This window comes from Ambystoma mexicanum, chromosome 10 (genome assembly GCF_040938575.1).
Source record: "Ambystoma mexicanum isolate Mex_15411 chromosome 10, UKY_AmexF1_1, whole genome shotgun sequence".
Lineage (NCBI taxonomy): Eukaryota > Metazoa > Chordata > Amphibia > Caudata > Ambystomatidae > Ambystoma > Ambystoma mexicanum.
In genome coordinates, this window is record NC_090932.1 from 1306827117 (window position 1) to 1306899205 (window position 72089).

The 72089-nt window shown below is 45.2% G+C and overlaps 1 protein-coding gene and 1 long non-coding RNA gene across 2 annotated transcripts; both read right to left on the reverse strand.

Moving 5' to 3' along the window:
- Positions 1-5292: 5292 nt before the first annotated feature.
- On the reverse strand, positions 5293-14163 carry LOC138492286 (uncharacterized). The gene is made up of 2 exons (XR_011276176.1): positions 13879-14163; positions 5293-6821 (listed from the first exon to the last, which is right to left on the reverse strand). It is a non-coding gene; the product is annotated as an uncharacterized lncRNA (long non-coding RNA).
- Positions 14164-33693: 19530 nt separating this feature from the next.
- Positions 33694-47582, reverse strand: LOC138492287 (ubiquitin-like protein ISG15). The gene is made up of 2 exons (XM_069619337.1): positions 47364-47582; positions 33694-35222 (listed from the first exon to the last, which is right to left on the reverse strand). Exon 2 carries the CDS (start codon positions 35217-35219, stop codon positions 34752-34754), a length of 468 nt encoding a protein of 155 aa, XP_069475438.1. The 5' UTR covers positions 35220-35222; positions 47364-47582; the 3' UTR covers positions 33694-34751.
- Between the last annotated feature and the right edge of the window lie 24507 nt (positions 47583-72089).

Consider the following 72089-nt stretch of genomic DNA (forward strand, 5'->3'; position numbering starts at 1 on the left):
AAATTGTGAGTTCGGTGGTCGTGCAGGTGTCACAAAGTACATCCTCAGTGGCCATGGAGAAAGTTGGCTTTGTAGCATCATTGCAAGAACTACAATCGCGGGGAATGGTGATCGACCTAATAGCCACGGACAGACACGTTTCAATTGCCAAGACAATGAGAGAAGAGTACAAAAATATAAATCACCAATTTGACGTTTGGCATCTTGCAAAAACAATCAATAAAAAAATGTCGGCTGCAGGTAAAAAAAAAGATATGCAAGGTATTTCACAGTGGTCCAAGTCGATCAGCAACCATCTTTGGTGGAGCTCAAAAACATGTGGAGGGTCGTTGGAAATTCTACTGGAAAAATGGCGGTCAGTAATGCTACACTGTACCAACGTTCACCGTTGGAACACAAACCAACATTTCCACAATTGTGAACATGGCCATTTGTCCACAGAGGAGGCACGGAAGAAGAAGTGGTTGATTCCTTCATCACCCACTCACAAAGCCATTGAAAAGATTGTATTTGATAAAACTATAACAAGAGATTTGAGGGGACTCACGGAATTCTGCCACACAGGAGATTTGGAGGTGTTCCACAATATGTGCCTAAAGTACAGGCCAAAACGATTGCATTTTGGCATGGAGGGCATGATAAATCGGACTCTTCTAGCGGTCCTGGCACATAACCATAATGTTGGCCGTCAACAAAGTAGGACGACCGGAACTTTAGGGACGCTTCGCTACAATAAGGCCTTCACTAAAAGAAGGAAACAATGGGTGATCAAACCAGTGTTTGAGGATATGCAATATGAGTTTATTGAGAGACTTATTGTTGACGTCCTAGATAGGCACATAAATGGAGTTGTGAACGAACCTGTGCAGGGGACAACTGCATTGCCACCAAACATTGCCTCTGTTCCATGTCCACCTAAAGAAGAGCTCATTGAGAAATACACATCACGGTTTAAATGATTGTAATTTGATTGTCTGTTCTCTCGAGTCTCCTCATGTCGCAGGCCCATTGAATATGTGTATCTATGTAATATGTAAGTAAAAGTGATTGCTCAGTGTACATGCAATGTGTCTCTCCACCCTTGCCCCTCCCTTCACCGTGCAGTAGTGCGAACCACCCGGGTGTCACCTGTGACTTTGCTCTCGAGTCTCATGTCGCAGGCCCATTGAATATGTGTAGCTATGTATTGTGTAAATAAAAGTGATTGCTCAGTGTACATGCAATGTGTCTATCCAACCTTGTTCATTTGCGCATTAAATTAAACCAAACAGTAATATAAATCATTTTTCAAAAAATATAGAATGTCTCCGTATTTATGGTTCTCTGGGGCTGCAAAGCATGCAGACAAAATGCAAAGATGGAGTGTAAATTTCAAGTCCTGTGAGATGGCCTTACACTGAATGTAGCTAACTAGGAATGTGTGCTCGTTCAAAGTGAAGGTCAGCTGCTTTGATTTTTTGCTCGGGTGCCGGAATGGCCCACGACTCAGTATAAGGTTCTATTGTTATTTGACCTTGACAGGCCGGGACCATCCCGAAAGACTTCTTTTTGGGGGTGTGGTGCAATAACGTAAGAAACGATAATGAATAAAATTTCAGAAACGATAGCAATTTAATGTTCGTTCATTAGAAGAAATAACGTCGGCATAGAAGGAGTGGTATTTCGGGGCTGCCCTACGCACAGAAACAATGGAAAATGCAAATATAATGTAAGTAACTCTTTAGATGAGTTTATACCGCAATTTAAACTTGTTCGTTCTATGTGGCATATTGTTTTGTACCGCGCACTATCTTGAGGAGAACCATCTCCTTTTACGGAAGCACCTCAAAACCTTCCTCTTTGCTTCTGCTTTCTCTCTCCCTCTCCCCTGCTACAACTGGTCCACTGTCTGCGACCTCGGTCCTGGGCCCTTCCACTCTCCACCTGCACTGCCTCCCTGTCAACCCCTGCACTGGGGGACTGTCTCAGTACCCTACAGCCCCCCCTTGACGTATAATACCCAGTTGCACTGTCCTAGCTATGAAATAATTTCCCGACCGAATATATAAAATGAATAATTTTAATAAAGATCTGATGGTGAGACTAATTTCATGTTTTATGTTTTTCAAACAGGTACATCGTTCATTATTGCATGTGTCACGAGTACCAGACACCGGCGGATGGGTTTTTCAACCACCAGTTGCTTCTCCGCCTGAACAACGTTACCACCCTGACCATTTTATGGGACGATCGCCAAGTACAAGTATGCCCTTACGCGGTACTAACGGCTAGATGCAACATACAGACCGTTGTGGTGGCCTAGTGCCTCGTTGTTGGAACAGCCATGCGATTATCAGTGCGACCGAAGAGCTTATTTTAACGTAAACCAACACCCTGTTTACTGCACACGAACATCGCTTGCCTCAAGACGAACTATTTTGGATCGAGAGCAAAGAAAAATGCAAATCGCTGAATATTCTCTAAACATTTGATGTCCAATAAATGTACTTTGCCAAATGTACAATCTTGCCGTTTGCTTTTAAACCACAGTTTCATATTCCGAATTGTGGCGCTGCATTGTGAGATGATCTAAGACCCTGTGTACAGCAAAGGAACATCGCGTGCCTCAAAACGAACTTTTTGGAACGTGAGCAAATAAAAATGCAAATCGCTGAATATTCTCAAAACATTTGATGTCAAATAAATGTACTTTACCAAATTTACAATCTTGCGGTTTAATTCAAAAGTACAGTTTCATATTCCCAATCGTGGCGCGCTGTGTTGTGTGAGCTCATCTGTGTTGATTTCCGGGTTCTGTGTGGAGTCGCGTAGAAGACGCCTGGGCGCGTTTGCCTACGCAGCTCAGTCACGTCACGGATAGAGGCGGGGAATATGAATGTTTTGATAAAGTCTGTTTCAGGGGCGGGGGATTTGATTTAGTGCCGCAAAAGCAGGTGAGCCAGGTCGATGGGGGGAAATGATAGGATTATCAGAAAATGGCGGCTGATTTCGAGTGCGTTAATGGACGAAAAGTCGGGTAAGGTCCATAGGAAAGTTTTCTACAATCTACCGAGTTATGCTTAAAAACACATGGCCGAACCGTAGGGACAATAAAAAAAAAGTCCCGGAACTATCCTTTAATAGGTTTCATTTCCAAAAGCCAACTCAGTATCACATCCTTACTATGTTGATAAATTGTGTACTATTATTTGGATAGCATTTATGTCTGTTAATTGCAGTGCTAAAACATGAAATGATTAAGTTAGCAAGCATTGGACAGAAAGAGAATATATCATGCTTCTTTTACCCAGCACGTTTTGATCACAATTCTTTTTTTTTTTCAGTTTCATTTATAATGTAGCTTGGTGTTTTGCAAATGTCCTTTATTAAACACAAGCAACTGATTCTGCGCATGAAAGGAAACAATCCATAACTATTAATATGTTAATGTAAAGCTAGGACAGTAGAAGATGTTGTTTTCTTAGTAAATTAGAGATTCTGAAACAAGAACAGATGTTCTTAAATGACGGCTTTCTACTTAACCAAATTGTGTGATCCTGGGTAAAAGCACTTTCCCTTTCTAGCATCCTTTTTTGCTTAACTGCTCAAACTGAGATCATGTAAAAAAGGATTCCGTTCAGTTGTCCAACCAAAACGTGTAATCATCATTTACCCTTAAATGTGCCTTTGTCTCATTCAATCTCTACCCCTGTTCCCCGGCCCACCTCCAGACCGTATCCATTCTGGACTTCTTTGACATTCTTGACTACAGGGCCATTTGTCTTAACTCTTCCAGTGCTGGGGCGCATGGAGGGACCAGTGATATAGGGCTGTACCTGGGTGAATGTGCCTACAATTGACATGTGATGGGAACACCCGGACATGTGGGGTTGTATCGGGCAGTACTTGGACGATCGAGGCTGCAGTTGGCTTGTGCTTACACCATTGGGGCTTCTGAGGCTTCAACTTGCATATGATTACTAAAGACAAGGTATGAGGATTTGCCTGACATAAAGCGACACTATGTGGTTACATGAGCCAGTAATGATCATACACTGAAGTATTGCCATATTATGAATATGCCTGGTACAAGAAGTTTGAACTGCTCTGAGATAGCAGTAACTGGCCATACGGTGCTGTACTGGCATAAGAAAGAACTGCTACTGGGAGTTCGGCTGGGTGTGCCCTGGCATTTTGTTTAACACCCATAACATATTGAGGCAGCAGCATAGTTAATATATGATTGGAAATTTAAATAGCTGTCAATAGTAGTTGCTGTTACATTTCTCTTACAATTATGGGTATTTATTATTACAATGTGTGATATCACTGGGTCTAATATATAACTTCCTGTGAATCATGTCATTAGGGTCAAAGGTCATGTTGTGACACTTACTGGGATAGCATCATGCATGTGATGTCACTTCTGCTGCCCTTGGAATTTTGGTGAATTAAAGACCCCGCCCATAAGCGCCTGTGCTGATTTGAAAGATGATCCAGATGCAATTCAATTTAAAAAGGCAATAAAGGTGTCAGTGTTTTCCCCCATCTTATAATTATCTTACGTCTGCTGGGGTAGGAGAGGTGTGTATGGGGTATGATAGGAGTTGACAGCCTGGACGACGGGGACCAGGCTGGGAGAAGCGCTGGTAGCGTGGACAATTCAGAGTAAGTCTGCAGGAGCCTTAGGGGTTCACATTAACAGCTAGAGGAAGAGAGAGGGCAGCGGCCATATTGAGTGATTTAATGTACGTCTCCAGAGTGGCAGAATGATGAAGTAACTGCAGAGCACGTATGCACCCATACGTTGAGGAGGTAGCGAGGGTACGTGGCCTTGTTCCGTTAAATACAGCTGCATTCCCAATACCTGATTAGCCAGCTACTGCTGCCCTAGCGCCGATGTATATTAAACCTTTACAGATAAATGCGAGCTACGTGGAACCTAGCACAAACATTTTTGAGGGGAACGTGTCAAAAGAGTTTGGGCCTCATTACACGGAGAGAGAGTAAGGCGGTAAGAATTTTCCAGTACCGGTAAAATACCGGTACCGGTAAACCCTTACCGCCATCCGTGTAATGAGGCCCTTTGTCTCTCCTTCACTCGCAGTGAGGCAAATAAATGTGTCTCTCGTAAAAATGGGCGCCATTGACTAGACACACCCTCTCATCACAGACATTTACTCTTGTCACGCGTATGTGGTCATGGGGGACCTAGTCTGCTTTTTGTGTTTAATAAGATGGGTAAGTAGAGCTGTACTCAATGCCTAAAAAAGGGCTGTCCAGAGATGGTAATTAGAAAAGGAAATCGATGGGTGGAGATAAACAAGAATAGATTTATTTCGCCCTTTTCAGTAACATATAACATTCATGAAACTTATAAATAGAGATGGACACATTAGATGATGTATACAGAATCAAACAGTTTCCTACACACAGTTAGCATCTTTAAGCCAAAGCGTTCCTCCTCACATTCCATTAAAGTCAATAAAGAAAATCACAGGTTTCCCCCAACCTTTTTCTTTTCAATCTTATTTGTTCCCAGTTTTTTCACTGCATTGACTGCCAACACAATTCTCTAGACGCTTTGCTTGTGACCGATCTTATTCCATGTATTGGTTATTTCTTTTCCATCTTCATGTGTCTTGTTTTGCCTTATTTCTTTAGAGCAATTTCATATGTTACACATTTCTTTTTGCAAACATAGTTTTACTTACACAAGCCATACTGGTGTTTCTTAATTTCTAGAACATCAGGGCTAAACCAACCATTGCAAGTGCACATGAATCCTAACCTGCAAACTAATTTCTGAGTGTACAAAGTTCCTACATCACCTCGTGATGTGAATACCACTAAACACCCATTGAAAACACTTGATTTGCAACCATGTCAGGAAATCACAGCTCATCCTATGCTGTATTTCTCATTCAATCCTCTTCCAGGAACTTTCATCTCCCTGTTCTAACGCTCTATTCGCTAACAGTTGTGAACTCCCTTGTTGCGTCTCAGAGGCTCAACACCTTCTCCCTTATCAAAGGAAAAACCTAACTGCCCCCAGCCCTACGTCTTTTGGGACCATATTAATACTGGGGAAAGTAAAAACGATAGGTCATACAATTGAAACCATGGAGCCAGAACAGGCCTCTGAAGTGGTCGAAGTGCTGGCAGTACATTTTGCAGAGATGTGGACATGCATGTCTGGCCGCGCTGCCAAATGCTAGAGTCCACAGGGCACAAATGAATTCCCGCAGAGGAGACCACAACAGGGATAAGATAAGGTGTTGAGTCCCAAGGTGGCCAGCCTTGTTGCAATGGGGACATGTGGAGGACCCAGTCCATCATTCAGCGGCTCCACGTGCCAGACCTTCTCTCCGTCAGCCTCCACGCAGACGCAGGTTCATGTAGATGGTCCCCCCAGGGGCAATGTTGTACTCTCCAAGCTTCTGGCGATCTTCCAGCTGCTTTGAGTTGTAGCTGAGCCAGAACTGAGATACCTGGACTTTTTCCTTCTCATAAATCCTCCCCTTGAACTCACTCACAAGCTCCGATGGTTTGATGGTGTACGGGGACTTACGGCCCTTGTCTGTCATGAGAAACACCTCGAAGGAGGCATCTTCCTTCACAACCAGCAGCAAAGTGTCCCCCAATGAGAGATTATATTCGGACAGCCGCGCTGTATCCTGCAGCTCCACATACCCATTTTTCTGTGACCCCAGTTTCTGCTGGTGGGCGGGCACCCCAGTCTTTCTGGCCACCTCTGCTTTTAGAGTAGAGACGGCCATGGAGGGATTGGCATCCAGGGTGTAGACAGCCCCTGTCAGGAACTTCACATTCAACTGCATCACCTGGGGAAGTAAAGAGGGAAAGGGTGTCAACAAGGCACACAAACTACCGGTCATCTGTTACAAGAATTACTCACACCTTCTATCCTCAGCAGCCCAAAGACTTATGTTGAGATCTACCTCCAAGAGGGCTGCAACAGTGGCATGTGTGTGCCCTGCAGGCAAGCAGAACATCTGCACACACAGCCTTATCCACACCTGCCTATGGAGTGTTTTAGGAGATGCCTCCCCATCCCTAACCAGCAACCACACCCCTCCCCACTCCTCCGGTAGTTTATATAGGACAGGGGCCAGTCATTTTTGGCTCTCTAGATATTTTGGACTACAATTCTCATCATCCCTAACCAGCATAGCTAATTGCCAAATATGGTGGGAACTGTAGTCCGAAACATCTGGACAGCCAAAGGTTGCAGACCCTTGCTTTAGGAGATCATCTACATCTACTCACCTAACTATACAGTTGTTATAATGAGTCAATTGACTCCTAATCTGGGCATGCTTCCTTCATATCAGTCGATCCACATCGATCCACAGAGCAAGCACCCTAATCCCTGTGGCCTGCCACCTTTTAAGGCATCCCTTGGCCTTACATATCTGCTTACCAGCATTTTGTGTTTGTTTATTTATATATTGGGCCTCATTACAACCCAGGCCTTAAGGGTTTAACGGCGCCGTCGGCGCCGTTAACCCTTAATGCCTGATTACCATTTTGCAAGGCGCTAACCCGTCTTGGTGCTAATTACGGCACCGTAATTTACGGTTTATGGTAAAGTAGGGAACTTACCGCCTGGGTTGTAATGAGGCCCATTGTTTTCAAGCATGTTGATGGTTAGGACCACCCTTTCCCTGTCTTTCTTCACTTGTCAATGAGCCAACTCACTCCCTGCGCTCAGCCGTTAAAGTTCTTCCTGTTTCCCCTCCCCCGCCCTGTTCTGCATCTCTCCACTGCTCATTCTCCTTATTTGCTTCCTTTTGTGAGTTCCTCTATCTAAAGAACTCTGCTCCCTTCCTAGAGGGCACTTATTTCCTTCTCATCTAAGGACACACTCCCTTCCATTGCCCAATTATTGCCTCTTCCCTACGTCAACCTGAAATGTATTCCTTTCTGCGTACTGCTGTTTCCTGATTCTATATTACCACGTTTACATTAAGTACTTTGGCGCATAGTGCTGCATTACCACGATGAATAAATACTTTCATTCAACAATCAGGAATTGGCCTCAAATGTAAGGGCTCTTTAAACAACACATAAAGACTTAGAAGCTAATTCACAAACCTTTCCGCGGGCATATGTGTGACATTTAGAAAACGAAGTAGCATACACTGCTTAAATTACACCTGATTTCCTGAAGGCGAAGCCCCAGTGCATAAGTGTAACTAACACATGGAAATCATTGCCTTTCTGAATCACCCCTTAAAGTGTAATCTCTGTGCAAGAGGGAGCCAATGACGAGTCTTAGTGGGAGACATGGGATCCCTTCTTCCTACACTCCCTGGAGATGGGTCACCACATTTTGGACTTGTTGGGCGCTTTTAAGAGTACAGAGTGATGACCCTGGTATAGGCGAGGATATGCATCCTCCCGCTCTGCAGTTGTTTTGGACTATGACTCCAATGATCCCTCATCGTTGCCAGTGCTAGCTAGGGCTGACGGGAGTCGTAGTCTCAAACATCTACAAAGCTAAAGGTTGCAGATCCCCGGTATTCGTTATCAACTTGATCTACCCTAAAATAAAAAATTGCTTCGACCGCACCTACCTGGCATGAGAGGCAGGGATCGGGAAAATACTCTGTAGGGTTCAGCAGTGATAAAAACTTGAATTTACTTTTGAATATGATTAATTTCGCTGGACTAAAAGAGGGAGAATCATCAAATATAAAACCAAGGTCTCAAATAGAAGTGGCGTGGGGCGTACACTCATTGTCAAAGGATGGGCTGGATCCATGTTGGGTTTTGAGGATACCCCTCATTCATATTCATGAGAAAAATGTGCATACAATGACCCTAAATGTATGCACATTTTATCCTAATGAACATTAATGAGGGATATCCTGAAAACCCACCAGGATTCCACAAGAGGAGAAAATGCCATTTATATCGTCTGTCAAACCCGGCCACTCAGCAGTAAAGTTATCGAGGCAGGGCTCGTGCCCACCGCCTTCCTCAATGGTAACCCGGACGGTGAGTGGAGCAGAGTAATGCTATGGCCTCACTGTCACTAACATAACTCATTATGAAAGAAGCTGCCTCAGATTGGCAGACCTGCTTCTTCTCTTCATTTTGTGTTTTTCCGTGAGTATCCTTTCCTTTAAAGGCCAAAGGCTAGCCTTCAAGGGTAAGTGGACAAGGCTTGGGAGGCAGTGGTATATTTAAGGTATAGGCCCTATGGGCAAGATTGACTGAGGGCACTGGGTAGGCGGGGCTTAGGATGGGAGGAGTTAATGGATGTCACAAGGGGGACATTGAACTTTAGGGACAAATGTTCCATGTATTTTAAGTTCCCTCTGTACACCTATATTGTCTAATCACACAACAAGTATAGCTTATGAAACCCTTGTAGAATTCTAAGGAAAAAAAGTGCCAGAGTAATGGTCACTGCCATTTACCTGTTAACCTCACTAATCACATACCATTGCAAATGGTTTGCTGCTCATACTATTAAGGTAAGACCTCAGTGGGAGGCCCTGTGCAGCCCAGGCTCTCTGCCTTTAATGTGAGAGAGTCAAACATTGGTAGCCATTGGACTGGGGTGTAGGGTCAGGTGTGAAGGGCTGGAGGAGAAGTGTTAAGAGTGAAGAGTTGAGGTTTAGGGATGAAGTGTTAGGAGTCAAATGTTGTGGGTGAAAGAATATAGTAGGGGGTTAAGGGCGAAAGCTTAGGGGCAATATATTGGGGTGAAGGATTAGAGGTTAAGGGTCTGGGTGAAGGGTTACAGGTTGGGATGAAGGGTCAGGGGTCAGAAGCCAGGGGCAATGTTGAGGGGGGAGGGTTCTGGTGACTTGGCTAGGAGCCAAGTGGTTAGGGGTGAAGGGATAAGAATGAGGGGTTATTATGGAAAAATAATTGGTAGTGAAGGTTTTGGGGTGAACTGTTAGGGTTTGAAAGCTATTAGTGAATGTCTAGGGGTAAAAGGCAAGGTGTGAAGGGAAAGTGTATAGGGTAACAGGTGATTGTTAGGAGTGAACGGAGAAGGGTTAGAGATAAGAGGTAGGGGTAACGGGTGAAGGATGTGGAGCCGTCAATATGGGGTAAATGGCGAAGGGTTAGGGGCAAGAGACTAGGAGTGAGGGTTTAAAGATGGCAGGTTGTAAGGCTGGAGAAAATGTTAGCATTGAAGGGTTAGAGATAAAGGGTTGGGATAGAAAACTTGGGTTGGCCTGCTGGTGAACATTTAGGGGTGACGTTCTTGGTGAGCGGGAAGGTGGTTAGTGGTGATGGTAGCATTGAATTGCTAGAAGAAAGGGATGAAAAGATGGAGTAAAAAGTGAAAGGTGGCAGTAAAAAGATAAGCAGACCATTCACTTGTAACGATTGTGCTCTCACAACAAATACGTTTCTAAATGTGTAATTTTGAAATGTGCTGTGAACATTTTGAAATGCAGCTAAACGGGCACAAAATATAGCATTTTACCCATCTGGCCCTTATAATGAGTCACCATCAGATGAGAGATAATGGAGACGCCTAAGCATGCGCTGACTGAATGCAATGGACTGGGGACCACTTACATGGGCCATCTTGGACCCTTTGTTCATAATATGGACTCCATTGAGAGCCAGTCTTCTGATATTATTTCCTCCAATCTGAAAGGACGGCTGTGCACCTTGCACTCTATAGAATATGGCTGATTGTGCCCAAAAGCTGTAATAGTTAAAGAAACAATTAATTGAGTTTAGTGAATTCTGAATGTTTTTTATTAATTGTTTATTTTTATTATTTTCTCATTGCATTGCAATTGTATGGTATTGTGTATATGTTTCATCTTATTTATTGTCATCTGACTTTTAATATGTGTAAAGTTCTTTGAACTATGTCACATTCAATAAATAAATAAATAAATAGTCTAATAAACGAGTCCGTGCCAGTTGCTGACCTGCAGCGTCCACAGCACCAGTGGCCGGAACCTCACTAATCCGAAGGAACCCCCTTTCTGATTCCCAGTAATGACTTTAGAAATGGAATTCTCTACAGTATAAAATATTTAAGAGAAGCATACATTCTGGGAAAAGTACATATTTGTGCAGCAATCTTTCTAGTTTTATTTTGCCCATTAAATGTGTAAATCAATGGCACTATATATATCCTGGGGGGTCTGATTACGGGTAAAGTGTCAGGGTTAAGTGGAAAGTGGGGTGAATTTAGGGCGATGGGGTGGAGAGGCAAGCAGTTGTGGGTGAAGGGTTGTGAGTGAAGGGTGAGGTGAAAGGAGTTAAGGGTGAAAGATACCGAAACTAATAAACAGGACAGATCTCGAGGGAGAAAGCCCCACGTTAAATCCACTTGGGAAAAAGAGTTGAGTAATGCAAACTGCCGCACCTCAAGGAACATGCACTAGAGAGGAAAGGCACGGAGGGGAAAGGCGTTATGAGGAAATACACTCCCCGAATTAACAAAGATTCCTAGCAGAGCTGTGTGCGATGTGACAGGTGGCACAGTCTTGGCCCATCATTGTGACTGGACCCTGTCTCCCACCGACCAAACTTGGCAGAAAGTTACCCCAGTCTAGGAGTGGTGGTCAGCTCCATAGCAACTCTCTGAAGCAGGGGCGCGGGCAGCTTTCAGTGATGTGGGCTATGGGGCGTGGAGGGGGAGTGCCAGTTCTGGTGCCAGGGCCTGGCACTGTGCGTCCTAACCTTAACTGCTGGGCAAGGGGGCGAGTGCGGTTTCTTTTCTTTGGCCTTCTGGCAGTGCAGCATCTCCTCTATTTTTTTTTTTTTTTTATTATTTTTATCGGTTTATTTCAAACCTTTAAAAAAAGAAAAAGAAAATGTTTTACAAACAAACACACAATACAATACTTCATCAGGAAAATAATTGTCCGTTAACACTCCCTTAGCCATCCCTTAGGATCACTTAGCAATACCCCTACCAAGATCACATACAACTATGCAAGACATTGGCCTCCTTGAGCTTCAATTGACAATGAGTTCAGTCGATTTTCAATTACCATCAGAAATCGAGTTAATGGTAATATCAGCTTCCTGTCGCATCCTTGAAACATGTGGGCCCACCAATCGTCTGCACAACGGGAGGGGTAGTTTGCTCCCCAAGGGCCTAGATGGATTGTCCTTTCAGAGCGGAAATTAGTGCAAAATAGGACCAAATGTTTTAGGGTTTCCTTATCTTTGGTACATAATCTACACATCAAGGATTCAACTTTATTTGAACGCCAAGACACCAGCCGTTCACTGGTTTTAAATGCGTTCAGCCGCATCAGCAAGAACACTCTTCGAGCCTGTGGGTCTGGAAATAATTCAATGTAACGTTGTAAGACGTTAAAAGGCCTTGTCTCGAGCGGGATGTCCTTCATCATGGAAGCTGAGCTGCGTTGCATACAAGTTTGGTCCCAGTCTGCTTGCCAGATTTTTAATTTGGCAGCGTTTGGGTCATCTCCTCTATAACTTCCCAGGATGCCCTGGAAGCAGTCACGGGAGAGTCTATGCGGGCACCGCGCCAGAAGGAAACGGGTGGTACCCAGGTATCAGGGCGCGCCCAGCGCATTACACTACATGTATGTGAGAGCAGGCGAGTCGCTTCCACGTAGCACCCAACACATGACAGACATGCGTGTACTTGCCAACATGACCCATTGTACTCTGTAGGTGATTATCCAGGTTTTCTTATTTGCATTCTGGGAATTGTAGTTACACTTTTTCCATTATAAAACTCGGACAAGTCCCAGAATGCAAAGAAAAAACCTGGACTGGATAAGCACCTTCAGATTGGAACGGGTCTATGCATGCGTTGGAACTGTTTCATTCTTGCCAAATCGGGGTGAGGTTGGGGTAATGGGGACTGCAGGACAGGAATATTTTCGTTGCAGATGTAAAATACTTCGTTCATCTGTGCTTGGGTGCTTTTTCACTATCTCTCTGTCCTCAGCATTGGACAAATTACACTCCCACCGAAACACACAGCTGATATGAACAGTGTTATAACCAGAGGCGTTGCCAGGGGGGGGCTGAGGGGGCTATAGAACCAGGTCTTTTGGTTGTAGCCCTGGATAGAAGCTCAGGGGTTACAACCAAAAAGGCTAGCTAGCCCCCAGTACCGACAGTCCCCACATTAGCATAGTGCCTGATCTTTTCCAGACCTAGCAACACCCCTGGTTGCAACCACTCAGAAATCACAGTCAATGCCCCCCTAATTTGCCAAGTGTAGGTTGCTTACAGGGATCCCGTGGCGTTAAATGAAGCACACCTTGACAACGAAACCTACTTGACACGATCGATTGCCTTCGCTGATGTATATTCGGGGAAAGTGCAAAGTGCAAGCTAGACAGCTCAGTGGGTTAAGCACCTGCCACTGACATACGTTTGGTCTCAGGTAAAAAACGCGGCAAAACGTTTAATCCTTCCGAGGGCTATAAAATGTGTGTGTTGGGATATTGCTTCAGCGTCAAGCAGATTTACAGTTATTTAATATGCACTCATGCATTCTATCTCTTACACATTGGTTGATGTATGTGTTTATCTTTTATGATGTCATGAGTTCTTTTGGAGTGTTGTTTTCTGAGGGAATTCTATGGAGTCAGTTGGTGCCTGCTGCCTAGGGCAGTGCCTGCTGTCACCATGTCTCTGACTGAATAAACCTTGTTAACGTTATTGCCTGCCTGGACATCAATTCTTAACAGTGTGCTTTTTTCGATTGTGTTGTAGTAATGTGGGCATATAAACGGGCTCTGTGTGAAGCCATTTGGGGAATGCGCTTCATAAAGAACCCGTGGCATTATACGCTCTAAGCAGCTCTCCCTGAGTTCAAACTACTAAAACCAGAGTCGCTCGCAAAACGCACAACCGCTTTACCTGTCGCCAGTGAAGATGGTTGGTTAAGGAACTTACTGTTTCACGGGCTCTTGGTTCTTTTACAGAAAGCGAATCCGCCGTCTCTCACTCCTCCCGCCTGTCTCTGGCCGCAGTCTCTCCGTGCTGTTTTGGTTCTTGATCAGCACTCTGCATGCAGTCTCCGAGGCCTTCCCTGCTCTCTGCGGTCTGTAGGAGCGCTCTGCGGTGTCCCGTTATATGGCAGGAGGAGGCACAGCGCCCCGTGACGTCGCATTGTTTCTGATGATGCTCGAGTAAAGAAACGGAAACTGATCTCCGCAGGGAAAGGGAGTTTCGCTTTCCTTCCCCCCCCCCTCGCTCTCCCGACTCTCCTTCTCCTCTGTCTTCCTTGTGTGGGCACTGCTCTGACTCCGTAGCACTCAGTGCTGCCGTAAATGTGTGGCAACCCTTCGGTACTGCCACTTTTGGGTAATGGAATTACCACCAGTGTTACAGCTCAGTCTAAAGGGGAGGGTGTAACTCCAGCATCCTTCACTTCACATAACACAATCATCAATTCTACTGCCTGGAATTACCGCTCGGGGTAAATATGCAAAATCCCCATGAAGTCCTATGGAACCAGAAAATAAGAATTAACACCACTTTACCACCAGCGTGATTGGTCAAAGCGCTGGTGACTCCTATTAAAGATGCCACTTGGAAGAGCTTCCCCGTCTCTCTCATCCCAGTGCCTGCAACCACAAAAAAGGCACCCACCCCATATCATTCATAAGGCAGAGAGAGATTAGTTTTAGGGAAGGGGCATGTTTTTGTTGGGTCAGGGCAGGGTCATTTGGCCATAGAAGCTGTAATATTCATAAGTATGTGATAATTTTCGGTTGTGGCGTTAAGGCAGATTACGGATGGGAAACAGAAAATGAAAGTGGTGGAATAAATGTAAGTACAGTTTGGCGATTGTCAAAAGGAGGGCAAAGTGAGGGTAAATGGTTCTAGTGTGGGCAGGCACACCTGAAAAGGAACAGAGGAAAGGGATGAAATAATGCCCAAGGGAAGGACAGAAAGAGCCAAGTGCAGGGAAGACAGAAGAAGGCTGGGAGAGACCTGCAGGGAAACAGGAGGAGGCAGTGTGACAAATCAACTTCCGGGGCACCAGCAGTCCAGGGATGAATATTGGTTTCTAAACCATCAATCAGCCCCACACCTCTAGTACACCCAAAGGGATCCAAACAGATTGGAAACGCAACCACATTATAAACCTCCTTGTCCAATTTTGGTAACGTGGACGGAACGGCAGGTCTATCTCTGCTAGTTCGAGGATTGTTGGTTAGTTGCAAGATAGTGAAATTACAATTATTACCCATTGATAAAAGGGACTGTCTAGTCAAGGTTGTATACAAATATTTACTTTATTATTATTATCACAACAGACAGTCCTAGCACCCTACAAAATACAACCCACCCTGTAAAGAAATGCAGAGGACAGACAGTTTTAAGAAGGAAAGGGTACTGACAGGAGGGCAGTCGGTAAAGTAATGAATCGCAGTAGTTCAAGGATACTTGGCTTCAGCAAAAAGGACTGGAGATGGGACAGGGAAAAGAATGTCAGTGACGATTTCTCTGGAGGATGTACTCACATAGGTGTCTGCAATTGGGAGACCAGGGATTGCAGGAAGGATGACGTTTTTATGCTTTTATCATCCAGATTTTGTGGGAGAGGGTGGGTAGGTGCTAGTGTAGCAGTTGGAGTGGATTGGAGAGCTGGAAAATGCCCTCTCAGAGCAAGAGGAAGAAGGGAGAGGCAGAGAGATAAAGAAGGGGCGGGGCTGCAGCAATGCACAATTCTAACCTTAAGTCACAGGCGGCCAAGTGGATGTTAAGAGTAACAGCCACAACACAATGCAAGATGTGAGTGTTAGGCAGAATCACATGCAGTACCCTTTTGGAACACTACACATAATTAATACTACAGGTCTACAAGCCTTTGCCAATGTTCTTAGAAGTAGTTTGCCAGAAGAAAAGTTATATGTCGGTTTAGGGGCGAACTAGCCTCCAAAGTTGGGAAATGTTCACAAACTTTCACCGCGGCAGAAAGGATTTCTTTACCGCACTTGCACAGTACCTTAGAATAAAGAAAAGCTGTAGCTGAGGCCGTTGTTCCTGGCAGTTCCTGCAGATCTCGCTGTTCCTGAGCTTCAGTCGTAGGGACAAAAAGGAGGACGTTGGTACGTTCCTGCACTGCCCAGGGAAGAGGCCACAAGCTTGGCAAAACGTTGGTTTAAGGTGCGAGTGCCTTAAGTCCACAAACTGGTATCCTTCTCACTGGCTATCCGGTTTTCAACAGCACTCTGAAGAAAATTCGACCACTATAAGAGACGGTGTCCAGGTGGCTTGGGAGTTGGTTGTTCCCACCAGCTCAAGTGAAGAAGTCGTCCTTGAAGGGATTCTCTGTCGAGGGAGTTTCAGGTAATTTGGACCTGCAGCAGGGCTTCACCGGTGGACCAGGAGTTGCAGCAGTCGTCTTCCTTCAGCTCGTCTTGGGTTCTTTCGTTCCAGTGGTTGACTCTGCTTTTTAAACAGTCTTCTCCCATTCATTCCAGCTTAGCTGTCACTCACCCATCAGGGTAGCTGTCCTTGCCGGACAGTCAGCCAGCCAATCACGCCAGAGTGCATTCAGGTCTCCTAGGAGACTAAGCACAGGGAGTTTTGCGCACCTTCCTCAGATCCTGTCCACCCCAGACACTCAGGCGCCAGAGGAGGGGTTCAGTACTGAAGCCCGCCAAAGGCCAATGAACAAAGGGACCAAACCTGGTTTGGTATGCCGAGACAAACACTAGAAGGACCTTTCCTAAAAGAAATGTGAAAAAAGTTGACCAGAGTTTGTTTTTACAAATAGGTTTTGGGTGCCATATTAGAAAACATGGCTGACACGATTTTTAGCTACCGGTGTTCACGGTCGGGAAAAATCATGGTAGTTCGTTCTAAAACCACTGCCACCAGCCATTTCAAGAGGAAAGGGTAACATTTGACTGTTTCATGAGTGTTTGGACATAGGGGATGCTAGGCAACCCCTCCAGCACTCTATAGGAAGATAGTGTGTGCTGGGTCTGTAAATTAAAAGACTGGTAAAGTCAATTTGACTTTACATGCTCTCCGAGACAGTAGTCAGTCCTAGAGAAGGTATTTAAACCTGGGGGAGTCTGAAAGACACCCCTGTGCCACTGCACTGAAGGTGCGGTGTGACACACAAGAAAAAGATGATGCCTATGAGGTTGTTTAAAACTCCATGGGCCTCATTACGACCCAGGCGGAAAACCAAGGTGCTAATAGCACCATGGTCCATGCCGGTAACTTACCGACTCCGCCACAGAGAAAGGGGGAATTGCCACCCCATTACAAGGTTGACAGGGCGGTAATTCCCCCTTCCTCCATGGCCCTTCCCCATTCACATTTTTGCCCAATAGGGCTCAATGGGAATGGCGAAGGTGCTAAGTACGGTACCGCAATTTGCGGTACCGTACTTAGCACCAAGGTCCCTTTGCGGCTCCCTACTTTAACGGCTGGTGTCGACCAGCCGTTAAGGTCGGGTCCCGCAAAGGGACCTCGTAATCAGGCGCTAATGGGTTAACGGCGCCGCAGCCTTTTACGGCGCCGTTAACCCATTAGCGCCAGGGTCGTAATGAGGCCCCATGTCCAAAGAACACAAAAGTAAAACACATTGAAAATGAAAAGTTCAAAGTCCCAAAATATAGCAAAAGAGCTGGAGGGCTCTAAGGTAGAGGGAATTTAGCACTTAGGTGAGAATTCTCCCTAAAAGTGAGATACCTAAATTCGATTTTTTAAACTAACCGGCGCAAAACAATGCAGGATGCGAGCACACCTAAATTTGATTTTTAAACAAACAGGCACAAAACAATGCAGGATGTGTTGTAAGGAACCTGAATGTGAGATACAGGGGTATACCAGGTGTGGCTCAATAGCAGTGGTTGTGTGAGAGATAAGCTGCCTATGGCACAACCAGGCTAACCCCTGCCTGGTGTAATATTAGAGTGACAGCGGAGTGCCAGAGTCAATGTGCTGATACAGAATTCTGTAGTTTGAGACAGAATGGTTTCAATGAAGAACATTTTTGCAGTATCGTGAGACAGATGAAGATTTATTTATGGGTAATCCTTATTCCTCCTTGTTGCTTCTTCTTCACAGTATTTGGGGACAGGTTGAATCAACAGGATTCTGGGAAATGTAGTGAGTTGTAGATTTTGGGAGAAAGTCGTTGAATAATTATAAAAAGGTTTGTCAACAAAAAATCAGGGATTATAGGGTTTGTAGTGTTTCACTGAAGAGAAGGACAGGTTATTGTCAGAAAGGGGAGAGCAGGTGTATCATTGTGGATAAATGTGTTTTCTCCTGCCTTTTCTTAAAGAAAAGTACTAGGGTAGGATGGGACTGTGGTGGCAATATCCCATAAAGTCTGAGGGTTTGTCGGGTAGGGGTCTATCACAAAAAAGGGGATACCGCATCTCGCCGAAGGGCGTTCCTTCCACGGGCCGCAAGGACCCCTTGCCCAGGTGATCCTCCCTCGCTTGTCCACCCCCCAGGGTCAGGATCCAAGTGCAATGGCCCTCCCCTGGCCACCTGAACAAAGGATACCCGGGGTCTACCAGTGAGAACACCATAAGGTTTCTCACAGTGTGCACACCTAAATTCGATTTGCAAGGCAATGTAGGATTGGGGCACACCTAAATTCGATTTTTTGTGTTTAAGCTAACAGGCACAAAACAATGCAGGATGTGAGCACACCTAAATTCGATTTGTAAAACAATGCAGGATGTGACAACACCTAAATTCGATTGGCAAAACAATGCAGGATGTGAACACCAGAACTCGGTTATTTAAGACACAAGTATTGCAGCACAGCAGTACAGAAATGGGAGCAGTGGAAGTGAGAGCTCAGGAAGGTAAGACAATGTAAGAGTTTTTGACCATGAAAGAGGGGAGAAGAGCCAGCAGAGATAGATTAGTGAGAATGCCAGGAGTGGCACAGGTACAGAGTCAGGAGAGATGAGGCAGGCAAACAGAGCCAACAATCAGCACTCAAGTAATAGCAGAAGGGGGGATGCCATAGTCTAAGAGCATGTGGATGAAGTACCCAGCATCATGGCGCATTATTTGCCCATTGTATGTTATGGGGGCCCGCAAAGCCCAGCTTGGCCCGGACATGGCCTTATGTGTGGGCATTTGGGAGGCGGGCGACGTTCGCCTGCCTGCTTACCTGATTGGGCCTAATAGTTGAGGCAAGGGCCAATCAGTGTGGAGCAGGAATGGTTTGTTGGGCACCAGTGCCAACAATTAGCAGGCAGACATATTGGAAGGGAGTCCAACAAAGGGACTCTAGCCATGACGGCATAGATGAAAGAACAAAGTGGTGTAATTTAACAACACCAGACCCCAAGATGTAGCTGTCGTGTTTGGATTAAGGCAACTCGCTATGTTTCTGAACTGGGTAGTGCAGTAAGTGGGATAAGAAACTGCTGCAGGCTCTGGCAAGTGGGGCAGCAAGTTCTGGGCATGGCCTAAAGAGGGGCAGCAGGTGACCTATGAAGGGCCACCTGCCCCTAACAAACAATACATCATGAGGTCTTGCAGACATGTACTTTGAAAACCCAGCATGGTCTTGGTGGTCTTGTTTGCATCCAGTCTGCATACTGTGAATAAAAGCCCCTCTGGCTCAGCTTCCAGATAAACTGCTGCCTGTAAATCCCCCTAATTCTGTTAATAAATGACCTAGGCCTCATGTGCATAACAGTTCTGCGTAAATGCTCATTTGGGGGTTCAGCTCTCCTGATATCTGAGTGTATCTTGATAATCTGTATCAAGTACCCACCTTCAAGGAAGGGCCAATAGCATGCACCTATGCCCTAAGGGGGGGCACTAGCCTTCTCAAACTAAAAGCTGCTGTGTTGTGTCACATTAAATTGTGATTTTGTTGGCCAAAGACAGACCTCAAGATGTTAAATTATCCCTGACATAACCCAGGAAAGCATCAAGAAAACCAGTATCCACAAACTGTGGAACACTTGCGTCCCCTGCACTTGCGTTCCCAGCACAAACAATTTCATGAAATCCACTAAGTCCAATGGATCTATGCTCTATTCGTTTCACCAGTCATTCAATGTGACTGGTGACACCATGAAGACCGACACGATAACATCAACCATTAAGATTGAATCCTCTGGACCCACACCAAGTGAATGATGATAGATGGACCATGACAGGTAGAATAAAATCATGAATAATGTTATGAGTATGCACAAATGCAACCACTAAGCATACTAAAGATGCTGTTCTCTCCATTGTCTTTTACTAGATTATTTTGAATACTGTAAAGGCTGGAGGACATGATATATTGCAAAATTGAGCTCCTGAGGAAGGAACATTGGTCCCGAAAGACATAGAACATAGATCCATTGGACTTATTGGATTTCATGAAAATGTTTGTGATTTATATGCAGATTATTGATCGCGAAGATTCATTTGAAAAGTTGAATTTCCAATAACAACCTCTTTTATAAAATGATGTGTGCAATTGAATTCTTTTTTTCCCAAAAACAAGAGTTGACACCCATAAACATTGATTGTTATACATCCATACAAGGAGTGCAGGGACACGAGTATTCCACAGTTTGTGGACACTGGTTTTCATGATTCTGTTAGTTGATAGCCCAGTGCCAGGGCTGCTAGTTTCTCCCCTGCACCCTGTGACTTGTATTTATATAACTGAGTAGTTCTCTTTAGATACTGCAGTGCACTTGTATACTATATTGTGTATATCCCAGTAAAGCACCCATGAGAAAGGGGAGGAGGACAAATAGCACCACCCTAAACCACCTGGTGCTTTGCATAGAGCCAAAGAGCATTTTGGAAAAATAATAACAAACACAAATGTTTATATATATCCCATGTCAGTGACAGTTATTCTAAGATGCAGCCCTTCTGAGCCCATATTGCTCACTGGCCGTTCTGCTTATTTCATTTATGATATCACCCTACCCGCTAAGTGAGGGCAAAATGCAAGTCATATATACACATTTAAAGGGGCCCAGACTTAGCCAGAATCAAAATGATTTACATGCCCTGAAGATGGCTCTAACTAGCAACCACGTAAGCATGTGTGCACAACTGCATCACGAGTAAAAAGAGCGGAAACACATGTCAACGATTTGAGAAAAAGCCTATCACTTTGGCTTTTTTGTTCCCATGAACTACTTATACACAGACCATGAGCATTTTGAATGTAACCCTGCAAATCAATAATCTGGTGAAGAAATAACAACACATTAGATGATGAATGACTTATAAATCCCAATTGCTTACGTTACACTGTGGGCCTGATCATGACCTCGGCGGTAACCCTTAAATCCGGCGGTAGCGCTATTACCGCTGGATTTAAGGGTCCGCCAAATCAGGGCTTTGGCGGATTTCGCCCCAGCTCTTGGCGGGGGGAAAATCCACTGAAAATTCGCGCTATTACCGCCGCCGGGAAATCCGCCGGCGGTAAGAGCGCACATTTTCCCCATTGAGCCCAAAGGGGAATGGGGCATTTCCGAATGGGTTCAATGGGGAGTGGGGACTTCCAAGTCCGCCCAACTCGTGATCCCGCGCTATTAGCGCCGGGGCTATGGCGGTCGCGCTAATAGCCCCCGCGCTAATAGCGTTAGCGTTACCGCCGAGGTCGTGATCAGGCCCTCTATGTCTTATTGGACTGTGTACTAACACTTCACACTATCCCCAGTCACTTCATTATCACGGAAATGTTTGTTTTTATATATATGCACTTTTTTGATTGAACTTGTATAAAAATATATAGTTTTGAGATGTTATGTGAATACAGCCTAGGCTGATTCCCATGAGTTCTTTTTCTAAAATGAATTGTAATTTTTTCTAAATAAAAGCGATTTAAGATGACCTGACATGGCATCATCTTTTCTCTCTCCAGCTGCCTGTATAAATAGTGACAAGTAGCTTCACATACAAAATGGTGAGCACCCATAGGGACACTACCGAAAAGTAAGGGAGGGCTAATCATCCTCCTACCATATATTTGTATGCTCCTCAGCATCTGACTTACTGCTTGAGCAGGTAGTGATGTTTTATTGACTGTGGCTTTTTGTCTGGTCCACTTGATGGTGGACATGAATCGTTCCACCATCCCATTGGCCTGTGGCCACAGGGCGTGATTTTCTTGTGGTGGAATCCTAGGACTGCGGCGAGTTTCCAGAACTCTTGGCCTTGAAATGGTGGTCTGTTGTCTGTTTTTATGGTGTTTAGTATCCCCCATTCACTGAATAGTTCATCGATCACCCCTGCTACATGGTGGAATGCCGTGGATTGTACGTGCTTTATTACTGGAAACTAGGAGTATTTCTCCATTATCATGAGTAGGTGGCTTCCTTCTTCTAATGGTCCTTAGAAGTCCATGGCTATTCGTTGCCAGAGTCCTTTTGGTAGCAGCACTATTTGCAAAGGGCGTGGGGGTGTATTTGCCGCTTGGGAATATGCCTGTTTGGTTGGCGATAGGGCCCTGCTGGCATATGCAACCATTTTTTGCCCATTTTCACCACCCGGGTCTGTCTGGACTAGTATGGTGCCAAATCCGACGGGGCTGGCGTCCACAGTTAGTTCAGTCTCTCTTTCCAGGTTGAGGCAGGTAAGCAGACTATTGTTGGCAAGTTCCGCTTTAATGGTGTTGAATGCTTCCTGGCAGTGTGCATCCCACGTAAACGGAGAGTCCTTCTTGAGGAGCTGTCGGAGTGGGTTTGTGAGGGTGGCATAGTTTTGTAGGTAACGAGCACAGTAGCCTGCCATGCCTAGGAATGATCGTAGTTTGGCAACCCCTGTGGGGGATGCCAGGCTGAAAATGGTGCCGATTTTTTCGGGGTTGGCCGTGAGGCCCTGGTCCGAGAAGGTATGGCCAAAAAATCACAGGCTTTTACTGTTGATGCACACTTCGGTCCATTCAGGATGAGCCTTACCTTGTGTAGAAAGACAGACGGCCTTAAGCGCTCGGTCATGCTGGTCCTGGGTGGTGCCAAAGACCAGGATGTCATCGCTGTAGTTGAGGGCATTGAGCGCCAGGGATATCAGCCTGCGAATAATCTCTTGAAATATTTCTGCGGCCGAGGATATCCCAAAGTTGAGCCGCTTGTAGCGGAATAGCCCATTGTGCATTGCAAAAGTGGTAATGGGTCTGGAGGCGGGTCAATCACCAGTTGGTGGTACCCTTGGTTAAGGTCCAATTTGGAGAAACTAGTGGCCTGATTTAGTCTCACTAGCATGTCCTCAATGTTAGGGCCTGGGTGCCTCTCTCTTTGAATGGCAGTATTTGGTATGTGCATGTCGACGCAGAAGAGCATGTGGCCATTTTTCTTTGGGATTACCCATGGGGTGGGGCCATTCTCTTCATCAATGATGTTGTTGTCATGTGGGTAGGTGCAGATCTTGCGTAACCTGGGCTTGCATGTGGAATCCTACCCTGCGTGGGTGTTGAGGCACTGGGTTGATCTTTGGATCAATGTGGGGGAATATGACTGTGTCTTTGAGCATGCCTACCCCTTCAAACAGTTTGGGGAACAGGGATTTGAGTTCCTCGATGTTCATTTCCGGATGTGATATTGAGCACAGGGCCTGCACTCCTGGGGGAAGACATTAACAACTTCAGATTGGTCATATTGTATGTCGATGAGGGCCAGTGCCCGAGCTGTCCGGTAGCTGAGAAGACATCGCCCATTCAAAGGTCTTCGGATGAAGTGTATGGTTGTGGGTACTCTTCATCTTTTGTGAAACAGGTCACACTGGAATTGTCCTTTTGAATAGAATGGGTGAGCTGCACCCCACTGAAATATTCGAGCCTGGGATGGGCATAGTGGGTAGATGTCTCTTATGGCATGGTGGAGGAACTCGTTCATAACATTGACCTTTGCCCCAGTGTTCACAATAAATTGGTTGTTGGGGCCACCGATCTGGACGGCAACTTTTGGAGCTGCGCTGTTGTTGGAGGTATCACTGATAAGTCTGACGTATTCTTGGCTGTATCTGTCATAGTTGCAGTATTGGTCAGGCGTCTGTTCTATTTCTCTTTCAGTTGGGGTTTTTCGTATGGGTCCGGACTGTAGTATGGCATCGGGTATGGGCTTGAGCCGGGTCCCTGGGTGTCTCCTTGGTCCAGAGCATAGCATGCTGGCGGGTTGGGTGAATAGTCGTATTCATTCAGATAGAGTGTTGACATGTTGATTTCAAGATCCTCCATGGCTATAATTACACCTCCTTGGGCCTGGAAGGTTGGCGCATTTCTGTCCAGGTTTGTTCGCTGGATGTCACAGTCAAGGTACGTCCTGTGGTTGAATCCTCTCAGCTGCTCAAGTCTCCTGATCGGTCCGGCGAGCGGAGTCAGTCTGTAAGCAGCAGGCGTCAGCGATTTCTCCCTTCACATTGCCTGAAAGTGATTTTCTTGCCACGCCCCATGCACATTTGTCCTATGGCCGGGCATTGTCCTCTGTGAGGGAATTCAAATCCATACCTATAACACTGCTTCTCTCCTTGAGGTTGTTGGTGCGGGTTTTGGCGACCCTGTCTATTTGGCATTCCTTGGTTGCAGACATTGACGTAGGGCCCGATCTGTATATTGCCGCAATGGTGTTGCTTTTCTTAGGGTTCTCCATGGCTGCTGCTTGCATATCTACTCGCTCGTATACTCTGGCTAGGTCGATAGTGAAAGGTGCTTTTTAGTAGGGGTTTCCTGAAGAGCGAGGAAGTGCACCCTTCAATTATCCTGAGTCTGAATGCTTTATCATCATTGAAGTTGGCGAAGTCACAGTGGGTGATTTTCCTCTGGAGCCTTGTGACGAACTCCCCTCTCTTGAGGTAGTTGTACACATTGATTGAACAAGTATCTCTCATAGTCTCTGTTGAGTAGTATGACCAACTTCCTGTTGATGGCAGACACTAGAAGCACATATGTGGCTTTCTCCTGCGCAGGGATTGTTTTTAGAATTCCCTTGATCTCTTAACCAGCCAGGTTGGCGAAAATATCTATTTTATCAGGTGAGTTCTGGTCTCCAATGGCTCACAGGAAGTCTTCAAATTCCTCCATCCATTCTTCCCATCTCTGTCCCTGGTCATGATGTGGCTGTAGCGTGAATGGATTGGGTCGCCATAGAAATGCTGCCCTGGATGTGACCTTTGCCCCGATGTTGGCCTAGGCTCCTGCCCCTGCACTCGCATCTGCAGCTGCCTGTGCATCATCAGCCATGTTGCTTAGTTATGGAGTGTGCTTGCTTGTTCTATGAGGCTGGCATGCCCTTGCAATATCCCTGCTCTCTTGTGTCTTGGTTTTTCTTGGCATTCTTTTCCTCCTGCGCTGTGTAGCTTGCCGTGTGCCTTAGTCTACTGTCTTCTTTTAGTGCTACGATTGTCTCTTCACCACCCTCCTTGCAGTGTGCTTGTAATTTGGTGCATGTCCTTTTATCCTTCTTTGTTTGGCCTTTTTAAAGTAAAACATATATATTCTTCCTCCACTATGCCCTCCTCGTGGTGGAAATCTGCCTCCCTGGTGGTCTAGTGTGGCTGACGTCCTCTTTGTGAGCATTCCATGCCCTGGTGGCCTAGTGTAGTGGCCATATGCTGCACACCGTCTTTTCCTGTGTATGTGTGCTCCTGCTTCCACCTCCGCTATAATATGCGGGTCGCCTGGCACAGCTTACTGCGGTCTTCCTGCTGGGTCCGCCTCACCAACTCTCTCTTACTTTTGGTCTCTTTCGCCAGCTCCACCTTCCCGCTTGGTCCTCCTCACCAGCAGGCTCTGCCTTCCGCTCGCTCGACTGCACTGTCGGGTGGTGTCAGACTCCAGCAACGTTCCTGGAATGGGTCCAGCCGGCGTCTCTTTTGGGCAACATTGTCAGGCCACATGGATACGTTGCGCTTCGTCGCCAGTTGTTATATGTTGGACATGCCCATAATAAGAGCCACAGAGCCACATGTTGTTAGCATACTCTTTATTTTCTCTCCTTCTACAAACTGCCTTTTCCCTTCTCTGTCCCCTCCCCTTCCTCCTTCCTCCCTGGGTCCAATGTCCTCGCCACAACAGTTTCCTCACCCATGTGCGTCCCCTACCCTCGCTGCCCCTCCCCCCTCTCCACCTCTCCTCTTCTGTTCATGTTATGACACATGCACAATCCGAATGGTTGCAGGGCCTATTAAGATTGCTTTTGTTTGTTTTTTGTCTTGATCATCACCCATATGCGCCCCCTACTCCCACTGCCCCCCTTCTCCAACGCTCCCCTTCTTTCTTCTTATATCACTTGCACGTTCTGAACGTCTCAAGGCCTAGTAAGAATGTTGTTTTGATTTCCTCCTGTTCCCCCTCCTTGCTTTGATGCGCCTTGAAACACTATTTTGCTGTATAGGCGCATTACAAATAACCAATAAAAAAAAAGAAAAAGGCTGTATTCGTAACCCAACATGTTTCATTTCTTTAGTTCTATTTCATTATTTTTAGGAACTTCTTCAGGGGATTTCTCTTTTGCTGTTCTTTCCACTTCACTCCCACTTGGGTTCGGTGATACGTGTGCCTACATTTGAAGTCAGTTCAAGTTCAATACTCAATTCGTGTCCTTCTATTTTGTAAAATATATCAATGAATTCTGTGAAAGTAATTGTTGCCTACTAAATTACTGTTTAATAGGTATTCTGGACAAGTGCAATTTCGCTGGTATCTCTTCTTATATTAGCCTTAGTAGATGACTAGGCTTTTAATTGCACTGTTTTCAGTCATATTGGTGTTCAGTCTCCTTGCCGCTTCCATTAATGATGGATCTGTCGTAGTCTCTGTGCAGTTGATAACTTGTGTTTAACTGCACATGTTTCTTAGGTGGACTTGGAGTCCATTTTAGAGTGTCTTGAGTAGCGTTCATTTTGAAAATACGGCGTACAGGAGCTTGTGTCACCATTCTGCTTGTAGCTGTCTGTATCACCACTGTGTTGACTCCACAGGTTCCAAATTTTTTCCAGTCGCTAGTCGAGAGACTGAGGGAGCCGCAACTCAATTCCAGATTTTGGAGACTGACTAGCTCAGCCCGGACCACTTAAAGGCCTGGAATTAGGTGACAATCTGTGGGGTGAGCCATCTGAGTAACAGCCCGCCTTTCTACACTTCTGTCCTTAAGAACGGCTGCATGGGGATGGAACCATCATGTGGTGGCATGTCACCCATGCTGATGTATCAGTACATCACACACACACAGAGCACAAGGCTGCCAGACGTGCAGAGCACACCAAGTGCCCAAGACACTGAGAGCAGAGAAAAAAGAAGTTCCAGTCTTCACTCTCCTTTGTGACTGCCAACCTTTTTGCCACGTTCACTCTCTGAAAGCGTTTTTAGTAAACTGCCCAATAAATCGTCATTGCAAGTCAACACCTTGGTGTACTAAATCATTTAAGCAACACTGCACATTAACCATAGGGATGCCCCACGCTGTAGACTGGTCTATTTGATAGAAATAAATGGACCTTTTCATAATTTAACGAATTTATTTTGTCGTTTTTTTTAAATGCGGGGGGAACACCCCCGCCCTCACACTTTCCCCCACCTTAACCTATTCCCTTACCCCACCCCACTGCACATCTATATTTAATTTAAATTGACCAAAATGTGTAAAGAATTCGAACCAAAAAATTCGGTCAATTCTGAAAAGGTCAATTTGGGCCGTGATAAAGTAGTTAATACTGTAGATTTTTAACCCGACAAGCAAGCACACTGCCTCAAGACCTCTGAGGAAGGGTTACTCCAACATGATTCTCACGAACAAGGCTCGAAAAGTCCACGCGGGGGGCTCAGTTTCCCTACATTGGCAGCCACCCATTGGAATGCACTCCTCACCCACCTGAGAATTATCGAGTCCCACCAAGCATTCCGCGAAGCAATCAAACCAAGCTTTTTGTCTGAAAGTATACTGTTAATGATCACTATGTAAAAATGACCCCATTGTATTAATTATATGTATGTAACTCTGATCACACCGGTATTTCATGTAGTTTGTACCTGTAACCAAGAGACCTTTGGGTCGCCCGTCAACATATGAATCAACACTTCTTACAAAATTCTTGTAACAGCGCCTTGATGCCTCCGGGCTGCAAGTGCGCTATACAAATGCAAATAAATAAATAATGTACATCATGTGGAGGTAGCAAGGCAAAGCAGCTGATACCCCTGATGCCCCTGGCATTCCTCTTGCCCCCCCCCATCCCCAGCCACTGCCATTGCGACCCATGATTTATTGGCATTCACACTTAGACACCTATAAAGTGATAAATCACTCACTAAAAATGCACTGTTAACCTGAAAAAATAACGTAGTTGTTGACATGTTTAATGTATACAATCTCGTTTATCTTTTTAAAATTAGAACTACTTGTTCAGTGGAAGCTAGCACCACGCGAGATTCCTGCAGGCCTATGAGGTGAACTCCTTGGCATAAGAAAACTGAACATTTTCCATATTTTTTAAGATGCCATTGCTAGTGCTATTATGGAAAATGTTCAGTTTTCTTAGGCCAAGCTGTACACCTCGTAGGCCTGTAGCAAGCTTTATTTGTCTATGCAATTTAAACGCATGTGTTTCTTATTTATTTATTTATTGATTAGATATACTTATAGCCAAAAGGCTTTGTATAACACAAAAACAATACAACATATACAAATCATCAATACAGAGGCTAAAATAACAATTCTAAAATATGGTATCCAATACAGACATATAAAAATCATCATTCAATACATTTTAAAATTGCCACAATCTTTACATAAAAGATGACAAAATAATATATTAGGTTGATATCATTACCACACATAAAAGACATCCATAGTTCAGTTGTGTCCGTCATATCAATTGCATTATTAAAAGATTTAAAAGATTTAGTTCTAATCGCTGTCAGGCTTTCACAGTTCATTATTAAGTGGTAAAGTGACTCGTAAACATCATTACCACATAAGCGACATTTTCTCATTTCCTTTGGGATACCCAGTATATCACCTTTAGTTGCCAGTGCATTTGTCATATTAAATTTCATTAGAAGATATGTGCGAAAACTGCTGGTGCTTGGATGTGCCACAATATATTTTGGAGGCGTGATTCTGGTTAGATACTCTTCAGGATAAGGACCACTGTTTGATTTTGAGGCAACATTGGTTATATTTTGCTCATTCCAGAGCTCAAACACTTTCTTTTTAATATCTCTTTTTTGAGCAGCATTCGTTGACATTCCTGGAGTACTCCCGGGCAACCACTTTCTATAAGTTTGTTGTATAATACCAAGAGTACCAACAAGCATATTACCTTCTAGACGAAGGTACGCTTGCATATACGGCACAATAATCGTGTCATTGGCTAGAGTGACCACCTTTTCATTAGACAATACGCATTGGCATGTATAGGCACACCAGATACCTTTAATTGCAAACTCCAAATACAGGTATTCAACGCTAAGATTATGTGGTAGCCGTAGTAGTTTCCTCAATAATTTAGCCTCAAATACTACCATGCGATTGACAAAGGAGTGACCCCATATCTCAACAGCATATAAAATCATTGACCATATTTTGGCCAAATAGATGTTAATAACCAATGTAGCAGAGTAGCCACTATTACGACCAATAAAGGTACTCAAAGCATTTGTGGACACAATACACCGATTCTTAAGTGCTGACCATTGGGATTCCCAAGTGAGCTTCTCGCCAACAATAATACCAAGATATTTGTATGACATTACTTGTTCCAATTTTTTTGAGTCTAGATTCCACAAATATCTCTTAGGTCTTTGTTTTTTGGAAAAGACCATCATTTTACTTTTATCGATATTGATAGTTAGGCCATTGGCGGCAGAGTAAGACACCAAGGAATCAAGCATATGCTGGAGACCTGCTGGGGTATAGTCTAGTATCACCAGGTCATCCGCATAGGCAAGCCAACCAACAATCACACCATTTACTTTCACAGGATTAGCATTAGTTAGATTGAAAGCATTCATCATGTCTGACAGGTAAAGATTGAAGAGGATTGCCGCTATCATGCAACCTTGTTTCACCCCACAACAGGTTGCCATGTTTTTCGATAATCTGCCAGCAGCATTGACTCTGATTCTTACTGAGCTAACGGTATGAAGCAGCATCAACATCCTCAAAAGACCTTGTGGAATTCCCAAGAGTTAAGTTTTTGCCAAAATTTGTTGCGTAAGATGGTATCAAAAGCGGCGGAGAAATCAATTTAGGCACAATATACGTCTAGATGCCGTTTGGCCCAAGTGTGCTCAATAGCAGATGTAAGTAGCAAAAGATTATGCGTAGTACTAGATTTATCGCGAAAACCTATTTGATTTAATGGTAATATGTTGGAGGCGGCGATCCATACAGTCAGTTCTTGTAGCAAAACTTTAGTAAAAAGTTTGGAAGATACATCAAGCATGGCTAGCATTCTAAAGTTAGCAGGATTGTCCCAAGATCCTTTTTTATGTACCATCAGAATATGGCTTGTTTGAATAACAATAGCAATGCTGCACCCCATAGAGCAGGTTTTTTTTTAATTACTAAATTACAAACACCATCAGGTCCAGCTGCTCGAGAATTTTTCAGTTTGTCAATAATCTTAATAATATCGGATACAGATATATTACAGTCCCATAAGGCTTCCGGGAGGTTGTTATTAGATAGTTCAGTTTTACCAAGTGTTTCTGCGATGTATAAGGCCCATGTATCCTCAGAAATACAGTTTATTGACAAATCACGTTTTTTATGTTTTCTAAGGAGATGCCAAATGCCTTGGTTGTTATTAGACATAGCCATTGTTGCGATTTGTTTCCATAATTGTACTTCATTTTCCCTTTTGTGTAGCTTAACCCACTTTTTGTAATCCATTTTGAGTGTTTTAATGTGACATGCAACATCCTGGACAGATAGTGTTGGATCGGTTTTCTTCACTACCATTCTTATTGCATTACGAAGATGCTTCTTTGCTTCTCTAATTACATTATCATTGCCCATCCTACGAGGTAGCATAATATTAGTCCGTTCACCAGCAGTGTTTCTTATGTGTTTGCAGTTTGTTTCAGTGTCCCCTTTTTGCGTCTTACGAGTGGCAGTTTTATTTTTTTGTACTTAAAAAGCCCTCTTGTCTACAGTATATAAAAGTAGAATAAGTCATTTGAACCAAGTCACACATGCCACAGCGCCACCCAGTAACCATCCCTGGAAGTTCACCTCCATTTCAGAGACATATGAGGAAGGCATTGTGGGTAAACACATTAGCCCAAATGCAAGCCTTTCATCCAGAAAAGTGTCTTTGTCTTGAAGGACATTAGTTTATAAATAGCTTAATAAACCCAAGACAGACATTTCTTACGGCTGCAGACAACACTATTACCTGAGTGGCGCTGTGGCTTGCATGACTTGGTTCACATGACTTATTCTACTTTCACATTTCCGGTGAAAGGGTTTTTTCAAGCCTTTTTAAACCCACCATAACTTTGCTGGTGTCTGCTATACAGTATGTAGAAAGGTATGAGGGTCGCACTGGGACTTGAGGCGTGTTGCTTGTAAACGTGTTTATTTTGCAGCCTTTAATAGGTTTCATTTCCAAAAGCCAACTCAGTATCACATCCTTACTATGTTGATAAATTGTGTACTATTATTTGGATAGCATTTATGTCTGTTAATTGCAGTGCTAAACATGAAATGATTAAGTTAGCAAGCATTGGACAGAAAGAGAATATATCATGCTTCTTTTACCCAGCACGTTTTGATCACAATTCTTTTTTTTTTCAGTTTCATTTAGAATGTAGCTTGGTGTTTTGCAAATGTCCTTTATTAAACACAAGCAACTGATTCTGCGCATGAAAGGAAACAATCCATAACTATTAATATGTTAATGTAAAGCTAAGACAGTAGAAGATGTTGTGTTCTTAGTAAATTAGAGATTCTGAAACAAGAACAGATGTTCTCAAATGACTGCTTTCTACTTAACCAAATTGTGTGATCCTGGGTAAAAGCACTTTCCCTTTCTAGCATCCTTTTTTGCTTAACTGCTCAAACTGAGATCATGTAAAAAAGGATTCCGTTCGGTTTTCCAACCAAAACGTGTAATCATCATTTACTCTTAAATGTGCCTTTGTCACATTCAATCTCTACCCCTGTTCCCCGGCCCACCTCCAGACCGTATCCATTCTGGACTTCTTTGACATTCTTGACTCCAGGGACATTTGTCTTAACTCTTCCAGTGCTGGGGCGCATGGAGGGACCAGTGATATAGGGCTGTACCTGGGTGAATGTGCCTACAATTGACATGTGATGGGAACGCCCGGACATGTGGGGTTGTATCGGGCAGTACTTGGACGATCGAGGCTGCAGTTGGCTTGTGCTTACACCATTGGGGCTTCTGAGGCTTCAACTTGCATATGATTACTAAAGACAAGATATGAGGATTTGCCTGACATAAAGCGACACTATGTGGTTACATGAGCCAGTAATGATCATACACTGAAGTATTGCCATATTATGAATATGCCTGGTACAAGAAGTTTGAACTGGTCTGAGATGGCAGTAACTGGCCATATGGGGCTGTACTGGCATAAGAAAGAACTGCTACTGGCAGTTCGGCTGGGTGTGCCCTGACTTACGGCCCTTGTCTGTCATGAGAAACACCTCGATGGAGGCATCTTCCTTCACAACCAGCAGCTAAGTGTCCCCCGGTGAGAGATTATACTCGGACAGCCGCGTTGTATCCTGCAGCTCCACATACCCATTTTTTTGTGACCCCAGTTTCTGCTGGTGGGCGGGCACCCCAGTCTTTCTGGCCCCCTCTGCTTTTAGAGTAGAGACGGCCATGGAAGGATTGGCATTGTTTAACACCCATAACATATTGAGGCAGCAGCATAGTTAATATATGATTGGAAATTTAAATAGCTGTCAATAGTAGTTGCTGTTACATTACTCTTACAATTATGGGTCAAAGGCCATGTGATGACACTTCCTGAAACGTCATCGTGCATGTGATGTCACTTCTGCTACCACAGGCACTTCGGGGAATTAAAGACCCTGCCCATAAGCGCCTGTGCTGATTTGAAAGATGATCCAGATGCAATTCCATTTAAAAAGGCAATAAAGGTGACAGTGTTTTCCCCCACCTTATGATTATCTTACGTCTGCTGGGGTAGGAGAGGTGTGTATGGGGTATGATAGGTGTTGACAGCCTGGACGACGGGGACCAGGGTGGGAGAAGCGCTGGTAGCGCGGACAATTCAGAGTAAGTCTGCAGGAGCCTTAGGGGTTCACATTAACAGCTAGAGGAAGAGAGAGGGCAGCGGCCATATTGAGTGATTTAATGTACGTCCCCAGAGTGGCAGAATGATGAAGTAACTGCAGAGCACGCATGCACCCATACCTTGAGGAGGTAGCGAGGGTACGTGGCCTTGTTCTGTTAAATACAGCTGCATTCCCAATACCTGATTAGCCAGCCACTGCTGCCCTAGCGCCGATGTATATTAAACCTTTCCAGATAAATGCGAGCTACGTGGAACCTAGCGCAAACAATTTTGAGGGGAACGTGTCAAAAGAGTTTGTCTCTCCTTCACTCGCTGTGAGGCAAATAGCTGCACAAGCACTGAGTCTTATGAAATGTGGCTCTCGTAAAAATGGGCGCCATTGACTAGACACTCCTTCTCATCACAGACATTTACTCTTGTCACGCATAGGTGGTCATGGGGGACCTAGTCTGCTTTTTGTGTTTAATAAGATGAGTAAGTAGAGCTGGTAATGAGAAAAGGAAACCGATGGGTGGAGAGAAACAAGAATAGATTTATTTCGCCCTTTTGAGTAACATATAACATTCATGAAACTTATAAATAGAGATGGACAGATTAGATGATGTATACAGAATCAATCAGTTTTCTACACACAGTTAGCATCTTTAAGCCAAAGCGTTCCTCCTCACATTCCATTAAAGTCAATAAAGGAAATCACAGGTTTCCCCCAACCTTTTTCTTTTCAATCTTATTTGTTCCCAGTTTTTTCACTGCATTGACTGCCAACACAATTCTCTAGACGCTTTGCTTGTGACCGATCTTATTCAATGTATTGGTTATTTCTTTTCCATCTTCATGTGTCTTGTTTTGCCTTATTTCTTTAAAGCAATTGAATATGTTCCACATTTCTTTTTGCAAACATAGTTTTACTTACACAAGCCATACTGGTGTTTCTTACTTTCTAGAACATCAGGGCTAAACCAACCATTGCAAGTGCACATGAATCCTAACCTGAAAGCTAATTTCTGAGTGTACAAAGTTCCTACATCACCTCGTGATGTGAATACCACTAAACACCCATTGAAAACACTTGATTTTCAACCAGGTCAGGAAATCACAGCTCATCCTATGCTGTATTTCTCATTCAATCCTCTTCCAGGAACTTTCATCTCCCTGTTCTAACGCTCTATTCGCTAACAGTTGTGAACTCCCTTGTTGCGTCTCAGAGGCTCAACACCTTCTCCCTTATCAAAGGAAAAACCTAACTGCCCCCCAGCCCTACGTCTTTTGGGACCATATTAATACTGGGGAAAGTAAAAACGATAGGTCATACAATTGAAACCATGGAGCCAGAACAGGCCTCTGAAGTGGTGAAGTGCTGGCAGTACATTTTGCAGAGATGTGGACTTGCATGTCTGGCCGCGCTGCCAAATGCTAGAGTCCACAGGGCACAAATGAATTCCCGCAGAGGAGACCACAACAGGAATAAGATAAGGTGTTGAGTCCCAAGGTGGCCAACCTTGTTGCAATGGGGACATGTGGAGGACCCAGTCCTTCATTCAGCGGCTCCACGTGCCAGAGCTTCTCTCCGTCAGCCTCCACGCAGACGCAGGTTCATGTAGATGGTCCCCCCAGGGGCAATGTTGTACTCTCCAAGCTTCTGGCGATCTTCCAGCTGCTTTGAGTCGTAGCTGAGCCAGAACTGAGATACCTGGACTTTTTCCTTCTCATAAATCCTCCCTTTGAACTCACTCACAAGCTCCGATGGTTTGATAGTGTACGGGGACTTACGGCCCTTGTCTGTCATGAGAAACACCTCGAAGGAGGCATCTTCCTTCACAACCAGCAGCAAAGTGTCCCCCGGTGAGAGATTATACTCGGACAGCCGCGCTGTATCCTGCAGCTCCACATACCCATTTTTCTGTGACCCCAGTTTCTGCTGGTGGGCGGGCACCCCAGTCTTTCTGGCCACCTCTGCTTTTAGAGTAGAGACGGCCATGGAGGGATTGGCATCCAGGGTGTAGACAGCCCCTGTCAGGAACTTCACATTCAACTGCATCACCTGGGGAAGTAAAGAGGGAAAGGGTGTCAACAAGGCACACAAACTACCGGTCATCTGTTACAAGAATTACTCACACCTTCTATCCTCAGGAGCCCAAAGACTCATGTTGAGATCTACCTCCAAGAGGGCTGCAACAGTGGCATGTGTGTGCCCTGCAGGCAAGCAGAACATCTGCACACACAGCCTTATCCACACCTGCCTATGGAGTGTCTTATGAGATGCCTCTCCATCCCTAACCAGCAACCACACCCCTCCCCACTCCTCCGGTAGTTTATATAGGACAGGGGCCAGTCATTTTTGGCTCTCTAGATATTTTGGACTACAATTCTCATCATCCCTAACCAGCATAGCTAATTGCCAAATATCGTGGGAACTGTAGTCCGAAACATCTGGACAGCCAAAGGTTTCAGACCCTTGCTTTAGGAGATCATCTACATCTACTCACCTAACTATACAGTTGTTATAATGAGTCAATTGACTCCTAATCTGGGCATGCTTCCTTCATATCAGTCGATCCACATCGATCCACAGAGCAAGCACCCTAATCCCTGTGGCCTGCCACCTTTTTAGGCATCCCTTGGCCTTACATATCTGCTTACCAGCATTTTGTGTTTGTTTATTTATATATTGGGCCTCATTACAACGCAGGCGTTAAGGGTTTAACGGCGCCGTCGGCGCCGTTAACCCTTAATGCCTGATTACCATTTTAACGCCTGCTTTTAGCAGGCGTTAAAATGCAAGGCGCTAACCCGTCTTGGTGCTAATTACGGCACCGTAATTTACGGTTTATGGTAAAGTAGGGAACTTACCGCCTGGGTTGTAATGAGGCCCATTGTTTTCAAGCATGTTGATGGTTAGGACCACCCTTTCCCTGTCTTTCTTCACTTGTCAATGAGCCAACTCACTCCCTGCGCTCAGCCGTTAAAGTTCTTCCTGTTTCCCCTCCCCCACCCTGTTCTCCATCTCTCCACTGCTCATTCTCCTTATTTGCTTCCTTTTGAGAGACCCTCTATCTAAAGAACTCTGCTCCCTTCCTAGAGGGCACTTATTTCCTTCTCATCTAAGGACACACTCCCTTCCATTGCCCAATTATTGCCTCTTCCCTACGTCAACCTGAAATGTATTCCTTTCTGCGTACTGCTGTTTCCTGATTCTATATTACCACGTTTACATTAAGTACTTTGGCGCATAGTGCTGCATTACCACGATGAATAAATACTTTCATTCAACAATCAGGAATTGGCCTCAAATGTAAGGGCTCTTTAAACAACACATAAAGACTTAGAAGCTAATTCACAAACCTTTCCGCGGGCATATGTGTGACATTCAGAAAACGAAGTAGCATACACTGCTTAAATTACACCTGATTTCCTGAATCCGAAGCCCCAGTGCATAAGTGTAACTAACACATGGAAATCATTGCCTTTCTGAATCACCCCTTAAAGTGTAATCTCTGTGCAAGAGGGAGCCAATGACGAGTCTTAGTGGGAGACATGGGATCCCTTCTTCCTACACTCCCTGGAGATGGGTCACCACATTTTGGACTTGTTGGGCGCTTTTAAGAGTACAGAGTGATGACCCTGGTATAGGCGAGGATATGCATCCTCCCGCTCTGCAGTTGTTTTGGACTATGACTCCAATGATCCCTCATCGTTGCCAGTGCTAGCTAGGGCTGACGGGAGTCGTAGTCTCAAACATCTACAAAGCTAAAGGTTGCAGATCCCCGGTATTCGTTATCAACTTGATCTACCCTAAAATAAAAAATTGCTTCGACCGCACCTACCTGGCATGAGAGGCAGGGATCGGGAAAATACTCTGTAGGGTTCAGCAGTGATAAAAACTTGAATTTACTTTTGAATATGATTAATTTGGCTGGACTAAAAGAGGGAGAATCATCAAATATAAAACCAAGGTCTCAAATAGAAGTGGCGTGGGGCGTACACTCATTGTCAAAGGATGGGCTGGATCCATGTTGGGTTTTGAGGATACCCCTCATTCATATTCATGAGAAAAATTTGCATACAATGACCCTAAATGTATGCACATTTTATCCTAATGAACATTAATGAGGGATATCCTGAAAACCCACCAGGATTCCACAAGAGGAGAAAATGCCATTTATATCGTCTGTCAAACCCGGCCACTCAGCAGTAAAGTTATCGAGGCAGGGCTCGTGCCCACCGCCTTCCTCAATGGTAACCCGGACGGTGAGTGGAGCAGAGTAATGCTATGGCCTCACTGTCACTAACATAACTCATTATGAAAGAAGCTGCCTCAGATTGGCAGATCTGCTTCTTCTCTTCATTTTGTGTTTTTCCGTGAGTATCCTTTCCTTTAAAGGCCAAAGGCTAGCCTTCAAGGGTAAGTGGACAAGGCTTGGGAGGCAGTGGTATATTTAAGGTATAGGCCCTATGGGCAAGATTGACTGAGGGCACTGGGTAGGCGGGGCTTAGGATGGGAGGAGTTAATGGATGTCACAAGGGGGACATTGAACTTTAGGGATAAATGTTCCATGTATTTTAAGTTCCCTCTGTACACCTATATTGTCTAATCACCCAACAAGTATAGCTTATGAAACCCTTGTAGAATTCTAAGGAAAAAAAGTGCCAGAGTAATGGTCACTGCCATTTACCTGTTAACCTCACTAATCACATCCCATTGCAAATGGTTTGCTGCTCATACTATTAAGGTAAGACCTCAGTGGGAGGCCCTGTGCAGCCCAGGCTCTTTGCCTTTAATGTGAGAGAGTCAAACATTGGTAGCCATTAGACTGGGGTGTAGGGTCAGGTGTGAAGGGCTGGAGGAGAAGTGTTAAGAGTGAAGAGTTGAGGTTTAGGGATGAAGTGTTAGGAGTCAAATGTTGTGGGTGAAAGAATATAGTAGGGGGTTAAGGGCGAAAGCTTAGGGGCAATATATTGGGGTGAAGGATTAGAGGTTAAGGGTCTGGGTGAAGGGTTACAGGTTGGGATGAAGGGTCAGGGGTCAGATGCCAGGGGCAATGTTGAGGGGGGAGGGTTCTGGTGACTTGGCTAGGAGCCAAGTGGTTAGGGGTGAAGGGATAAGAATGAGGGGTTATTATGGAAAAATAATTGGTAGTGAAGGTTTTGGGGTGAACTGTTAGGGTTTGAAAGCTATTAGTGAATGTCTAGGGGTAAAAGGCAAGGTGTGAAGGGAAAGGTGTATAGGGTAACAGGTGATTGGTTAGGAGTGAACGGAGAAGGGTTAGAGATAAGAGGTAGGGGTAACGGGTGAAGGATGTGGAGCCGTCAATATGGGGTAAATGGCGAAGGGTTAGGGGCAAGAGACTAGGAGTGAGGGTTTAAAGATGGCAGGTTGTAAGGCTGGAGAAAATGTTAGCATTGAAGGGTTAGAGATAAAGGGTTGGGATAGAAAACTTGGGTTGGCCTGCTGGTGAACATTTAGGGGTGAAGTTCTTGGTGAGCGGGAAGGTGGTTAGTGGTGATGGTAGCATTGAAGTGCTAGAAGAAAGGGATGAAAAGATGGAGTAAAAAGTGAAAGGTAGCAGTAAAAAGATAAGCAGACCATTCACTTGTAACGATTGTGCTCTCACAACAAATACGTTTCTAAATGTGTAATTTTGAAATGTGCTGTGAACATTTTGAAATGCAGCTAAACGGGCACAAAATATAGCATTTTACCCATCTGGCCCTTATAATGAGTCACCATCAGACGAGAGATAATGGAGACGCCTAAGCCAGCGCTGACTGAATACAATGGACTGGGGACCACTTACATGGGCCATCTTGGACCCTTTGTTCATAATATGGACTCCATTAAGAGCCAGTCTTCTGATATTATTGCCTCGAATCTGAAAGGACTGCCGTGCACCTTGCACTCTATAGAATATGGCTGATTGTGCCTAAAAGCTGTCATAGTTAAAGAAACAATTAATTGAGTTTAGTGAATTCTGAATGTTTTGTATTAATTGTTTATTTTATTATATTGTCATTGCATTGTTACTGTATGGTATTTTGTATGTTTTAACTTATTTATTGTCATCTGACTTTTAATATGTGTAAAGTTATTTGAACTATGTCACATTCAATAAATAAATAAATAAATAAATAGTCTAATAAACGAGTCCGTGCCAGTTGCTGACCTGCAGCGTCCACAGCACCAGTGGCCGGAACCTCACTAATCCGAAGGAACTCCCTTTCTGATTCCCAGTAATGACTTTAGAAATGGAATTCTATGACAAGACTGGAGGCGAGCATTATGCTTCATCTTCTTTTATTTCTACCCTTCAGCAGTTCAACAAACATATATAACAAATCATGAAAAATGTCTTAAACTAGCAACTTTTCTCTTGTCCAAAACTACACAATCCATGAACCTCTGTAGTCCATGCTCCCTCCACCAGTCACAATCCACTTCCTGTGCCTGGGCTCCTCCTCTTCTTTTACTGCTCTTCAAGCAGATAAGTACTATTTCTTTCCTCTCCTAATGCCTATAGAGAAATTGGCTGACTGAAGAGGGGAAGGGTAGATTAATGATAGAACATATGTTCAGAGAGTGTGTCTGGCAGGGGGGACGTGAGAGAATTTGTTTGGCGGAAGTTTCACCGCAAATGTCACAATACGCGCGCGCGTGCTAAGCGTAGTAATTTTCCCCTACTACAGGCGCACTCGCCGCGTGGGTCTCGGCGGAGCCCCAGGGAAATTCCCTTGACCGATAGGGACAGCCGTGAGGCTGACGGCCCCGTGCCGTATACCCGGCACATCAGGGGTTCAGTCGGCCTCACGAGCGACCGGAGACAAGTCACGCATAGCCTCCCTCTGGAGGCCGGAGCTTGCGCGCGAAGCGCGGGGCGGATCGCCTCATTGACATAGCCCCCACCCGCGGGTGGGCGGAGCTAGCGCGCGAAGCGCGGAGCGTCCCGCTCCAACAACATAGCCCCCACCCGCGGGTGGGCGGAGCCTACACGCGCGAAGTCGCGTAGCGTCATAACGAAGCGGCGAGGACTAATTACCTTCGCCAGCGTTCGTAGACGCAGAGTTTCTCGACCCCAACTAGTTAGGAAGCGAATTTAACGATTGTACGATCGCGCGCAGCACGATCAGCTGATACACTAACCTCAGCACTGCTCCTAGTCCTTCAGCCGCGGGAGCTGGGAGACTCGGGTCTGGGAGCCCTACACTGCCGTGAAGCAGTAGATAATTGATTGGAGGCCGGAAGGCTAAAAAAGGACAGAGGTGCAGCCACATACAAAAAAAAAAAAAAAAATTAACATCATAAGAGAGTGGTGGGCGTGCTAAGACACCTGTTCCAGGTATTTTAGGCACACAGCACAGAGGAATATGTCAGACTTTGAGTGGAGTGAGGAGGAGCAATCCCAGGACCTCGCTGCCAGCTTCAAGCAAGTGCTGGGTAGCTCTCTTATGGATGCAGTGGCAGAAGGGGTGAGACCCCTACAAGAAAGGCTGGAGACCTTAGAAGCGATACTCTCGCAGCCAAAGACCAGCACCAAAGTGGATAAGCGCACGCCCACAGAACCCTTGAAGGAGGGGCATAAGGGGAGTAAGTTAGCCCTAAAGAGGAAATCCTCTGACAACCCCCGGGGCTCATATGAGGAGGCGATAGAAAAGGCCTCGGAGGTGCCTGACGCTTTTGCTAAGCTCAAGGAAGCGTACCTACAAAAGCAGGCAGTGCCGAACCTCACGACCCCCGCTCCAGGGGAGGACAATATTGGAGAAGACCTGGGCTCGGAGGAAGAGCTAGTAGATGAGCAAGGCTCTTTAGGGGATGAAGAAGCCGAGGAAGAGGACTGGACTAGACCCAGTGGGGGCAAGAAAGCGAGGAAGGAGAAACACCTCGTAGAGAACGAGGAGGATATGTTCGACCCAGACAGCATACGTAATCCAAGGTCCACCGAGTGGCAACTATCCCCCCGAGTGACTCAGTATATGGCGGCAAGATTGCGCAAGCCACTAGACAAGTAGGTGAGACAGCGCCTGCGGGCAGAGTGCCCGCGCCCGGATTTGCCAGGAAAGGTAGCGGAAGCACCGGAGCTCGACCCAAAAATGCTGACCTTTGTAGCCAAGACGAGCAAGGACCCCCGGAAGGGGATTGATAGATCCTGGAAATCCTGTCAGGAGAAGTTATTAGACTTAGCAGGCCCGCTCGAAAAAATTATGGACCTCGCAGAGAGGGCGAAGGACACGGGTGAAGAAGTTGATCCGGAAGCCCTTGCAGGGTGGGCCCAGAGAGCCGTCTGCCTCCTGTTCGGAGAGACCTTTGGGAAGGAGATGGGCCGGTTCGTAGGAACATTCGCGTCGCTAGAGAAGGCCCAAGCATCTATTCGCAAGATATTTCCCAGCAGAGTTTTTGGAGGGACCGGCCGCTACAGAGGTCGCGCTGCCGGTCGCTACCAAGGAGGGAGAAGACCTCAGAACACCAGGGCACAATACTGGGAGAGCAAGAGCCAAGACACCTTCTTCCCGTCCAGGGGGAGATTCCCAAGAGGCCGAAGGCCCAGAGGATCGGGAAGAGGCTAAGGATTTACGCCAGGTGAGAGCGATTATGTATCCCCCAGTAGGGGGGAGGACGCGCAGATATTTAGAGAATTGGCGCAAGCTTTCAAGCGATTCCTGGATACTGCAGACCGTCAGCGGTCTGCATCTAGATTTCATAGAGACCCCAGTGCAGCGATACGAGCCGCGGGGTCAGAGATTAGAGCAAGCGGAACAAGCATGGCTAGACAGCGAGATAGCACAGCTAGTCACCAAGCAGGCGATAGAGAAATGCGAGACAGCCCCAAAATTTGTGAGCAATATGTTCCTAGTGCACAGGAAGGAGAAGGTACGCCCGGTGATAAATCTCAAAGAGCTGAATGGATGGATCGTATATCGGCACTTCAAGATGGAGGGTGTCCATCAGCTCACAGACTCCCTAAGAGAAGGAGATTGGTTGACGCGTCTAGACCTAAAAGACGCTTACCTCACAGTACCTGTTCTCGAGGAGTACAGACCATTTCTAGCTTTTCGCTGGCGAAGTCGATTCTGGCAATTCAAGTCGATGCCATTCGGTCTTGCTTCGGCACCATGGGCTTTCACAAAGCTAATGAAGCCGGTATCGGCAGCAATCAGGGAGAAAGGAGTAAGGCTTATTATCTACCTGGACGATCTCCTGCTTCTTGCAGAAGATCGGGAGGTATTAGTATACCATACGAGATGGGTGCAGGACCTTCTGGCCTCGCTAGGATTCCTAGTGAACACAGAGAAATCAGATACCATACCAGCGCAAAGGTTAGATTTCCTGGGATTCATTCTAGACACCAAGAAAGCGACCTTAGAACTTCCAGCTCGGAAGATGAGAGACATCAAGAGAGAGATCAGAGTATGCTTAGAGAAGCAACAAGTATCTCTCAGGACATTAGCGAGAATAGTTGGGCTTCTAGCAGCATCTATCCAGGCCATTTTTCCGGGGCCACTGCACTACCGTGCACTGCAGAGATTGAAAATAAAGCATCTGCAGCTAGGTCTGAAGTACCATTAACAAGTGCCGCTGGATCAGGACTCGATTACAGAGCTAGAATGGTGGTTAAAGAATATGGACGCTTGGAATGGGCGAGCCATATTCGGAGACAAACCGGACTTGATAATAGAGTCGGATGCCAGCCGGAAAGGCTGGGGAGCCAGATGTGGGTCCTTACAGACCGGAGGCAAGTGGAGCGAAGAGGAGCTTCGTCTACACATAAACTGCCTAGAGCTCCTAGCAGGATCATTCACGATCAAAGCCTTTACGAAAGAGAGAGTGAAATCTTGTGTCCTGCTGAAGATGGACAACATATCAGCAGTGCGCTACATCAACCATTTGGGTGGTACGAGATCCAAGATGCTCGCAGAGTTAGCGAAGGATCTGTGGCATTTCTGCCTTCGATCAGGGACGTCAGTGACAGCAGAGTACCTGCCAGGGACACTGAACGTCGTAGCAGATTGGAACTCGCGGTACCTGACGGATTCCAGCGATTGGAGGCTGGATCCAGCAGTGTTTCAGAGACTAGACACGAGATGGGGACCATTGCAAGTAGACCTATTTGCTTCCCGGCTCAATACGCAGAGGAGCAGCTATTTCAGCTGGAGGCTGGATCCGGGAGCGCTAGGAACAGACGCGTTTCTGCAAGAGTGGATAGGAGGTCCACATTACGCTTTTCCTCCCTTTGTGAGGTTGAGCAGAGTATTGGCGAAATGCCGGAGGGAGAAAGCAGAACTAGTTTTAGTAGCACCATTATGGAAGTCTCAGGTGTGGTTCCCCACCCTAATGGAACTAGTATCAGACATTCCCAGAGTCCTCCCCGACGAGGAGCGACTACTCACGGACCCAGCTGGGTCGTGTCATCCTCTGAGAGTGAGAGGGACACTCCCGCTAGTCGCGTGCAGGATATCCGGAAACGGTGGGCCTTGCCAGGAATTTCGGCGCAGGCTGCTCGGCTTATCGCTGAATCCTGGGCTCCATCCACTAGGAGGAGCTATGACTCAGCTTGGGCAAAATGGACAAGCTGGTGCAAGGACAGAGGTGTTCATCCCGTTTCGGCACCTGTAGTGGAGATTCTGAACTTTCTAGCGAACTTATTACAGAGCGGGAGAGCTTTCCGTACTATAGGAGTGTACAGATCGGCGATTTCTGCGGGTCACACGCCATTAGAAGGCGTCCCGGCAGGAGAACATCCTGCGGTGGTTAGGCTCATCAGAGGAGCTAGATTTAAAGCGCCGCCAGAACCCAAGTATACCACGACATGGGAAGTGACGACAGTGCTGCGCCTACTAGCGAGTTGGCCGACCAATAAATATCTTTCGCTTAGGCAATTATCTGGAAAGCTAGCGATGTTGCTATGCTTGATCTCCTGCAAGAGAGTATCGGACATAAGAGCACTAGAGGTTAATAGACGATCCTTCGGGCCGGAGGGAGTTACATTCTCCATAGTCAGAAGGACCAAGACAGGGACATCTACGGTACATTACCCGTATTTCCCGAGTAATTCGAAATGGTGCGTAGCACGATGCATCAAGGAGTACGAGAATAGAACGGCAGAGTATAGAGCAGCAAGTACCACTCAGTTATTAATAGCGCGCAGGAAGCCCTATCACGCAGTTGCATCAGCTACCATCGCAAGATGGGTCAAGGAAGTTATGCATGCAGCAGGTCTGAATGTGAGCACGTATGGAGCTCATTCGGTGAGGGGGGCTATGGCATCATCCGCCGTGAGAGCAGGAGTGCCTTTGAATGAGATAATGCTGGCGGCAGACTGGTCAAGCGATAGGACTTTTAAAGAATTTTACTTTAAGCCAGCGGAGAGTTTAGCAAGTACGGTGTTGGGTAAGCTTTGAACAAGCATAATGCTCGCCTCCAGTCTTGTCATAGAATGTAGATTACCCCTGCTATCTGCGCAGGGAGTATTAATTCTATTAAAGACTAGGAGGCGAGCATTAAATTCCTACCCGAGTCTGGTACTGTGTATACGATGGCAATGCTTTATTATGTATCAGTACGAGACGTTGCACCACCCTAACATAATCTTTTGTTGATCTTTTCATAGGAGAGGATCAGAAGAATAACTGATGGTGAGGACAGAGCAGAGAGAGTCAGGAGCCCAGAGCCTTTGCAGCAATTAAGTTAAAAGTCCAAGAGAGTCTTCGCACAGTTGTCGAGGATCAGTTAGAGACTTTCAGAGCGAGTAAAAGCAGAGGAGGAGCCCAGGCACAGGAAGTGGATTGTGACTGGTGGAGGGAGCATGGACTACAGAGGTTCATGGATTGTGTAGTTTTGGACAAGAGAAAAGTTGCTAGTTTAAGACACTTTTCATGATTTGTTATATATGTTTGTTGAACTGCTGAAGGGTAGAAATAAAAGAAGATGAAGCATAATGCTCGCCTCCTAGTCTTTAATAGAATTAATACTCCCTGCGCAGATAGCAGGGGTAATCTACATTCTCTACAGTATAAAATATTTAAGAGAAGCAAACATTCTGGGAAAAGTACATATTTGTGCAGCAATCTTTCTAGTTTTATTTTGCCCATTAAATGTGTAAATCATTGCCACTATATATATCCTGGGGGGTCTGATTACGGGTAAAGTGTCTGGGTTAAGTGGAAAGTGGGATGAATTTAGGACGATGGGGTAGAGAGGCAAGCAGTTGTGGCTGAAGGGTTGTGAGTGAAGGGTGAGGTGAAAGGAGTTAAGGGTGAAAGATACCGAAACTAATAAACAGGACAGATCTCGAGAGAGAAAGCCCCACGTTAAATCCACTTGGGAAAAAGAGTTGAGTAATGCAAACTGCCGCACGTCAAGGAACATGCACTAGAGAGGAAAGGCACGGAGGGGAAAGGCGTTATGAGGAAATACACTCCCCGAATTAACAAAGATTCCTAGCAGAGCTGTGTGCGATGTGACAGGTGGCACAGTCTTGGCCCATCATTGTGATTGGCCCCTGTCTCCCACCGACCAAACTTGGCAGAAAGTTACCCCAGTCTAGGAGTGGTGGTCAGCTCCATAGCAACTCTCTGAAGCAGGGGCGCGGGCAGCTTTCAGTGATGTGGGCTATGGGGCGTGGAGGGGGAGTGCCAGTTCTGGTGCCAGGGCCTGGCACAGTGCGTCCTAACCTTAACTGCTGGGTAAGGGGGCGAGTGCGGTTTCTTTTCTTTGGCCTTCTGGCAGTGCAGCATCTCCTCTATAACTTCCCAGGATGCCCTGGAAGCAGTCACGGGAGAGTCTATGCGGGCACCGCGCCAGAAGGAAACGGGTGGTACCCAGGTATCAGGGAGCGCCCGGCGCATTACACTACATGTATGTGAGAGCAGGCGAGTCGCTTCCACGAAGCACCCAACACATGACAGACATGCGTGTACTTGCCAACATGACCCATTGTACTCTGTAGGTGATTATCCAGGTTTTCCTATTTGCATTCTGGGAATTGTAGTTACACTTTTTCCATTATAAAACTCGGACAAGTCCCAGAATGCAAAGAAAAAAATCTGGACTGGATAAGCACCTTCAGATTGGAACGGGTCATGTTTGCAACTATGCATGCGTTGGAACTGTTTCATTCTTGCCAAATCGCGGTGAGGTTGGGGTGATGGGGACGGCAGGACAGGAATATTTTCGTTGCAGATGTAAAATACTTCGTTCATCTTTGCTTGGGTGCTTTTTCACTATCTCTCTGTCCTCAGCATTGGACAAATTACACTCCCACGCAACACACAGCTGATATGAACAGTGTTGCGACCAGAGGCGTTGCTAGGGGGGGCTGAGGGGGCTGTAGCACCAGGTCTTTTGGTTGTAGCCCCAGATAGAAGCTCGGGGGTTACGACCAAAAAGGCTAGCTAGCCCCCCGACAGTCTCCACATTTGCTTAGCCCCGGATCTTTTCCAGACCAAGCAACACTCCTGGTTACAACCACTCAGAAACCACACAGTCAACGTCCCCCTAAATTGTCCAAGTGTCTGTTGCTTACAGGGATCCCGTGGCGTTAAATGAAGCACACCTGGACAACGAAACCTACTTGACACGATCGATTGCCTTCGCTGATGTATATTCGGGGAAAGTGCACGGTGCAAGCTAGACAGCTCAGTGGGTTAAGCGCCTGCCACTGACATACGTTTGGTCTCAGGTAAAAAACGCGGCAACACGTTTAATCCTTCCGAGGGCTATAAAATGTGTGTGTTGGGATATTGCTTCAGCGTCAAGCAGATTTACAGTTATTTAATATGCACCCATGCATTCTATCTCTTACACATTGGTTGATGTGTGTGTTTATCTTTTATGATGTCATGAGTTCTTTTGGAGTGTTGTTTTCTGAGGGAATTCTATGGAGTCAGTTGGTGCCTGCTGCCTAGGGCAGTGCCTGCTGTCACCATGTCTCTGACTGAATAAACCTTGTTAACGTCATTGCCTGCCTGGACATCAATTCTTAATAGTGTGCTTTTTTCGATTGTGTTGTAGTAATGTGGGCATATAAACGGGCTCTGTGTGAAGCCATTTGGGGAATGCGCTTCATAAAGAACCCGTGGCATTATACGCTCTAAGCAGCTCTCCCTGAGTTCAAACTACTAAAACCAGAGTCGCTCGCAAAACGCACAACCGCTTTACCTGTCGCCAGTGAAGATGGTTGGTTAAGGAACTTACTGTTTCACGGGCTCTTGGTTCTTTTACAGAAAGCGAATCCGCCGTCTCTCACTCCCCCCGCCTGCCTCTGGCCGCAGTCTCTCCGTGCTGTTTTGGTTCTTGATCAGCACTCTGCATGCAGTCTCCGAGACCTTCCCTGCTCTCTGCGGTCTCCCGGCCCGGCGGTCTGTAGGAGCGCTCTGCGGTGTCCCGTTATATGGCAGGAGGAGGCACAGGGCCCTGTGACGTCGCATTGTTTCTGATGATGCTCGAGTAAAGAAACGGAAACTGATCTCTGCAGGGAAAGAGAGTTTCGCTTTCCTTCTCCCCCCTCCTCTCCCGACTCTCCTTCTCCTCTGTCTTCCTTGTGTGGGCACTGCTCTGACTCCGTAGCACTCAGTGCTGCCGTAAATGTGTGGCAACCATTCGTTACTGCCACTTTTGGGTAATGGAATTACCACCAGTGTTACAGCTCAGTCTATTTCTGTCTTTGGTTGTAAAGGGGAGGGTGTAACTCCAGCATCCCCCACCTCACATACCAAAATCATCAATTCTACTGGCTGGAATTACCACTCGGGGTAAATATGCAAAATCCCCATGAAGTCCTATGGAACCAGAAAATAAGAATTAACACCACTTTACCACCAGCGTGATTGGTCAAAGGGCTTGTGACTCCCATTAAAGATGCCACTTGGAGGGGCTTCCCAGTCTCTCTCACCCCAGTGCCTGCAATTAGAAAAAGGGCACCTACCCCATATAATTCACGAGGTAGTGAGAGATTAGTTTTGGCGAAGGGGCGTCCATTTTTGGCTCAAGGCAGGGTCATTTGGGCATGGAATCTGTAATATTCATAAATGTATGATAATTTACAGTTGTGGCATTAAGGCAGATTACGGATGGGAAACAGAAAATGAAAGTGGTGGAATAAATTTAGGTACAGTTTGGCGATTGTCAAAAGGAGGGCAACGTAAGGGTAAATGGTCCCAGTGTGGGCAGACATACCTGAGAAGGAACAGAGGAAAGGGAAGAAATAATGCCCAAGGGAAGGACAGAAAGAGCCAAGTGCAGGGAAAACAGAAGAAGGCTGGGAGAGACCTGCAGGGAAACAGGAGGAGTCAGTGTGACAAATCAACTTCTGGGGCTCCAGCAGTCCAGGGATGAATATTGGTTTCTAAACCATCAATCAGCCCCACACCTCTAGTACACCAGAAGTGATCTGAACACATTGGAAACGCAACCACATTATAAACCTCCTTGTCCAAATTTGGTAACGTGGACGGAATGGCAGGCATATCTCTGTTAGTTCGAGGATTGTTGTTTAGTTGCAAGACAGTGAAATTACAATTATTACCCATCGATAAAAGGGACTGTCTAGTCAAGGTTGTATACAAATATTTACTTTATTATTATCACAACAGACAGTCCTAGCACACTACAAAATACAACCCACCCAGTAAAGAAATGCAGAGGACAGACAGTTTCAAGAAGGAAAGGGGATGCGCTCTGGATACTGATAGGAGGGTAGTCGGTAAAGTAATTAATCGCAATAGTTCAAGGATACTTGGCTTCAGCAAAAAGGGAGCAATGGTTCGTAAAATGTCACTAGAGGGCCTCAGAGAAGGACCAGGAGGACAGAACCACAATGTACCTTCTGCTTGTAGAAGTTCTTGTTGCTCGACAGTGTCGGTTTCAGGGCGCTTTGCAGCTTCTGCGACAGAGTTCAAGATGGGAGAAAGCTGCGAGTATCTAGCGACATGCAGTTTGGTGAGCGAGGCTGGACGGACGGCTGCAGGCTGGCCTACACGGTGGCTCAGGGTCAGAATCATTGTCTCTGTGCTGGTTTGTGGGTCTGAAGCACTGGTCGAGGCATCTCGGACAACATCAGCGACTGCTGCATGACTACAATCAGCGGTGCAGTCGGTTGCAGCACGAGGGGCTGAACTGGTTCGAAAATGTCCTTTTAGGTGGATGCTGATTCATGGTTGTCGATGCACTCCTTCTAGCTTCTTCACTGGGCTCGTATCGTCCTTGAAAGCGGATGGCCCAAAGCTTAGGAGAGTGTTGCAGGCACCCGGCCTTGTCCTGGGTTTGGCTCAGAGACTCTCTGACACTTCCCACCTAGGAAGCTTGCTTGCAGAGTCTAGCAGGGCATGCTGTGTGCTGGCTGGGTACTGGTTCTGGAACTGCTGAAGGATCCTCTGGATTCAGTATCTCCCTCTGTTCCCTGGGAGATGTTTAGGGGAGGGATCTTGCTTCCCTCTTTGGAAATCCCGTCTTTCTTTCACTGGCAGAAGCTGTAAGGCAGACTGTCCCTTCAGGCAGGGTCCAAATGAGTTCTTCTTGTTACTTCTTGCAAAGTCTTCAGATGGTCTGCCCAAAAGAGGATGTCAGCCCCCTTATAAAGCCAAATGGGCCACATGCATTGGTGTAGGCTAAGCTTACGTTAATGAACCAATCCTGGGCCCCCACCCCGTGGCATAACACAAGATCTGGGGGCCCCCCTGCGAGCCATGCTGAGCCCCCCCCCAACTTGGCAACAAATCACAGGTCACGCCACACATTGGGCCGGCCTAGATTACCAAGCTTGCGCAATACGCACAAACGTGCTGCTGAAGGGGTATGCCGCACACTGCACAAGGAGAAAGATATACCTATGTGTTTTAATGCAATATACAGCACACTTTCTGAGAAAAATTGGCTAAAAAGCCACAGTTTTTGCTATTGTTTTGTAGGGTAACACCAATCCAATACATGCAAGTCACCAACAGTGCACATGAACATGAATGTTTTGCTATTAAAAATGCCACGCCACAATGAAAACATGTCCAACTGGTTGCACAATGTAGACCAGTGTAGACACGTACTAACATTACAGTAAAGCATGCCAGGCCACATTTAGACATACCTACACTGGTTGCACCAAAATGGCAGTCGAAGCAATAAGACTCATCAATAAGAGAGCACACATTCAAGCCTGCGTTTCTGCGGCCTCTAACACAGCCAAACTCTTTAAAATCTGCAAGGAACTGACCAATCCTTTTGCTGTCTCTACCGCTCCTGTTCCCTCAACAGGCCCTCTGTACGGCATTGGCCTCTCGCTTCTGCACTAAAACTTTGGACATCCTGTCCACTATCTCCTCTTCCTCTCCCTCTTCCTCTCTCGGCCCCCTTTGGACATATCTCCCTCTCCTCCTCCTTTCTCCTCTTTCTCTCTAACACCTGACGAGGTTTCTAGACAAGTCCCATCTATGGAAGTGTCATCGAAACAGGTGCTTGCCCCCTCCTCCAGAATCATCAAGGACCACATTGACACCCTTGCTCCAGCCTTGGCCGATTTTGGTAATCATTCTTTTGCCACTGGAACTTTCCCCTCTCCCAAACTTTTGGAAAAGCTGGCCATCTCCCAGCTTACTCGCCACGCTGAATCTGTTGGTTGTCTCCATGACCACCAGTCTGGCTTAAGAGCTGCCAGAGGCATGGAAACTGCTCTTCTGAACACCTGTGAAGATCTGATTTCTAACCTTGATTCCAGCATTCCTTCTGTCCTCATCCTCCTTGAACTTTCCTCTGCTTTCGGCACGGTCAACCACGCCATCCTGAACAATCGACTCCATGAGAACCTGGGCATCATGGATCAGTCCTTGGAGTGGCTGACCTCCTTCCTCTTGGACCACCTCTCCCAGGTCCCACTTGGTCCCTTTCACTCCGCCACCTCTCTCTAACTGTGGTGTTCCACAGGGCTCTATCCTCTCACCCTTGTTTTTCAAACTCTACTTGGCCCCTTTGGCCCACCTGATCTCTACTTTCTCCTCTAAATTTCATTGTTATGCGGATGACACTCAGTTTTCCTCCAGGCTCCCCTCAGCCTACTCTCCTCTCTCACTCATTTCTGGTGTCATCTTCAACTCCACTCTCTCTTTCCCTCCTCACACCTTGGACGTCGCCAAAAAGTCCAACTACCAGCTGCACTTCCCTTTCTCACTTTCCCCCAGAAGCTCACTGTCTCTAGAGCCCTGGTTCTCTCTAGGCTGGACTACTGTGACAGCCATTTTCTCAATTTGCCTTCTTCTAATCTCCGCCCCCTGCAACTAATCCAGATCAGGACTGCAAGACTTATCCTTGGCCTCATGCCCAGGGACTGTTTCTCTCCAGCCATGAAATCTCTCCACTGGCTCCCGGTGGCTGAAAGGATCAAGTTCAAGACCCTTTGCATTGTGCACAAGGCTTTCTGGGGCTGGGATCCGCACTACATCCAACGCTCTCTTCCAAAATACCTTCCTTCTCGAGCCCTAAGGGTTAGATGCTTCTCCAGGCAGAGAGTTCAGGGATAGATCTCTCTCCTCTGCAGGTGCCTCCCTCTGGAATGGCCTCCCTGCCCCCCCAAACTTGAGCCGGACCACCCAAAGTTCCAGAAGCAGCTCAAAGTGTTCCTCTTCTCTTCTGCTTTCTCTCTCTTCCTCCCCTGCTGACCTACCTGACCTACCTGTCTGCTGTACCAACTGGTTGCTTGGCTACCCTCAGTCTCACTGAGTCCAGGCTCTTTCTTGCTCAGTCACCCTTGCACCGCTTCCGGGTCTACCACAAAGTTAGGGGCTGTAACTGTAACCCTACAGTCCCTTGTTCTTCTTGCACTTCTCAGAGCCGCGCTGCCCTGGCTGCACTTACTCATAGCATTGCTGACCTGTTTTCCCTCCCCTCTCCCTTGCACTTCCCCCCTCCCTTTCCCCTTGCACTTCTCGTTTTCGCACTTCCACGATCTGAATGGCACAAAGGCTTTGTAAGATCATTTATCTTGTCCTCCCTCTGCTTTCCTTCCCTAAAAAGACTTGTGTACAGGCGCGTTATATATGATTTATCATATCATATAATTTTATCACAGATGCCCAGAAAAATATACAGTCCTGCAGTAAGAAACGGCTAGACTGGCATAACCCAAATGGCAGTCTAGCCAGGTAATTACACTTAGCAGGACTGCTTTTATCAGAAATGGCCAGTTAAAAAAAGTCATACCAAACTGAGGAATGACTAGACTGGCTGCAGCAAAATGCCTCTCTAGCAACTATCACCACATATCATGCCTGCTTAGCATGGACATGGACAACCATTATGATTTATTGCACAATCCCACCCCCACACACACACATACCCTCTCCCTCTCATCGCCTTCCACAACCTCCAAAATTAGCTTATTGGCCCAGAATTACCTCCACGTCCCTCTTCCTTGTCCCAGTGCTTACGTGGGATGAGGAAGAGTGGGACTAGGAGTAATGAATATTACATGTAGCTAAGTCAGGCATTACCTTCATGTACCTCTACCTCATCCTAGTACTTGTGTATGAGGCATATTGCCTCATACACAAGTACTGCCTCATACACAAGTACTGGGTTGAGGACGAATAGGGCTAGGAGTAATGAAGATTACCAATAAGTAATCAAGGCATTAAGCACAAGTAGTGGTGCAACACCATTGAGCTGACTGGGTTTCAGCACTCCCCCCCCACCCCTGAAATTGTGGGCTATGTTGACTTGACCCGGCTGACCTACAGAGCAGTTGGCAGACAGAAAGGACATAGATGTTAAACGGCACCTGGGTTTCTCTGTTAACAAGGGCCCGGGCCAGCAATTACTAATGTACAGCATTTCCCTGTTAGTACCTGCATTCAAATGCCACATTTCTTAGGCAATTGAAATTGTGATGTGGGTTTAGTACTTGCATGGCAGGGGAGTGATTGGAAGGGTAGAGAGGGAACAGGAGACCAGTCATTCTCACAGCAGTCCATAAGTGGATGCTTTCAGACTTATATGAGAGAGTTAACTGCTTGTAACATTGAAGCTGCACTAGAATAGTCTCATTAAAATGCATAAAGGAGTTAGATGCCCCCACACAAATAAGTTTGCTCCTCCCCACCACACGTGAAGTTAGCGCCTCTCCCAACATTTGAAGGGTTAGCCCCCCTGAAATGTAGATTTTGTTGCGCCCCTGAACACAAGCCCACACTCCATTAACCATATATACACACGCACACTCAGCCATCCATACATTTAAGTGTGCACTCTTTCACCATACAGGCACACCCAGGCAGCCACCCATACATTTAAGTGTGGACCCTTTCACCATATAGGCACACCCAGGCAGCCACCCGTACATTTAAGTGTGCAACCTTTCACCATACAAGCACACACACCCAGGCACCCACCCATACATTTAGGTGTGCACCCTTTCACCATACAGGCACACCCAGGCAGCCACCCATACATTTAAGTGTAAATCCTTTCACTGTACATGCACACCCAGCCACCCATACATTTGTGTGCACCCTTTCACCATACACTCACACAGGCAGTCGCCCATATATTTAAGTGTGCACCCTTTCACAATACAGGCACACCCACGCAGCCACCAATACATTTAAGTGTGAATCCTTTCAACGTACACGCACACCCAGCCACCCATACATTTGTGTGTACCCTTTCACCATACACTCACACAGACAGTCACCTATACATGTAGGTGTGCACCCTTTCACCATACAGACACACCCAGGCAGCCACCCATACATTTAAGTGTTCACCCTTTCACTGTACATGCACACACGCATACCCAGCGACCCATACATTTGTGTGCACTCTTTCACCATACACTCACACACACACATGCCATGGGGTTAAGGGGAGCCATAATACTTCAAAAAGAAATAGTTTAGTTTTGAAGTCACTCTGACTTCATAAAGAAATTATTTCCGTTAAGGACTAAACCATCCTAGGGTCTTCATGTCAATGGGTGGGGGTATCCCCGGACTTTAAAAAAAAATTGTTTTTGTATTCCCTCTGCCTTCATAAAGAAATAATTTCTGTTACAGAAATAATGTCTTTATATATGCAGAGTGAATTCAAAAAGAAACATAAAAAAAAAATTGAAAAGAATTTAATTTATTTATTTTTTTACTCCAAGTGGGGCTCCCTCCCAGGACATGTGGTCGCGGGGCCCCATGTTACGCCAGTGCCCCCACGGGCAATTTTATGTGTGCCTGAGGTCATAACCACAGTGCCTTGCAACAGAAAAGGTAAAGGGGTGAAAACATGTAATACTACATCCCACCCATCTTTCTGTCTGTTGTGGATCAAAGGGTCTTAGTGGTTAATTGAGCTCTCAGAGGTTCCTGATTAAAGCGGCAGGTCTCCCTTGAAGCTGCGGTGAGAGCAGACTTTCTGTCTCCATCAATACACATACTCGTACCTTCTGAATGGGGTCCCCACGTGGGAGTTTCCTACTGTAAACACATAGTCTCAGACATGATAGGTCACTGCCCTTGATAATGAGAGGAGGGAGCTGCCTTCATGTTGACACAGTGCATATCAAAGGCTGTTGGCGTTTCCTGTCTCTTTCGTTTTAGCCTCTGCAGCCAGGCCCTATGTGGGCCCGTTTGAAGTATACTCAATTAATATGTTAACTATGCTAATTGCTGCCACCATCTGCAGAGGGTAAACACACAGCCTGGCCCTCCCCCTTCCGAGATGCATCATGTACTCCACCTGTCAGATCCCAACTACATATGACAGGGAGGACTTTGCCTGTAGTGTGTGTCCACCCAGTGTACACAGGTCTATGTTTATGTCGTGTAGTAAGCATAGGAAAATGTGTGAAGATTAGCCCCACACATTTTCCAGAGGTTGATCTACCATCATTCAATTTCATATACAATTTTTTGAAAAAAGCCCAATCGAGCGCACACCCACCGTGCTGATGGTCGAATTTCTCACCAGCAGTGCATTTGCGGCAGGTTCATGTAGGGGATATGCATATCAGACCTATTGTCCTTCATCAGGGCAAATAGCAATATAGCAAGGGAGACAACAGGGACCCGCAATATGCATAACGATACAACAAAGGACCGAGGTAGAAATACATTCCATGCCAGATAATCGTGTTCCTTGTGTTAGTAACACAATTGCAGAGTGCACACATAGGCCTTCCGATGCAGAACTGCCAAAGGCAAATCAGACCGAAAGCACCATGTTTCAAACAGTTGTACCAATCATGAAAAGCCATTATGCAGAAGGGCCAAAAAGCAAATTAATGTTGATTGCAGTGTTAGTGAAGATACATTACAGCATCAAAGGCGCCGTATTTCATGTGGTTTGCAATATCGTTAAGCATGTGTCAGAGATGTCATGTTATACACAGGCCATTGCCAGCAATAGTGTCCATCATGCCGAAACAAAATCAGAATAGATAAACAGCGCAATGGTTCAGAGTACAATATTTTTCAGAAATACATTCACGCGTCAAACAAGCCCCACAATGACTGCACGTTACCACCATCGTGAGATAGCCATAATAGAAAGCAGCCACGTGGACCAACAGTACATTTACAGAGCATTAAGTGAAGATTAGATGCAAAAAAGAAAAATTGGAGAAATGGAAAAGCAAAAACAGTGGGTTAGTTCAATCTGTCACCAACTGCCTAAACACGAGAGGCGTCTCAAAAGCTTGTGACAGTGCATTATTCTCTGACCAGGCGTGGTTGGTGAAAGTGAAATGTCTTATTTATTTTTAATTTTTGGATTTGTAGAGCGGACTACAGCCCACAGGCATCGAGGCGCTATAATAAGAGCGTAAGAATGCTTAATTCAGGGTTACAAGAATGCGGCCCAACAAAAATTACTTGGTACAGGTTGTTTGGTTACATATACAAAGATACATGCAAGTGTTATAGGTGCACTGTCAGAGATACATAAAGATGGTACATGTGCATTGTCATACAAAGGGCCTGGTTTTGATGGCTTTCCGGAAGGCTGCATGAGAGTCAATCGACCTGATGTGAGAGGGGAGGGTGTACCAAAAGGTGGTGGCCATGGTTGGGAATCTGGTGCCGCCCGCATGGCCTCTGCGAGTTTTGGGTACTGTGATCCTGTTGAAGTATGCCGCTCTGGTAGGTCTAGATGGAGTGTGTTTGGAAATCCTATGGACTAGGAAAGGGGGTGCCAAGTCATGCACATACTCGTGCATCAGTGCGAGTATTTTGAAGACAATCCTTTCCTTGACGGGAAGCCAATGGACCTACCTTCTAACCTCAGAAATGTGGTCTCTTCGTGAGATGCCTGTCGCAGCCTGCAGAGCATTGTTTTGTGCTAGTTGAAGTTTGGCAAGGTTCTTACGTGATGTCCCATACAAAGAGGGCATTAAAGTAGTCCAATCTTGACCCAATTATTGCCCTGAGGAACAAAACATGCACAGACTGTTGCCAGTCGGTAACCCTGTACTGCACTCCTAGTGGGAATGATATCCCAATTAGTGATCAGGCCTGACTGAAACCAAAGTACTCCCAGATGGGAGTAGTTGTTCAGCAAGGCAAATTTTCAACAATTTCAAAGAAAAGCAGTCAGTTTAATCAAGTGTTTCAAGTATTGAAGTGTTAAAGTGGTTCACCTGGTACATCCAGCTCTATCTCGCTTTAGGCCCCCAGTCAACAAACAATCTGGCTGGGAGCAAACACAGTTAACAGGCTGACCTGGGTGACATTAAGTCATATCATTCACATTGAAAACAAATTCAACTTCCCACACTTCAAAGTATAAGAGGTGTGAGGATCAATAAATTCAATTCCCAAGATATTATATCTAAGTAAGTTTATAATTCACAAACAAAGGACAACATTTCAGTTGCTCTGGACAGAATGCTCTCTGACAAAAACATATATTGTAGGTAATAAAAGTAGGGTACACTTTTTAGCAGTATAATATGAACAAGTCATTCATATACAAAACAGAACAAAAACAGTTGTCCAATTTCAATTTTCCTACTTCTGAGCCATCACATTCATTCAGCTCAGAATTTCTAAAGACACTCCTATTGAGTTGTCAGTGCCAACGTGTTTCGGATTGTAGGAAATCCATCTTCAGGGCAGGATGTGTTTTAGATTCAACAAGATTCAAAATTGAGTGGGATTTCCTGAGGGTATAAGGATACACTAATTAGCTTCATGGGGAGTTTGGAGAAACTAAAAATGAGTATCTCACAGAGGTAGAGATACACTAACCTGCTTTCCTTGGTACCCATAAAGAATTCATGGCCACCTATGTAGTTAAAATGACATGACAAAAACAGCTTGTCAGGATCAGATCATTGGTGAGGGATCAAAATCTCAGATTATGTGAATATAATTTCACCGTGACTCACCCGGTCGGAAGACCCAAGATATCTCGCCGGGGGTAGTGGCTGTATCAGGCTGTGGCTTCAACAATGAGCGACTGTAAGTATGAAGAAACGAGAGGGGATAACTTCAATGCATACGTACTCCTACTGAATGGCTATTAGGGTCGTTGGATGAGAGGTGAAAAAGTCACCCCTGTTTACTAGTTAACTGTTGGTAACATATTCGCTCAAACATTACTCGTACTCGCTTCCGTTGTCCTTTAACTTACTTGTGAGAAAGATCGCCTGTAGGACGCTGAACGAAGCCACCCGCCTCGAGGACGCGCCGCACAGCCTACCCAAGCCAAATCCGTTGTCCTGGGAACAGCCGCACATGTGCGTCCCCGCCCGTGCCGCCATCTTTGTATGGGAAGATCAACAGAATGATTCTACTCAGGGCTTGCGTGGTGTTGCGCGAGCGCGTCCCAGCTGCCGTTGCTAAGGACACGCTCGGAGCATGGGCCACGTTGCCATTGGATTTGTCAGTTGTTTTGCTTCGCTCGTACTAGTAAGTACATAGGTGGGGATCATAACATTGTCCGGTTGTGGATGGGAGTATTTCCGCCTGTCGGGGAAAGTCAAATTGATTAGTTTAGCGGGGGAGGGGCACTACAGCAGTTAGAAAACTGCTTCCTACCCCTACCCACCGCTCAAATACTGCAGAGTGACAGTCAAATTGAGTGGGTCGATCCTAAGGCAATAGCCTGCATCGTCCCCACATGGACTGTCAGTCTAGTTGTCATCCTAGCAAGTTAGGGCGTGGTCTAAATCATCGTTATTTGTGCACTGTTCGCCCATTTTTTTAAAGGCAAAAATATGTTATAAACAAGGCAGCTATCTCATGTCATACACTTTACACATTGGGTGAGACAGTTGCTGTGAAGATCCGCCTCTTCCATCACCACACATCAAAGTCTGTCATGTTACAAAATGATACTCCTGGTCTGAAGCCAGCTCACAATCTACTGGGTCAAAGTATCAGTATATAATTATGCAGGCGTAAAAATGTAAGCCCTGCACATTTTAGGGCTACCTAGGTGAAAGTCAACGGTATAACAACAACATATTCAATTGGACCAATGATCTGTACACAAACCGTTAGCTTGGTTTAACTCTGTTAAAAAACACTATTTACAAGTACAAAAACAGGATAAACGTGGAGTGAGTTAGAGAAAACACATTAAGTCAAATTCACAATTCATGCCCCTGGGACTGAGGCAATCTAACAAGTCGATCCAGCTGATCTCCCTCTGGAGTAATCTCTTCTGTACATCTCCCCCTCTCGGACCTAGTTTCACCTGTTCTAAGATCATACATTTTAGTTGGGCAATTGAATCCCTTGCTTCAGCAAAGTGCATTGCCACAGGAGATCTCAAATTTTTGGACCGGATACTAGACTTATGTTCGGTCCAACGTAGTTTGGCCTTTCTTGAGGTAATCCCTACGTAATAGAAACCGCAGGGACATTTCAGGGCGTAGACCACATTTGTGGAGTCACAGGTGCATGAGTGCTTCAACGTAATGGGTTTGCCTGTGTGTGGATGTGAGATAATATTGCCTGGTATGATGTTGCTGCAATGCTGGCAGTTATGGCATGGTTGCGTGCCCTTATGTTTTATGTGTATAGTTGGAGTAGTCGACAGCTCGGCTCTCACTAAGCTGTTTCTAAGGGCGTTACTGTTCCTATAAGCAAAAATAGGAAGATCTTGAAAGAGGGGTTGTGTGCGTGGGTCCATTTGCAACATGGGCCAGTTACTTTGGATTATGCTCCTAATTTTCTTACTCTGTGCCGAGTATGTGGTGACGTATACCATAGAGTCATCTATCTTGCTGTTCTTGGGTGAAGGGAGGGTGACCCTCTCGATGTTCGCCACTTTCTCTTCAATTTGTGACAGTTTGGATGGGTTATATCCTCTCTCTCTAAATTTCTGACGTAACAAAGATGACTGTCTTTGATATTCAGCATTTTCAGAGATGCTCCTCCGGTATCGTAAAAACTGACTCAAGGGAACACTGTCAATTGTCCTCTGAGGGTGGAAACTCGTTGCCAATAGAAGGCTGTTTCTATCGGTAGTTTTGGTGAAGATTCTTGTCTACAGATGGTTTTCTTTGACATAAAGTTCAACATCCAAAAAATTGATGTGTGTTTTGCTCGTCTGGGTTTTGAATTTGATCCTTGGGTGCATGGAGTTCATCATAGTAAAAAATTCACCTAATTCCTCGTCTGGGCCTGACCAGATGCCTAATACATCGTCGATATATCTAACAAAGATGGTCAGATGACGTAACCACCTTGCAGAAGTCAAGATGTGTTCTTCTCCCAGATGGTACATATATGTGTTGGCATATGCCAGGGCCATTGCGGCCCCCATGCTGGTCCCTGAGACTTGAAGATAGTATGTATCTTGAAATCGAAAAAAGTTATTCATTAGCACTAATTTGAGTAGTGTCAGAACAAACAATCTGTCACCTTTACAGTTGTCATTCCTAAGGAGTAGCCATTCCACTGCTTCTAATCCAGCCTCATGCACAATGTTGGTGTAGAGGTAGGTTACATTCATCGTAAAGAGGATGTCCCTAGTGTTCACAAATTCAACCTCCTTCAATTTGGTTAAGAAGTGGGTGGTGTCCTTGATGTAAGTTGGATTATCTTGTATAAGAGGTTGTAGGATAATGTCCAAATACATAGCCAATGGCTCCAATATACTTTCAGTTGCCGCTATGATCGGGCGGCTGGGAGGATCGATAAGTCTTTTATGGATCTTCGGAAGAATGTATATGACTGGCGTAATAGGGTGTGTCTTTTCAAGGAATCTTCGTGTCTTCTCAGAGATCACCTCTCTTTCTTCAGCCTCATCCAGTGTTTCCCTGATCAGCTCCCTCAGTTGTTCCGTGGGGTTAAAGTCAATCTCTTGGTAGGTTTCACGATCAGTCAATTGTCTTTCGATTTCTGCAATGTATTTTGCTTTGTCCATTAGGACTAGGGCTCCACCCTTGTCTGCTGGTTTAAAAATAATATTGTTATTGTCAAATAATTTCTTCAGGGTTTGGCGTTCTCCCATGGTGAAGTTACCTCTCTCCCTGGTTCTAAAAGGAATTTTATTGAATTGGTCTAAGACTGTTTTTTCAAACACCGCCAGTACATGGTTACTAACGGGAGAGTTAAAGACACTTTTTCGTGTTAGTTCTAGGAAACTCGAGGGTTCCTTGACATTCTCTTCTTCCTCAAGATCATTGAAAAATACTTTAAGTTTCAATTTCCGCACAAGCTTAAAAAAGTCGATCTTTTCCCTCAAAAGGTTAGTGTTATGGTGGGGTACAAATGAAAGACCTTTGTGGAGGACTTGTAGTTCCATCCAAGATAATTGATAGGATGAGATGTTTACAACTAGGTCTTTTTGGCGATTTGTTTCTTCCTCTCAGATTTTTTTCTTCCCTTGTCCCCGTCTGGTAGGTCCTTTTCTAAAAAAGGAACAGTTGTGGGTGTGGTCTCCTCACCTCTAGGGATAGAAGATGTGGATGCTCCAGTCTCAGTACTAACTTCAAGTTCTGTACTGGAGGCTTCTGAGGAAGTAGCGCCTGGGTTCACAGGATCAGTTCTGGGTGTACGTGGTTGAAGCGGTCTAGTGGGACGTTGACCGTAGTATTCCTGCCAAGTATATACTATGTTTAACTTGTAGTCCTGGGTGTCGCGTCTGAACTTGCGGATTTTCTTCGTCTCCAATTCTTGTTTGTACTTTGCCAGTTTCTCATTGGTGTCGTCCAATATCTGTTTTAGCTGGTCCGCCGTGAAGTTTTTACTTAATGTAGTTTTGATCGTATCAATTTCCTCTTCAAGAGATTTCAGATTATGTGCGAGTTCTTCGATTGTCAGCAAGATAAGATCGAGGGAGCACTTATTGAGGATCTGTCTCAATTTATTGACAAAGTTTGGATTTTCCTTGCACAATGTTGGCTCTAAATTCACTCTCAATCCACGTGGTAGCCTTTGTGCTTTGTAATACTGTGCCAGAGTGGTCGCATGTAGTTTCAAATTTATCTCCCTGCGTATTTTCCACTCTAGCTGTTTAATTAGCGCCTCGGGTTTGTCAGAGCTGACCAGTTCATCTCCCGTTGTTTTTATGAGGCTTAAAATCCTCTTAGCTTCTTCTTTGCTGAAGCCTAGTGATTCAGCCCTGTTGTCAGTAGTCGCATCGATTTTAGCGAAGGACATTATCTAATGAAAAATGTGTAAGGATGAGTGGTGTTAAAGGCAATTCAGTAGTGTGTGTGCACTCCCTAGTTGTGGCCACCGTAAAGTGAGAGAAAGAGAGTAGGTGGGAGGCACTACTAGTTATAATTTATAATTTAAAGTAACTCAAAGTGAGTCGACGCTAAAAGGTCTTACGTATTGTATGTAATGTAAGTATGTAATGCTTCAGGTGCAGCAGGGAGAAGCTCGAGGCCACTCGAGATTCAGAATACTGAGGAACAAAACATGCACAGACTGTTGCCAGTCGGTAACCCTGTACTGCACTCCTAGTGGGAATGATATCCCAATTAGTGATTAGGCCTGACTGAAACCAAAGTACTCCCAGATGGGAGTAGTTGTTCAGCAAGGCAAATTCTCAACAATTTCAAAGAAAAGCGGTCAGCTTAATCAAGTGTTTCAAGTATTGAAGTGTTAAAGTGGTTCACCTGGTACATCCAGCTCTATCTCGCTGTAGGCCCCCAGTCAACAAACAATCCGGTTGGGAGCAAACACAGTTAACAGGCTGACCTGGGTGACATTAAGTCATATCATTCACATTGAAAACAAATTCAACTTCCCACACTTCAAAGTATAAGAGGTGTGAGGATCAATAAATTCAATTCCCAAGATAGTATATCTAAGTAAGTTTATAATTCATAAACAAAGGACAACATTTCAGTTGCTCTGGACAGAATGCTCTCTGACAAAAACATATATTGTAGGTAACAAAGGTAGGGTACACTTTTTAGCAGTATAATATGAACAAGTCATTCATATACAAAACAGAACAAAAACAGTCGTCCAATTTCAATTTTCCCGCTTCTGAGCCATCACATTCATTCAGCTCAGAAGTTCTAAAGACACTCCTATTGAGTTGTCAGTGCCAACGCGTTTCGGATTGTAGGAAATCCATCTTCAGGGCAGGATGTGTTTTAGATTCAACAAGATTCAAAATTCAGTGGGATTTCCTGAGGGTATAAGGATACACTAATTAGCTTCATGGGGAGTTTGGAGAAACTAAAAATGAGTATCTCACAGAGGTAGAGATACACTAACCTGCTTTCCTTGGTACCCATAAAGAATTCATGGCCACCTGTGTAGTTAAAATGACATGACAAAAACAGCTTGTCAGGATCAGATCATTGGTGAGGGATCAAAATCTCAGATTATGTGAATATAATTTCACCGTGACTCACCCGGTCGGAAGACCCAAGATATCTCGCCGGGGGTAGTGGCTGTATCAGGCTGTGGCTTCAACAATGAGCGACTGTAAGTATGAAGAAACGAGAGGGGATAACTTCAATGCATACGTACTCCTACTGAATGGCTATTAGGGTCGTTGGATGAGAGGTGAAAAAGTCACCCCTGTTTACTAATTAACTGTTGGTAACATATTCGCTCAAACATTACTCGTACTCGCTTCCGTTGTCCTTTAACTTACTTGTGAGAAAGATCGCCTGTAGGACGCTGAACGAAGCCACCCGCCTCGAGGACGCGCCGCACAGCCTACCCAAGCTAAATCCGTTGTCCTGGGAACAGCCGCACATGCGCGTCCCCGCCCGTGCCGCCATCTTTGTATGGGAAGATCAACAGAATGATTCTACTCAGGGCTTGCGTGGTGTTGCGCGAGCGCGTCCCAGCTGCCGTTGCTAAGGACACGCTCAGAGCATGGGCCACGTTGCCATTGGATTTATCAGTTGTTTTGCTTCGCTCGTACTAGTAAGTACATAGGTGGGGATCATAACATTGTCCGGTTGTGGATGGGAGTATTTCCGCCTGTCGGGGAAAGTCAAATTGATTAGTTTAGCGGGGGAGGGGCACTACAGCAGTTAGAAAACTGCTTCCTACCCCTACCCACCGCTCAAATAATGCAGAGTGACAGTCAAATTGAGTGGGTCGATCCTAAGGCAATAGCCTGCATCGTCCCCACATGGACTGTCAGTCTAGTTGTCATCCTAGCAAGTTAGGGCGTGGTCTAAATCATCGTTATTTGTGCACTGTTCGCCCATTTTTTTAAAGGCAAAAATATGTTATAAACAAGGCAGCTATCTCATGTCATACACTTTACACATTGGGTCAGACAGTTGCTGTGAAGATTCGCCTCTTCCATCACCACACATCAAAGTCTGTCATGTTACAAAATGATACTCCTGGTCTGAAGCCAGCTCACAATCTACTGGGTCAAAGTATCAGTATATAATTATGCAGGCGTAAAAATGTAAGCCCTGCACATTTTAGGGCTACCTAGGTGAAAGTCAACGGTATAACAACAACATATTCAATTGGACCAATGATCTGTACACAAACCGTTAGCTTGGTTTAACTCTGTTAAAAAACACTATTTACAAGTACAAAAACAGGATAAACGTGGAGTGAGTTAGAGAAAACACATTAAGTCAAATTCACAATTCATGCCCCTGGGACTGAGGCAATCTAACAAGTCGATCCAGCTGATCTCCCTCTGGAGTAATCTCTTCTGTACATCTCCCCCTCTCGGACCTAGTTTCACCTGTTCTAAGATCATACATTTTAGTTGGGCAATTGAATCCCTTGCTTCAGCAAAGTGCATTGCCACAGGAGATCTCAAATTTTTGGACCGGATACTAGACTTATGTTCGGTCCAACGTAGTTTGGCCTTTCTTGAGGTAATCCCTACGTAATAGAAACCGCAGGGACATTTCAGGGCGTAGACCACATTTGTGGAGTCACAGGTGCATGAGTGCTTCAACGTAATGGGTTTGCCTGTGTGTGGATGTGAGATAATATTGCCTGGTATGATGTTGCTGCAATGCTGGCAGTTATGGCATGGTTGCGTGCCCTTATGTTTTATGTGTATAGTTGGAGTAGTCGACAGCTCGGCTCTCACTAAGCTGTTTCTAAGGGCGTTACTGTTCCTATAAGCAAAAATAGGAAGATCTTGAAAGAGGGGTTGTGTGCGTGGGTCCATTTGCAACATGGGCCAGTTACTTTGGATTATGCTCCTAATTTTCTTACTCTGTGCCGAGTATGTGGTGACGTATACCATAGAGTCATCTATCTTGCTGTTCTTGGGTGAAGGGAGGGTGTCCCTCTCGATGTTCGCCACTTTCTCTTCAATTTGTGACAGTTTGGATGGGTTATATCCTCTCTCTCTAAATTTCTGACGTAACAAAGATGACTGTCTTTGATATTCAGCATTTTCAGAGATGCTCCTCCGGTATCGTAAAAACTGACTCAAGGGAACACTGTCAATTGTCCTCTGAGGGTGGAAACTCGTTGCCAATAGAAGGCTGTTTCTATCGGTAGTTTTGGTGAAGATTCTTGTCTACAGATGGTTTTCTTTGACATAAAGTTCAACATCCAAAAAATTGATGTGTGTTTTGCTCGTCTGGGTGGTGAATTTGATCCTTGGGTGCATGGAGTTCATCATAGTAAAAAATTCACCTAATTCCTCGTCTGGGCCTGACCAGATGCCTAATACATCGTCGATATATCTAACAAAGATGGTCAGATGACGTAACCACCTTGCAGAAGTCAAGATGTGTTCTTCTCCCAGATGGTACATATATGTGTTGGCATATGCCAGGGCCATTGCGGCCCCCATGCTGGTCCCTGAGACTTGAAGATAGTATGTATCTTGAAATCGAAAAAAGTTATTCATTAGCACTAATTTGAGTAGTGTCAGAACAAACAATCTGTCACCTTTACAGTTGTCATTCCTAAGGAGTAGCCATTCCACTGCTTCTAATCCAGCCTCATGCACAATGTTGGTGTAGAGGTAGGTTACATTCATCGTAAAGAGGATGTCCCTAGTGTTCACAAATTCAACCTCCTTCAATTTGGTTAAGAAGTGGGTGGTGTCCTTGATGTAAGTTGGATTATCTTGTATAAGAGGTTGTAGGATAATGTCCAAATACATAGCCAATGGCTCCAATATACTTTCAGTTGCCGCTATGATCGGGCGGCTGGGAGGATCGATAAGTCTTTTATGGATCTTCGGAAGAATGTATATGACTGGCGTAATAGGGTGTGTCTTTTCAAGGAATCTTCGTGTCTTCTCAGAGATCACCTCTCTTTCTTCAGCCTCATCCAGTGTTTCCCTGATCAGCTCCCTCAGTTGTTCCGTGGGGTTAAAGTCAATCTCTTGGTAGGTTTCACGATCAGTCAATTGTCTTTCGATTTCTGCAATGTATTTTGCTTTGTCCATTAGGACTAGGGCTCCACCCTTGTCTGCTGGTTTAAAAATAATATTGTTATTGTCAAATAATTTCTTCAGGGTTTGGCGTTCTCCCATGGTGAAGTTACCTCTCTCCCTGGTTCTAAAAGGAATTTTATTGAATTGGTCTAAGACTGTTTTTTCAAACACCGCCAGTACATGGTTACTAACGGGAGAGTTAAAGACACTTTTTCGTGTTAGTTCTAGGAAACTCGAGGGTTCCTTGACATTCTCTTCTTCCTCAAGATCATTGAAAAATACTTTAAGTTTCAATTTCCGCACAAGCTTAAAAAAGTCGATCTTTTCCCTCAAAAGGTTAGTGTTATGGTGGGGTACAAATGAAAGACCTTTGTGGAGGACTTGTAGTTCCATCCAAGATAATTGATAGGATGAGATGTTTACAACTAGGTCTTTTTGGCGATTTGTTTCTTCCTCTCAGATTTTTTTCTTCCCTTGTCCCCGTCTGGTAGGTCCTTTTCTAAAAAAGGAACAGTTGTGGGTGTGGTCTCCTCACCTCTAGGGATAGAAGATGTGGATGCTCCAGTCTCAAAACTAACTTCAAGTTCTGTACTGGAGGCTTCTGAGGAAGTAGCGCCTGGGTTCACAGGATCAGTTCTGGGTGTACGTGGTTGAAGCGGTCTAGTGGGACGTTAACCGTAGTATTCCTGCCAAGTATATACTATGTTTAACTTGTAGTCCTGGGTGTCGCGTCTGAACTTGCGGATTTTCTTCGTCTCCAATTCTTGTTTGTACTTTGCCAGTTTCTCATTGGTGTCGTCCAATATCTGTTTTAGCTGGTCCGCCGTAAAGTTTTTACTTAATGTAGTTTTGATCGTATCAATTTCCTCTTCAAGAGATGTCAGATTATGTGCGAGTTCTTCGATTGTCAGCAAGATAAGATCGAGGGAGCACTTACTGAGGATCTGTCTCATTTTTTTGACAAAGTTCGGATTTTCCTTGCACAATGTTGGCTCTAAATTCACTCTCAATCCATGTGGTAGCCTTTGTGCTTTGTAATAGTGTGCCAGAGTGGTCGCATGTAGTTTCGAATTTATCTCCCTGCGTATTTTCCACTCTAGCTGTTTAATTAGCGCCTCGGGTTTGTCAGAGCTGACCTGTTCATCTCCCGTTGTTTTTATGAGGCTTAAAATCCTCTTAGCTTCTTCTTTGCTGAAGCCTAGTGATTCAGCCCTGTTGTCAGTAGTCGCATCGATTTTAGCGAAGGACATTATCTAATGAAAAAGTGTAAGGATGAGTGGTGTTAAAGGCAATTCAGTAGTGTGTGTGCACTCCCTAGTTGTGGCCACCGTAAAGTGAGAGAAAGAGAGTAGGTGGGAGGCACTACTAGTTATAATTTATAATTTAAAGTAACTCAAAGTGAGTTGACCCTAAAAGGTCTTACGTATTGTATGTAATGTCAGTATGTAATGCTTCAGGTGCAGCAGGGAGAAGCTTGAGGCCACTCGAGATTCAGAATACTGAGGAACAAAACATGCACAGACTGTTGCCAGTCGGTAACCCTGTACTGCACTCCTAGTGGGAATGATATCCCAATTAGTGATTAGGCCTGACTGAAACCAAAGTACTCCCAGATGGGAGTAGTTGTTCAGCAAGGCAAATTCTCAACAATTTCAAAGAAAAGCGGTCAGCTTAATCAAGTGTTTCAAGTATTGAAGTGTTAAAGTGGTTCACCTGGTACATCCAGCTCTATCTCGCTGTAGGCCCCCAGTCAACAAACAATCCGGTTGGGAGCAAACACAGTTAACAGGCTGACCTGGGTGACATTAAGTCATATCATTCACATTGAAAACAAATTCAACTTCCCACACTTCAAAGTATAAGAGGTGTGAGGATCAATAAATTCAATTCCCAAGATAGTATATCTAAGTAAGTTTATAATTCATAAACAAAGGACAACATTTCAGTTGCTCTGGACAGAATGCTCTCTGACAAAAACATATGTTGTAGGTAACAAAGGTAGGGTACACTTTTTAGCAGTATAATATGAACAAGTCATTGATATACAAAACAGAACAAAAACAGTCGTCCAATTTCAATTTTACCGCTTCTGAGCCATCACATTCATTCAGCTCAGAAGTTCTAAAGACACTCCTATTGAGTTGTCAGTGCCAACGCGTTTCGGATTGTAGGAAATCCATCTTCAGGGCAGGATGTGTTTTAGATTCAACAAGATTCAAAATTCAGTGGGATTTCCTGAGGGTATAAGGATACACTAATTAGCTTCATGGGGAGTTTGGAGAAACTAAACATGAGTATCTCACAGAGGTAGAGATACACTAACCTGCTTTCCTTGGTACCCATAAAGAATTCATGGCCACCTGTGTAGTTAAAATGACATGACAAAAACAGCTTGTCAGGATCAGATCATTGGTGAGGGATCAAAATCTCAGATTATGTGTATATAATTTCACCGTGACTCACCCGGTCGGAAGACCCAAGATATCTTGCCGGGGGTAGTGGCTGTATCAGGCTGTGGCTTCAACAATGAGCGACTGTAAGTATGAAGAAACGAGAGGGGATAACTTCAATGCATATGTACTCCTACTGAATGGCTATTAGGGTCGTTGGATGAGAGGTGAAAAAGTCACCCCTGTTTACTAGTTAACTGTTGGTAACATATTCGCTCAAACATTACTCGTACTCGCTTCCGTTGTCCTTTAACTTACTTGTGAGAAAGATCTTCTGTAGGACGCTGAACGAAGCCGCCCGCCTCGAGGACGCGCCGCACAGCCTACCCAAGCCAAATCCGTTGTCCTGGGAACAGCCGCGCATGCGCGTCCTCGCCCGTGCCGCCATCTTTGTATGGGAAGATCAACAGAATGATTCCACTCAGGGCTTGCGTGGTGTTGCGCGAGCGCGTCCCAGCTGCCGTTGCTAAGGACGCGCTCGGAGCATGGGCCACGTTGCCATTGGATTTGTCAGTTGTTTTGCTTCGCTCGTACTAGTAAGTACATAGGTGGGGATCATAACATTGTCCGGTTGTGGATGGGAGTATTTCCGCCTGTTCGGGTGAAGTCAAATTGATTAGTTTAGCGGGGGAGGGGCACTACAGCAGTTAGAAAACTGCTTCCTACCCCTACCCACCGCTCAAATACTGCAGAGTGACAGTCAAATAGAGTGGGTCGATCCTAAGGCAATAGCCTGCATCGTCCCCACATGGACTGTCAGTCTAGTTGTCATCCTAGCAAGTTAGGGCGTGGTCTAAATCATCGTTATTTGTGCACTGTTTGCCCATTTTTTTAAAGGCAAAAATATGTTATAAACAAGGCAGCTATCTCATGTCATACACTTTACACATTGGGTGAGACAGGTGCTGTGAAGATTCGCCTCTTCCATCACCACACATCAAAGTCTGTCATGTTACAAAATGATACTCCTGGTCTGAAGCCAGTTCACAATCTACTGGGTCAAAGTATCAGTATATAATTATGCAGGCGTAAAAATGTAAGCCCTGCACATTTTAGGGCTACCTTGGTGAAAGTCAACGATATAACAACAACATATTCAATTGGACCAATGATCTGTACACAAACCGTTAGCTTGGTTTAACTTTGTTAAAAAACACTATTTACAAGTACAAAAACAGGATAAACGTGGAGTGAGTTAGAGAAAACACATTAAGTCAAATTCACAATTCATGCCCCTGGGACTGAGGCAATCTAACAAGTCGATCCAGCTGATCTCCCTCTGGAGTAATCTCTTCTGTACATCTCCCCCTCTCGGACCTAGTTTCACCTGTTCTAAGATCATACATTTTAGTTGGGCAATTGAATCCCTTGCTTCAGCAAAGTGCATTGCCACAGGAGATCTCAAATTTTTGGACCAGATATTAGACTTATGTTCGGTCCAACGTAGTTTGGCCTTTCTTGAGGTAATCCCTACGTAATAGAAACCGCAGGGACATTTCAGGGCGTAGACCACATTCGTGGAGTCACAGGTGCATGAGTGCTTCAACGTAATGGGTTTGCCTGTGTGTGGATGTGAGATAATATTGCCTGGTATGATGTTGCTGCAATGCTGGCAGTTATGGCATGGTTGCGTGCCCTTATGTTTTATGTGTATAGTTGGAGTAGTCGACAGCTCGGCTCTCACTAAGCTGTTTCTAAGGGCGTTACTGTTCCTATAAGCAAAAATAGGAAGATCTTGAAAGAGGGGTTGTGTGCGTGGGTCCATTTGCAACATGGGCCAGTTACTTTGGATTATGCTCCTAATTTTCTTACTCTGTGCTGAGTATGTGGTGACGTATACCATAGAGTCATCTATCTTGCTGTTCTTGGGTGAGAGGAGGGTGTCCCTCTCAATGTTCGCCACTTTCTCTTCAATTTGTGACAGTTTGGATGGGTTATATCCTCTCTCCCTAAATTTCTGACGTAACAAAGATGACTGTCTTTGATATTCAGCATTTTCAGAGATGCTCCTCCAGTATCGTAAAAACTGACTCAAGGGAACACTGTCAATTGTCCTCTGAGGGTGGAAACTTGTTGCCAATAGAAGGCTGTTTCTATCGGTAGTTTTGGTGAAGATTCTTGTCTACAGATGGTTTTCTTTGACATAAAGTTCAACATCCAAATAATTGATGTGTGTTTTGCTCGTCTGGGTGGTGAATTTGATCCTTGGGTGCATGGAGTTCATCATAGTAAAAAATTCACCTAATTCCTCGTCTGGGCCTGACCAGATGCCTAACACATCGTCGATATATCTAACAAAGATGGTCAGATGACGTAACCACCTTGCAGAAGTCAAGATGTGTTCTTCTTTCAGATGGTACATATATGTGTTGGCATATGCCAGGGCCATAGCGGCCCCCAGGCTGGTCCCTGAGACTTGAAGATAGTATGTATCTTGAAATCGAAAAAAGTTATTCATTAGCACTAATTTGAGTAGTGTCAGAACAAACAATCTGTCACCTTTACAGTTGTCATTCCTAAGGAGTAGCCATTCCACTGCTTCTAATCCAGCCTCATGCACAATGTTGGTGTAGAGGGAGGTTACATCCATCGTAAAGAGGATGTCCCTAGTGTTCACAAATTCAACCTCCTTCAATTTGGTTAAGAAGTGGGTGGCGTCCTTGATGTAAGTTGGGGTATCTTGTATAAGAGGTTGTAGGATAATGTCCAAATACTTAGCCAATGGCTCCAATATACTTTCAGTTGCCGCTATGATCGGGCGGCTGGGAGGATCGATAAGTCTTTTATGGATCTTCGGAAGAATGTATATGACTGGCGTAATAGGGTGTGTCTTTTCAAGGAATCTACGTGTCTTCTCAGAGATCACCTCTCTTTCTTCAGCCTCATCCAGTGTTTCCCTGATCAGCTCCCTCAGTTGTTCCGTGGGGTTAAAGTCAATCTCTTGGTAGGTTTCATGATCAGTCAATTGTCTTTCGATTTCTGCAATGTATTTTGCTTTGTCCATTAGGACTAGGGCTCCACCCTTGTCTGCTGGTTTAAAAATAATATTGTTATTGTAAAGTAATTTCTTCAGGGTTTGGCGTTCTTCCATGGTGAAGTTACCTCTCTCCCTGGTTCTAAAAGGAATTTTATTGAATTGGTCTAAGACTGTTTTTTCAAACACCGCCAGTACATGGTTACTAACGGGAGAGTTAAAGACACTTTTTCGTGTTAGTTCTAGGAAACTCGAGGGTTCCTTGACATTCTCTTCTTCCGCAAGATCATTGAAAAATACTTTAAGTTTCAATTTCCGCATGAGCTTAAAAAAGTCGATCTTTTCCCTCAAAAGGTTAGTGTTATGGTGGGGTACAAATGAAAGACCTTTGTGGAGGACTTGTAGTTCCATCCAAGATAATTGATAGGATGAGATGTTTACAACTAGGTCTTTTTGGCGATTTGTTTCTTCCTCTCGGATTTTTTTCTTCCCTTGTCCCCGTCTGGTAGGTCCTTTTCTAAAAAAGGAACAGTTGTGGGTGTGGTCTCCTCACCTCTAGGGATAGAAGATGTGGATGCTCCAGTCTCAGTACTAACTTCAAGTTCTGTACTGGAGGCTTCTGAGGAAGTAGCGTCTGGGTTCACAGGACCAGTTCTGGGTGTATGTGGTTGAAGCAGTCTAGTGGGACGTTGACCGTAGTATTCCTGCCAAGTATATACTATG

Excerpts from the sequence above, each read along its gene's own strand:
- LOC138492287 (XM_069619337.1), bottom strand. The coding sequence starts at position 35,219 with ATGCAGTTGAATGTGAAGTTCCTGACAGGGGCTGTCTACACCCTGGAT.